Source organism: Zootoca vivipara, chromosome 1 (genome assembly GCF_963506605.1).
Source record: "Zootoca vivipara chromosome 1, rZooViv1.1, whole genome shotgun sequence".
Taxonomy (NCBI): domain Eukaryota; kingdom Metazoa; phylum Chordata; class Lepidosauria; order Squamata; family Lacertidae; genus Zootoca; species Zootoca vivipara.
Genome location: NC_083276.1, coordinates 33,207,381 through 33,279,469, shown reverse-complemented (window position 1 = coordinate 33,279,469; position 72,089 = coordinate 33,207,381). Strand labels below are relative to the sequence as shown.

The following is a 72,089-nucleotide window of genomic DNA, read 5'->3' as shown; positions in this document are numbered from 1 at the left end:
CAACTGTCTCTAGCAGGGGTGGGGTGGGAATTAAAGTCTTGCCCAAAGACTGTGAATTTTAAAAGTGCACTAACTCTTTTAAGGGAGACCAAGAAGGAATTTGAGGAGCAAGCTACTAACAAATAGAGGTGGGGGGAAGAATCAAATAGTAAATGAGGAAGGGCTGGACCCCAAGTTCAGTAGCACACAAAGGGACCCAGGCTGGTTCAATCCTCAATATCTCTTAAGTTGAGTTGAAATACTTGCTTGAGACGCTGCCAATCAGTGCCCACAATACTGAGCTAGACTGATTGATGCTCTGACTTTGTATATGGCAATTTCCCATGTTCCTATCTATTTGAACATGTTACAAGCAAGAAATCGCCAGAAAGATCAGTGGAATGTCGGATGACTAAGATGTATCAGACAGACAAACTGCAGAGGAATTGAATGAACTCTTTGATTGCAAAATATGTTGGACAGAAACCCACAGCTGAATATTTGTTTTCAAACAGTGCTCCTGATGAACCATGCTATACAGAAGTGATCGAGGGTGAGGGTTATTTTTTTAATTGATGATGATGATGATGATGATAACTTTAAGGAAATTCAGGTTCTGCTTGGGGGTTCCCGTGAGCATCTGGTTGGTCACTGTGAGAACAGAATGATGGACTAGATGGGCTTTTGGCCTGATCCAGCTTCAGGACCCTTATGTTCTTACATGCAACTGAATGTTAAACAATGCAAAGAAAAAGTATTACACAGTACATAGGGTGTGATTTGCTGATATAACTGACAATATAGTGTCATCTAGTGTTGTCTGCAAGAATAACATCACATATGCAAGCAGCAAGCATCATCTCTCCATTCTATTAAAAGGCTCCAAAATTATATAGCAAAGAAGATGTGAAGCCGTAGTGTCCTTTGAGAGCCTATGGTGTTTTAATCAATAAAAGTTGTTATGGATCTTGGAAGACTTCTCAAGTTCTCCTTGGCACTCAGTTGCCCAATCTCTGTGGAATTTCAGGGCTGTTAAGCCCATGGCAGCAAGAAATACACATCTGCCTACAAAAACCCTACGGCTCTGATATCACAGCAGATAACCCAATGGCAAAACAACGGGCAAAGGGGTCAGAAGCTGATAAAGAGAGGACCAATTGCATCTCAGAGGCTTCATGTGTGTCCACATAGGTGTTGTTTTCTACCATTTATCATAGAAATCATGTGTACCTCTGAAATGAACACTAACAAAATTCACAGCCTGTTGGCTTTGAATGTGGCACTAAGTAATCACATGGGCCACTCCTAGTCTTCATACGGTGTCCATAATGCAAGTGCTATCCTGTAGCTGCTATTGGGAACTATCTAGGAGGAGTCGAGGGGCCAAGAGCCCCCCAAAATGTTCAGTGAGGGGGCTGTCCCCCTCAATATTCCTGTGGTAGGCCTCCCTTGGCCTACCCGCAGCTGCACCCAAATGATGTTGTACATATGATACACATTTATACAGCATATGAAGAACTTTTTTTTCTAATGCAAAGTGACCACCCTATTGTTAAATTAGGACTCAAGAGATCCAGGTTAAAATTCCCATTTAGCCACAGAGCTGCAAGGGTGACCTTGGGCCAGTCACTCGGCCTAAACTGTCACAGTTAGCTGCTGGGGTGGAATTAGGGAAGAGAGACCTACGGATACCACATTGAGCTTTTGTGAATAGCTTGGCTAGCCACATCATAGATTTAATCACTCCTGCCTTTCATAGCCTGGCATTGTCCCAGCAGTTGTTGTTTTGTTTTTAAAGGTGGGGGAGAGTGCACAGCCAGAAGCAGCAAGGAAGAAGACTACAGGGCCGCTGGGAAAGACTACAGGGGAGAATGGTTGTCAGATGCTTCTGGTGTAGTCTGAATGAGCCTCAAACCTCAGCAGGTGGTGGTATTTGTTCTCCCAGTACAGCTTCACTCCGAGAGCCAAAGTTGTAGTGCTAGACCCAGACAAGAAATGTTCCTGTTGATTAATGAGTACCTATATTCTGCAACAGTTGGTGTTTTGGAAACAGTTTATTATTCAGCAGACAGGCATATATTATTATGTGAAATGTTGTTATTGTGCAGTCACCTCCAGATTAATAAAGTGATTTGTGTGCAGTGTTCTTGTTTTTAAAGGCTGAAGTGGCAATATTGTAAAGCACCAAACCAACCTACACAGGGAGAGTAGGTGAGCTATGCCTCCGGTCCTGAAACAGCCTTGTTCTTCTGAAGGCTTCCTCGGATTTCTCTGCCTCCCAGCTATTAGAGCAGCCTGCTGTGGAGGAGGATGTTGTCTGAAAAAGCCTGAGCTGTCGCACAAGGGCAAAAAATCAGGCTTTGATCTAAGAACAAATGATGTTTAGAAGAAGTGAAGTGAGGAGGAGGAGAAGGAGGAGGAGGAGGAACATCCATGAAATGTTTTGGGCAGGACAGATTGTGCTTAAGACAAAGGCATCTGTTGCATTAGGACAAAATTATTTGGGCATACAATGGGAGCAGATACTGATCATAACCTGTGAGCTCCTTTATATCTGTAAAAAATAAAATAATGCACAGCAAACTTTGGTTTACACACAATGTATAGGTTATACACAATGTAGACCCACTCAGATTAATGGACCTTAAACAGTGTCCACTATTTTATTATGTTTTTATATTCTGCTGGGAGCCGCCCAGAGTGGCTGGGGAAACCTAGCCAGATGGGTGGGGTATAAATATTATTATTATTATTATTATTATTATTGTTATTATTTATTTTATTGTTATTATTTTCACTCGGTTTACTCCAAGGAGGACTAATATTACAGTCCTGAAATTTCAACACTTGATGCTGTTCATCAGTGTCAAAGGTAAAACTCATACCTTAGGCTACGTACCGGTACATATTAGGGACTTAAAATGCAGCAAGGTAATTTCTGCCCGTTGTGTTTCATCTCCCTGTTGTGATATCCAGTGTGGCGTAGGGGATAGAGTGCTGGACTACGATCTAAGAGGTCAGGGTTCAAAACCTGATGTGTTCATCAGCTTAACCGCAGCTTGAATTTTCAAATCAATTGGAGGCTGATCTGAGTGGAAACACATCAAGCAGAAGTATTTCTCAAAAAACTAGAAGATAAATATGACATGTCTACTTGGCTTCAAACATCAGTGGCACTCTGGAGCCTGAATAAGCAGTAAGGTGTACAGAGTCCAAAATGGCCACACAGAAAAACCCTAATGGCTAAAAATACCCTGTGAAAATTCCCTTATCAATGTGATCAAGTTAAGCTTCCTGGAACATGTGGAAGGGAAATGAAGGCCTAGTTGGCTAATTTGGGGTGGCAATTGATTTATCAATAATGGCACAGGCTACAACCATCCTCAACCTTTCATAAGTCAGGCAATGACTGTTCTCGATGCTTTTCTAGTTCCAAATCAAACTGCAGTTCTAATTAAGATTCATAAGCTTAGCTGCACCCACATGTTACCTGGCCTTCTTCAGCCACTGTCACTCAACAAGCCCTGGAAGTCAACCAGAGCTTAATGAGGAGGTACCACAGGGAGAAGATACTAATCTTGCCAGCAGGGGTTGAATGAGCATTCAATTTTTCATTCAAAAAAGGTGCAGGGTTAACTATGCTCCACTGCACTAGAGGCAGCTTCCCCTTACCTGACAGGGTTTTCCAAATGAGGACTCCGTATAATGGCTCTAATTCAGAGATACGTACCTGCAGCAGTGGGCCTTGTGTAGTGCTGCAGGTGAGAAGCTAACTGCCAGACAGATTATTAGTGCTGATCACCTCTTAGGGAAGAGGAAGAGGTGCCTGGAATTAACCTCTCCTTTTATACAGGCTTTTTATACAGCTGATTGGTGCTTTCAAACTAATGGTGCTGTTTGTTAGGGCATATGCCGTGCAAGATCATTACTCTTCAACAGGCATCCCCAAACTGCGGCCCTCCAGATGTTTTGGCCTACAACTCCCATGATCCCTAGCTAACAGAACCAGTGGTCAGGGATGATGGTAATTGTAGTCCAAAACATCTGGAGGGCCAAAGTTTGGGAGTGTCTGCTCTTCAATGTGAGAACTTTCTCCCAGGCAACACCCATTTGCATGTCAGTTGTAGGGATGGCAATCTGTCAATTTCACTTTCTCTATTTCTCCTTTTCCCCATTTTATATTCATTTCTCCACACTGCTACATCAGTTTGCATTTAAAAGAAAAAGTCCTAAAAAGATAAATCAGCATTTTAGTGCAAATTTACCATAATATGCACATTTTTGTATGCAACTTTGACTTATACACACTTTTGCAAAGCAAATTCACTGCACAGAGTGATTTTTGAAAAAGTTATTTTCACAAATATATGTACTGTAACACATGCTGTACCCTAGTAGTACATGCATTTTTGTACACTTGACTGGAAAACTGCACTGCAAAATTTGAAAAGGTATGAATGTTGACGGATAACTTTTTCAATTTGCATACTGTTTCAGGAAGTGCTAATTAAGTAGGTTTGCCTTTAAATGGGAACTGAATCAAATTTAGTGGTTTGGCACCTAATCTTTGGACGGTCGTCCCCTTGAATATTAGGCACCATATCTGTAGTCTTTTCAGTGCCTACTGAAGACCTTCCTCTTTCAAGAAGCCTTTTGAGATGAGATCTTTCCCAGTCTGCATCTGTATTGGAGGTTTTAAAGGTGTTACTTTAAAACAAAGTCTTACTCAGAGTAGACCCATTGAAATTAATGAACCTAAGTTAGTCATGTCCATTATTTTCAATGGTTCCACTCTGAGTAGGACCAGCATGGAATATCACACGTTATTTTCCACTCTGTGCTCCTTTGAAAGGACAGGATAAAAGTAAAAAAAAACAAATTTCTCCTGCATCCCTAGTCTACCCAGAAGGGCATTCAGGTACTGTATCCTTCTCTGAAGTCTCTCAGCCCCACCCACCTCACAGGGTGTCTGTTGTGGGGGAGGAGGGGAAAGGAGATTGTTAGCCGCTTTGAGACTCCTTCGGGTAGGGATAAAGCGGGATATCAAATCCAAACTCTTCTTCTCTTCTTGCCACCTTCCCATACCAGCAGTGAGAATCTTAGAAACCTGAGCAATAAAGTCTCCCTTCACCCTTCTGTGAATGTCCTTTGTTGAATTAGGTTCATCCATCCCTTCTTGGGAGAAGAAAATGTCCAGAGTGAAAAGAATTCAGGCAAGGGGGATGGGGAGCTGGTTCAAAAACTGGTGGCAAAGGGACAGGACCACTGCCACCAAGAAAGGTCAGTGGTGCAAATCAGAGATGGAGGATGATCTGGGGAGGGTAACCGGTGAGGATCATGCTGGTGTAGATACACAGTAGGGAAATGTCAGGCTTTCTTTGCAAAATAAAATGCAGTGTTAAGGAAAGTCACTATTGCAGATCCAGCTGTTCTGATACCTGAAACAGCCATTTGTACAGGAAGGTTTGGGTACAAATTCCTCATGTTCGGGTGATAAACAGGGCTTCCGGGTTCAGCGCCAGCGCCGATCGGCGGGGTTTCGTCTCGTCTCCGAGACGGCCCATCCCTGCTAGGAGTGGGGAGGGCAGCGAGAGCGACGCTGCGCCCCTTAGAACCTCGGGAAGGGCGTCCCGGGGGCAAATTTGCTCGGCACAGCCCCAATCTGGACTCCCCAACCCTTCGGCTAGCTCTAATAAGAGCTCCGGAGCGAGGAGGGTAGAAGTCGCGGGGGCCATTTTGAGCGGCAATGTTATTCTAGCAGGGAGAAGCTTCAAGCCGAAGGCGGAGAGCGCTGGATTCTTCCGAAAATAAAACGATTGGAAACAAGACTGTAAGTAACCTCACGATTTGGATTATAAAACAATTTGGATCTGGGAGAGAGGGGAGAAAAGAGGAAGCCACCCCCCCCCCCCACGGCAACAAAAGAGACAGTAAATAGAAACCCGAAGCCGTAAACAGAAGATTTGCAATTCAAAAGTATGGGAATGTTAGGGATGTGGATTAGGATATATTATTAGATAGATCCTATCCAAGCTTGTGTTAGCAAGCTTCCAATATCAGCAGAGTGACATTCCCCTTTTGTGCGCAGCAAAGCATGTGCGTTAGATTCGCTAGAATCTCTATAACAATATTACACTTTATAGTTCAATATTACACTTCCTGGCAAAGGTCCCCTTTGTCCCTCTTAAAAGAAATACACAACACAGTGTTTATAAAATAAGATAGAGTTTACTTACAGTTTCATCCTGAGTTACAGCATAATCTCAGAAAGGCAGGCTTGCTTAGAAAAGTTACAAGTATATATACATCTAGAGACTACTTAGTAAATTAAGACTCCATTTGGTCTCACTCTTGGCTGCAGGCCTAGAGTGAGAACCATGCTAACTGGAGATTCTCTGGAGATGTGTCCTCATCGAGGGAGGAAGTAGCTAAGAGAGAGAGAGTGATTGCAGGCTAGGGCTTTTGTCTAATCCAACTCATTTGCATGTCTGAGGGAACAGGAACTGACCTGTAGTCAGGTGTCCCTCCAGGTGAGTTCCTGTTAGTGGACACTCTAGGAACTGTTGTGACTTGTCTGCCCCAGTGTTCCATCCCACAAAAAGGATCCCTCAAAGGCATCAAAGAGAATCTCCCCTTTGATGCAGGGTGAAAGGGGAGAGAGACTGTGGTTGTGAGTGCCCTGCAGCAAGAGGTAAAGACTAAGAAAAACCTTTCTTTTCCTCGGGAGCCGGCAGCCCAGACAACCCAGTGAGTTGATCAGGATTTATAAGTCAATTTTTATTTCACTTTGTATTTCTGGACTTTGTAGAATTTCTTTTTTGGTTTAAATGTTTGTGAAATGTGAGTTCGAACTTTATTGTTAATAAGACTTGAAGAATGCAGCCAGTTTGTTAAAATGGAGTCGAGAAAATAAACTGTGATCATATTCCACCCCACGTGACAAGTTTTGACCTTGGCAGGATTGAACTATGTCAACAAAAAAGTGTTCCCCTGAGTTCCAGCGGTCTGTTTTGACCTTAATGTGGGAAACAAGAATAGAACTATGTCAAGAGGAGACACGACGGCAAGAGTTACAGCAACAATTTCAGATGGTGATGGCAGAATATGATTTTTTAGAAGATGAAGCTTTTGACACTGAAAAAGATGAATGTGAGAATGACAATGATGGTGACTGTGATTTGGAAGGAAAAGATGAAGATGAGGACTGTGATGATTCAACACAAAATGAAGCACACCACGAAAAAAATGATGACTTTACTCTACAAAAAGTTGGATGGAGTGCCCTGCCTTTGAGGGAGGCACGATTGGTATTACTGGAACTCCAGAACGCCCACAGGGAAGAAGGAAAAAATATGCAGAGAAGAGAAGAAATTCAGGGGTCCTGTATGGTGGCCTGGATGGCAAAAGACTGTAAACAGGGGGTGGGGTGAAGGGAAAGTGATGTTGTGATTATAAGGATGGATTAACAGGTTTATAACTGGTCTGCTGATTATGGAATTTGCTGGATTGGGGGGGTGGAGCCGGTAATCGGGGATGTAAGGTTAAATTGAGAATAGTTATAGTTTTAAAAGTGAATGGATTTTGGAAAAATGTGAAAATATGGAGGCTTATAGAGGGAGTAAAAATTAGGCACGGGAAGATAAAATGGGAGTTTGATTTTTCAGTGATTTGAATATTAGATGAAAATGTTAATTGATTTATAAGTTGTATAAGATACAAAGGTGTATTTTTATAAAGTAAGAAACTGTTGCAGATGATAAAAAAGGGATGAAAACCGGGGAAGGGGGGGAGGGGAAGCCCACAAAATATGGTTTTACAATTATGAATGTAAGAAAAAAAATTCTGTTTTGTATTGTTTTTTTCTCTTTTTTGCCCTTTCTTTTTTCTCTTTTTTCCTATTTCTATTTTTCTCTTTTTTTGGTATGACAATAGATGGTTGGATGGATGGCCTCCTGCGTACTGCCCTGGTTTGCTGGAGCTCCCTGGTGGCAGGGGGGGGGGGCTTTGGGGTCAGGGGAGGGGGAGGAGGACAGAAATCCAAGCATAAAATGGACCATCTCTGACTGTTCACATACATGGGATACTTCTGTGGCAGGGGAGGACCCATGTGGGTGGGTAGGAAGGAGGTGGAAAAGGTGTTTATGTATGTACCTTTTTTTTGTATTTTGTAAAATTAATAAAAAGTATGTTTAAAAAAAAATCCTCATGTTCGGATAAGTGGATTTTTGCATAATGAGCAGATAGCAGAACCTGCATATAATGTGTATGTGCAACTAGATTCTATTTACAGGTCTCCATTTGAAATGTACATGAAGCAGATAAAATTCCAAAAGGGAGTATCTTTTGGTGACAGCAAAGCAATTTTGATTGAAAAAACTCTGTGGCCTGTAAATTGGTTTAGCTACTTGTGTGACATAACCCACAATGGAAATGTTGGCACAAGTACTGTTACAGGTGACTTGTCTTTTGGAGAATCTACACATATCTGATCATTTACCATTTGATTGAACTAGATACCGAGTAACACGTTTTAGGAATAATTCTACCGTAATTACCTGACATGGGGCAGTGGATATAGGAGGCCTAAATGACACAATGTTGTTCTCAACTCTAATGAATTAGATTCCAGCAATGACAGAATGATAGAGCTGCCCACTGCTGAATGATTAGAAGAATATGACAACCGTGCTTCCAGAATTCAGACAACATGTGGGTAAAAGGTATATTTGAAGGAAAGAGGTGATAGGATACCAGCAGGCAGCCCTACAAATTGAATCGTTTAATCCCAGCAAATACCCCCCCCCCCCGAGGACTCTTATTTTGGGGCTTCTGAGCTGCAGGGGATTTGGTCAAAGTATTTGATTTAAACTAAAGGAAGTCAAAGATTGTGTGCTGAGCATCAAAGGAGATGTTATTTTGAAAGGTCAGAAAGGTTACAGACAACTTGCAGGGGAGCTGGATGAGGCAAGAGGAGGAGATGCAAGAAGAATGTCATCCAGAAGCAAAGGTGAGGACAAGGAACTTGATGCCAGAAAGACACTTGCAATGAAGGAAGTCCAGGCTGCTGTGTCCCAACTGGGGAAGGCAGGAGTGCCAGCGAAAAGAGAACCTGGCTCAGTGCTGGAACACACCCTCCCAACAGTAATAGTAATAGTAATAGTAATAATACCCTGCACATCTGGCAGGTTTGCCCTAGCCATTTTGAGTGGCTTCCAACACACAGAAAAACAGAATATAACACCAAATATTAAAAGCTTCCTGATACAGGGCTGCCTTCATAATACCCTTGGTTCAGTCCTTAACATTTCCACTTTCAAGGATTCTCAGGAAGCAAATCTGGGGGGGGGGGAACCCTCTGAGAACAGTTGTCATTCACAGTGTATTGGGCTAGATGGACTGAACTTACCAAAGCAGACCCACAACCACGTTTTTATTCAGTTGGAGTTCAACAACATCTGGAGGGCCCACAGCTCCACCGTCCCTGTTCCAGGCCTCTTACCCCTTTATACCAACATGGGGTTCCATTAGCCTCAGCAGTACTCTACACAAGTGGATGAAGAAAAACTTAGGTCATATATTGTTCTGCTAGTGCAGCACCTGCGCCTGCCACAGTGGAACTTTACTCTCCCCTGAGCACCCTCAAAATCTGCTCCCGGGGGTTGGAAAACCCTCTAGAGTAGATTTTGAGGGTGTACAGAGAAAGGGGAAGGGGAAGCCCTAGTGCAGGAGGGAAAATCTGCACATGCAGAGTTGGATGCAGCCTCTTGTCTCTTTCTGCTGTTCACTGCACCACAAGCTCTGTGCTTCTTAGGGTTGAAATTGTGATCCATCCTGCAATCTCATGCAATGAGAGAAGGGATTTGTTGCTGTTTAGTCGTTTAGTCATGTCCGACTCTTCATGACCCCATGGACCAGAGCACGCCAGGCACTCCTGTCTTCCACTGCCTCCCACAGTTTGGTCAAACTCATGTTCGTAGCTTCGAGAACACTGTCCAACCATCTCGTCCTCTGTCGTCCCCTTCTCCTGGTGCCCTCAATCTTTCCCAACATCAGGGTTGGCCAAAGTACTGGAACCTCAGCTTTACAATCTGTCCTTCCAGTGAGCATTCATTGATTTCCTTCAGAATGGATAGGCTTGATCTTCTTGCAGTCCATGGGACTCTCAAGAGTCTCCTCCAGCACCATAATTCAAAAGCATCAATTCTTCGGCATTCAGCCTTCTTTATGGTCCAGCTCTCACTTCCATACATCACTACTGGGAAAACCATAGCTTTAACTATACGGACCTTTGTCGGCAAGGTGATGTCTCTGCTTTTTAAGATGTTGTCTAGGTTTGTCATTGCTTTTCTCCCAAGAAGCAGGCGTCTTTTAATTTCGTGACTGCTACTTGTACTTGTCCTCTGCTCTTCCTCAGTAGCATGTTGGACGCCTTCCGACCTGAGGGGCTCATCTTCCAGCGTCATAACTTTTATATGCCTGTTGTCTTTGTCCATGGAGTTTTCTTGGCAGGGATACTGGAGTGGCTTGCCAGTTCCTTCTCCAGGTGGATCACGTTTAGTCAAAACTCTCCATTGTGACCTGTCCATCTTGGGTGGCCCTGCACGGCATAGCTCATAGCTTCTCTGAGTTATTCAAGCCCCTTCGCCATGACAAGGCATTGATCCATGAAGGGGGAGAGAAGGGATAGAAATCTTCAAAACAAGAAAAACCAGTGCCATGGGCAGCAAGTGCTGAAGTGAGGTGCTAGGGCCAGCATAAAACCATCAGTTAGACCCTTTTGTTGTTGTAAAACTGTGGCTGTCTAGATCAGTGTTTCTCAACCAGTGTGCCTCCAGATGTTTTGGGACTACAACTCTCATCATTCCTGACCACTGGTCTTGCTAGCTAGGGATGATGGGAGTTGTAGTCCCAAATCATCTGGAGGCACACTGGTTGAGAAACACTGGTCTAGATATTGTTGGACCACTTTGATCAGCCCTTACCGCTTGCTCTGCTGTTTGGAGCTGAGAGGGTTGTTGGGAGTTGAAGCACCAAAGCATCTGGAAGACGCCATGTTATGCTATCTGAAAGCAGCCCTGTATCAGGGAAGCTTTATAATGTGCAATATTTTATTATGTTTTTATATGTTGGAAGCCGCCCAGTGTGGCTGGGGTACCGTACTAATACTAATACTTATTAGATTTATATACCACCCTTCATCTGAAGATCTCAGGGTTGTTCAGGGCTATCGCACTAAATGGGTTGCTTGTTATTCTTATTTTAGTTTTTTAACTCACAGTCTTCCCTCAGCTGTTTTGATTATATATTAATTACGTTTTCATTGCATGCAATTGTGTTTACGTCTGATTTTAAGTCTCTTTTGATATTTTCTTTTTCTCAGGTTATACATGTTTTTAAAGAAATGCATTAAAATCAGCAATCATTCTCTAACCCTTGCAGATGAGGGACATTTTCCCAGAGGTTGAAGAGAGAGAAAGAGAGCTTCACATTTGTGCATTGTGCTTACCCAAACCAACTTGTCTGAGCACCATAAAGTTTTTGTGAGGGAAGAAAGCAGATACACCTTGGCTACTTGACCACATCTTTCAATCACCGGAACTAGTTTGAGAGCATTCCTCTTCCCTCAGTCCCCAATCAGTCCCCAAGTGCTCTAACATAGCTTCCTCAACAGAGGTTACTTTTGAGCTGGAGGCAAAAGGGAGTTATCTGGTTTGCCTTGTCATTTCCTATTAGCAGTTTTCCAATAGCCCTGAGACACTTCTATCCACCTCATTTCAATTGCTCAATAGGGGAAACAATGATTAAAAATTAGTAGTGCTATTTTAAGTGTGGTGCTTTCCTGACCTTTCCTCAAATCTGCATGTCTCTTTATCCCCCACACCTTGCATTATATATGCCCATGCTTGAGATCTCTTATCGCACCCCCACACACAACTCAATATTGACATGCTGTGGACCAACTTCATGTCCCCCGAGATTTCCAGTTGGTGGCAGCTCTCATACAGAAATCCATCTTTAAGACATAAAACCATAGAGCCTTGGGGTGGTGATGCATCTCTCAACTCCCTGCTCAGTTGCAGATCTGCAATGCAGGATGCCTCCAGCCTCTACCAAAATACCTCCAGTGAATGAGAACCCACCACCTCCTGACACGGTTGTTTGTTCCACTGTAAAACCAGTCTTATATTTAGGAGGGTTTTGCCATTTCCACATATTTTTCTAGACCTGCCTTCTGGAGACTAGAGCAACAGAGCAAAAGACTTCAGAATTGAAATTTTAAGCCCACTATCATGTCTCCCCTTAATCATCTCTTCTCCAGCCTAAAACAGACTCCTGCACATACAGGCTTCAGGCAGGAAATCAGATAACTTTCAATGATGAGAGTCACTTCTAAACTTGAAAGCCTCCCTAGGTTCAATAGGGTTTAGTCCCACGTAAGTTGTGCACAGGACTGTGGTCTTAAAATAGCATGAGCCTTCATTTCACAAATAATTCTAGACTTTACACCTATAGCAGCTGAAGTGGAGGACAGATTTTCCTATTTTTGTATTACACAAAGGATACCATTTCCTCATTCAGCAGCTAGGGGGGGCTTTGGAAATTGTCCGTTTGATGTCTTAACTTAATCAAGGTGTTTAAAACATGACTGGTACAGCAGGGGAAAGATGGGCTACAAAACCAGATTTGATTAGAATAGTGAACAGAGGACACTTTGAAGCTTCATTATGAGAGAAATTGAAGACTGTGTTGAAGGGCGATAGGGTCTTGTAGAATGTGAAGCCCTTTGAAGTTACTCTTTATGCAAAACTCTGCATTCTCCACTCACTGCACTGAATTGCTCAAGAGTGCAGTGTAGGGGCAATAGTCTTTGCTTAAACTTTTGAAAGCTCCCTTGCTTAATATTATATGAATTCACCTCAACACCCCCACCTCCGCCTTGAGTTTAATGTTGGAAGAGCCGGCCCACTCATGAAATGGTCTGAAGCATCCACCTCAGGTAGTGGAAATGCAAGAGGCAGCACCCTCTGGGCACCCCACCACTTCTGCTACCACTGGAGAAGCAACCTAGGCAAGGGAGACTTTGGCAACAGCTCAGCATTCTACTGCACAGCTGCTGGTCTCTCTCCTTTCTAGACCATCGTTGAAAGAGTATTATCCAGTACAGCAATACAGCGCAGATGGGGAGCCTCTGTCCCCCCAGAAGTTACTGGATTAAAACTCTCACTACCCCGACCATGCTGGCCAAGGCTGGTAGGAGCTGGAGATCAGCCACATGTAAAAGGCCAAAGTTTCTGCATCCTGCAATACAGCCCCCTAAAATTAATGTACCATCACATTAGGCATCAACTCTGCTTTCAGCTTTTATTTTGGGGGGGGAAAGAACCCACACCTTAAAAACTGCCATCTTACATTTCAGAATAGAAATCTGAAAAAAAAGCTATAAAAACTAAGACAAGACTTCAGCCTAGTAGACAGCTCCTTATTGCTGTGGTTTTTAACTCAAGTCTACATCAAACATTATATTTTGGTCATTTGGTCTAAGTATTCAAGGGTGTTTGAACAACAGTTACAATACAGGGTTCACAATACAGACATGATTATATTATAGCCAACTGCCACAGACATGGTCTTTGAACTCAGTCTATATTAAAATATGCTCCTTGGGAAATAAACAAACAAAAGTATAGTACAGTTAGAAGCTATAATAGCAGCTTTAAGATGTTATCACAAAACTCCAGATGACATGCATAAAATTAAGATTTTATGTTCAGACAGGAGTTGGGTCCCGCACTTTCCCTTTACAAAGTAGTGTTCCATATATGCAGTGCCAAGTGGTCTTATTCTTCTCCAAATGGAACAAAACATTTCCATTTATTCCTAAAGCAAAATAGAATGATACCAAAGTATTCTGTTGAACAGTCCAGATAGCAGTTAAAGCACCTGAGTTAGGTCTTACAAACAAGGTTTTGTAGGATTCCATGAATATATCCACATCTCCATATGAATCTAAACATTTTTCTTACAAAATGTTAGCTAGAAATATACCCAGTTGCACATATAACCCATACAATAGCAAAAGCTCTAAGCCCCATTTAATAAGATGATTTTTGATTAAAAATAGAAGGCAAAATGCACTCAAAGTTACAGTAAGAAAAGCTTTCACAGTGTAATACTGAGACTGTCACAAAGTTAAGAAAATACTGATATCAAAGGTACAAACAATCACAATGTTAATAGACAAATTGCTATACAAGGAATTTTTTTGTTAAGAAAGAAAATGCCACCAAAACCTAGGGCATACTGCATCCCTTAGTGATGACTATCAGCTGTGTACACAATCACGTCTTGCTTGTCTCGTCATCTGTAGAACTCCTTAATTGTAGATGGTCAGTTCTTCAGCTTCTGACTGGTCACTGCTTGATACATTCTTCATCATTGCACAATTTCAAAATAGTGCAATATTGCCATAATATGCTGAGGCATGAAAACATAGCCAGTGTAAAGTGCCATTCCAAGGATTGATACTAACATGGAATCTGAACGGCAGTAAAGGAAAACCACATATTGACAGTGTATTAAAACCACAATGCAAGAATGCTATAAAGCCATGTCTCAAGCCATATGAACATTTAAGTCTTGTACATAGACAACTGAATACAGAATATTAACTGGCAGCAACTCAGCGCAACATCGTAGTAACGAAGACTATACTAATTAAGAGTGCTGCTCTGGACTTCTTCAGAAGGTCACACTGAAAGTTGAATAAACGGTAATAACTACCTTTGGAAACTCAACCTACCGTAATCACTGAACCTATTAAGTTGAAGTATTTAGACTTAATTATGCCCCACTAACAGATCCAGCTTTTCAGTTAGGCCAAAAATATACAAAACCTGATTTGCTTACCAATAGCAATAGAGGAAGTCGCACAATATATTTTTCTATTTCTTATCAGTCGCTTTTCCTTTTGCACCACTTAAGAGGCTGAACAAACCAACTCTCAGGTAGAACTCAAGTTGGTACAAGGCCTAAGTTCAAAATCCCCAGGGGCCAATGTAACAAAAGTTACATTTATCTTGTGAACTGTCCCAAGAGCTACCGATTAAGGGCAGTATACAAATTTACCGTAATACAAGCTCCCACTCCCACAAAATTGACTCATACGCAACTGCATATATGTGTGGCGCTGGGAAGTAAATAAATACTATAATTCAATTCAAACCCAGAAATGGTGAGAGGTAGCCTAACAGCTGGTGTGGGGCCTAGTGCCACAGCAGAAGCTGCTTTCCCACATGTCCCCCAGCCTCCTGCTGGCCCCAGAGCTTCAATTCTAGTTGTGGATATTTTTGGATACAGTATTTTTTGTATGGATTGAAGAGAGAGTGGCAGAGAGGGAGTTCAAAGGGTTCTTTAGAGTGTGTTTCCCACTTTACGCAATTTCACTTACGCATGCAAGGGCCCAGAACGTAACCCGTGTAAATAGGGGGGGTGCCTGTAAATAATCCAGTACATAATAGCTTTGTCAGTATTTAAGTTCCTTCATGAAAGGAACTGAATGAAGCATAACGTAACTCATGGGTGAGTTCTGCAAGTAGATAGGAGTTATGTCACATTGGCAGTTAAAATGTATTCCACAAAGTACAGATGATCAAACACAATGGAAGGAACCGTTTTCCTATCCCCACCCATGCTGACTTCAGGAAAGAGAGGGAAATATGAACAAGTAGGACAGCTCTTCACTACAGGGCCCTCCAAGCCACTTGGGAAAGAAAAGGAGATTTAGCATCTGGAATGGAGAGCAAGTGTCACTTATCAAGACACCAAATTTTATCTGGGACAACCACCAGTTTCTGATCAATACACTAATTCCAAAGAGTAAACATTGGCAATATAGTGAGTCTCCTCATTTGCTAATTACCAGAAGCAAGCTGTAACTTTTCTTTGTGACCAAAAATGGCTTGTCCTGCAATGCACCATGTGGACTTGTGAGTTGCACACAACCATTTCACTTTTGTCTGGGTAACTTATGCACCAACAGCAGCATAGTATGTATATATCATATAATGATTATTTTTGCAGATATATTATCAATCAGTATGACAAAGTAAGCCAGTAATATAACAGAATACCACCATTAGCAAAATAATGACCTTCAGGGTCATCAGGTTTGAGGGAACTCTGAGGTTAAAGAGCCAAAATCATGTGGTATTCACCTTCCAGCAAAGCCAGCAGATGAAAGCACAAGAGTCTTTTAAAAATGAAGACTATGCTGTGTTAATGCCAATGGCAAAGTAGTCTGTAGACCAAAACTAGTGGAGCTATTTCACATAGGAAATTGGCTAGTGAGCCTACCAGCCGTCCCCAAACTAAGGCCCGGGGGCCAAATGCGGCCCAACTGCCTTCTAAATCCGGCCCGCGGATGGTCCAGGAATCAGCATGTTTTTACATTAGTAGAATGTATTCTTTTATTTAAAATGCATCTCTGGGTTATTTGTGGGGCCTGCCTGGTGTTTTTACGTGAGTAGAATGTGTCCTTTTATTTAAAATGCACCTCTGGGTTATTTATGAGGCATAGGAATTCATTCACTTTTTTTTCAATATATAGTCCGGCCCCCCACAAGGTCTGAGGGAAAGTGGACCAGCCCCCTGCTGAAAAAGTTTGCTGACCCCTGCCCTAGACTGTATCTCTAACATTTTATACAGAATACTGTATACTTTCATAACTGAAATTAGTGGTAAACTATCATCTCTTATTTGAACTAATGGACCATTTGAAAATTTGTTAGTAAAAAAAGGAAAGCAACAAACGATAAGCACAAATATGTAGCTGGAATGGTGCAATGTTGGAAAGCTCCATCACTCCTTCACCTTTTGTCTTCCAGTCCTAGTCACCCTCAACACACCCTAGAAGAGCTAGAAAGTTATTTTCCCTCCCACTAGAGTTAATCAGAGGGAAATTAGGAAACACTTGTTCATAGGAGAATCTGCTCTGACTTTACTTCACTAGTGGCAAATGGATAGAATGTATAGACTCTAGTTGTTGTTGTTGTTGTTGTTGTTGTTTAGTCGTTTCCGACTCTTCGTGACCCCATGGACCAGAGCACGCCAGGCACTCCTGTCTTCCACTGCCTCCCGCAGTTTGGTCAAACTCATGTTCGTAGCTTCGAGAACACTGTCCAACCACCTCGTCCTCTGTTGTCCCCTTCTCCTTGTGCCCTCAATCTTTCCCAACATCAGGGTCTTTTCCAGGGATTCTTCTCTTATCATGAGGTGGCCAAAGTATTGGAGCCTCAGCTTCAAGATCTGTCCTTCAGTGAGCACTCAGGGCTGATTTCCTTCAGAATGGATAGTGTCACAGTGGCCGGAGTGGACTACTTCAGAGTAACGACGCTACGCAGCTCTGCATTTTATTCTTTTATTGGTGCTGCGTATTTACAGTGCTCAAGTCATTGCTATTTACACGGAGTGATGTGGTCAGTCGGTTTCAGAACCTCCTAATGGCTTTTGGCGCGTCTTTCTCCAACACAAAAGCTTTGGCAGACCCATCCTCTTTCCCCTCCTCTTTCTGCGTAATTCCGGAGTTGGGGGGATGGGTCTCCCGCCCTTATTCGCCCCTTCCTGTCCCACCTGGGACCCTGGCTCCTCTACCTTGCCTGAGCCTCGGACACGACTTCCTGCTTCCCCACTGGAATCGGAACTCTCTCTGCTTCCCCCTGTGCTCGGGGATTGGCTTGAACTTAGGAGGGGAGGGACTTCGCGATATCCCCTGTCCCTCACAGATAGGTTTGATCTTCTTGCAGTCCATGGGACTCTCAAGAGTCTCCTCCAGCACCATATATATCAAAGACTCTAGTAGCCCTGTGAAATAGATACTACTTCACATCTTAGAATCATAGCATTGTGGAGTTGGAAGGGATCCTGAGGGTCATTTAGTCCAACCCCTGCAATACAAGAATCTCATCAGGCAGTTCCCCATCCAATTTGAGACTATAGCAGACCCTGCTTAGCTTTGCAAATGTGCTTGCACAATACAGTGGTACCTTGGTTCTCAAATGCCTTGGTACTCAAACAACTTGGAACCCAAACACTGCAAACCCGGAAGTGTTCATGTTTGCGAACTTTTTTTCAGAAGCTGAACATGCTCAGTTTTGAGTGTTACACTTCCATTTTGAGTGTCTGAGGCCTGTTCAGCTACTGATTGTGTGACTGCAGTACATTGTTTATTACTTTTATTTTATGGATCAATGGTCTCGTTAGATAGTAAAATTCATGTTAAATTGCTGTTTTAGGGGTTCTTTTTAAAAGTCGAACAGATTAATCCATTTTGCATTACTTCCTATGGGAAAGCACGTCTTGGTTTTGGAACACTTTGGTTTTGGAACAGACTTCCAGAACGGATTAAGTTTGAGAAACAAGGTACAGTACCACTGTATTGTTACTCTGACTGGCAACATAGCTTAGTGCAGGCATCCCCAAACTTCGGCCCTCCAGATGTTTTGGACTACATTTCCCAAATTCCCCGACCACTGGTCCTGTTAGCTAGGGATCATGGGAGTTGTAGGCCAAACCATCTGGAGGGCCGCAGTTTGGGGATGCCTGGCTTAGTGTGTCCTTATCATTCACAATCATAGCACATAGCGAGGAAGGAAGGGCTCTTGACCTTGTTTCTGGCACATAAACAGTAACATATAAGAAATATATACCCTTCATCTGTTTGCCTTGATCTCTCATGAATCACACAAAAGTTATCATGAAAGACAACACCTTTCGTCACAACAAATTCTCAACCTCGCTTTGAAATGAAACCCATACAGGAAACCATGATAACTACAGCCCCAATTGCCCACCACACTTATGTGATAAACCACCCTCAAATCCATTCACAAGCAGTTACAACAAGCAGCGTATCTTGTTTTCCTTGTTTCCCTAGCTCTGAAACACAATTGCCCAGACCCAAATGCTTTATAGTCCCAAGCCACAGCTACCGGTACATAAACGCTCAGCTGCACAGTGACCTAACACCACCTTCTAAACAGCTCTCCAAAGAGGTTTAACACAGCATCCCAAGCTACATGAAGCCTCTTACCTTCTGGAAAAGAAAAAACCCCACCCACCCCTCCCTGTTTAAATCCCTTCTCTCAAGTCACTGACAATCTTAAGGGGTCGTGCAGAACCACTTCAGTTACTACTCCAGAGCACACCTGGCTAAGGCGGATCCCAAGGACTCCCTCCGTTGACCAGAACTGCCTTTTCTCCATCATTCGCGGGGAGCTCTAGGTGAAACTAACACAACTCCTTTAAAACAGCCGCAAAACCGCAAGTACACAATGCAAAAGCCTTAGCTGAATCTAAGCAGAGACGTCAGCAGTCACTTGTTGGCTGCAGCAGCAGCGCCTACAAAACAAAAAAACCCAGAGCAATGGCGAAGTAAAAAGTGCACGGAAAGGGGGCAAATGGGGAGCTGCGAGGGTAGGGCGGAGAGAAAGAGGAGCGAGAAAGATTGAATGATTGACACACGCGCCTTCAGGTTTGCCACGACCTTCCAATCAGGCAGGAACAGGCCTGACCGACATCCCCATAAATATACATACATTTATTCCCACCACCACCACCCCAACCTGCATTGTGCAGGGCGACTCCGACCACTATACCCTCAGGCCCAAGTCCCTCCCGGCTATCTGCGCACCTCCGCCGCCCTCAGGAGCCCAGCGGCCTTCCCTCTCGGCCGAAGCCAGAAGGCCGCCGCCGTTCCCTCCCCCTGGACGTCTTTTACCTTCCCCTCCCGCCGGCGCCCTGCCCAGCCCGCGCCGCACCCAGTTCACCGCGAACTTTCCTGGCGGCGGCAGCGGCGGCGGCGCCTCTTTCCCCTCACGGCTCCCCCTTCAACCGCACCAGAAAGGATACTGAACACCGTCCGTTCCCAAGGCTCCAGCATGTAGAGAGCGGTGACCAGCAGGTACTGGTAATAGAGCCACGACATCTGCTTCCAGGCCGAGCTCAGCGCCATCTCGCCGGCAGCAGCGCCTCCGCGCGTCAGAGTGCGCCGCCCAGAGAGAGAGACGCACCCGCTCGAAAGGCGAGGCGGAAAGGCGGCCGGAGGGAGGCGGCCAAGAGGCAGGGAAACCCACCTCCCTCCGCCGATTGGCTCAGCCGCTCCTCGTGCCGCCCCGCCAGGCCGGGCCTACCCCGCCCCGGGGCGACCTACGCAAAGTTTTACCTCCGCCGATTCGTACCCCTTGAGACCGCCACTTGCAAGTGTGCCTCGCTTTACCCAAGCATGTGGGTAAGAGCAGGGTTGCGTCGGAGCGCTGGAGGCTTCGACTCTGCAAACTTCTGCAACTTTCATGGAGTTGCGAGGCTCGAAAGTTCTCTAAGAGCCTCCTGGATTAGGCCAATAGCCCACCTATGTTATGGAATCTTAAAAAGCATTGGAAGGGACACAGAGGGTCATCTAGTCTCAACCTCACGCAAGGCAGGGATCTCAACCAGATCATACATGACAGGTGGCCACCCAACCTCTGCTTAAAAATCTCCTGTTCCACTGTCAAACAGCTCTTACTGTCAGAAATTCTTCCGGATGTTTAGTTGAAATCTCCTTCCTTCTAACTTGAATCCATTGGTTTTGGTCCAGTGGAGGAGGAGGAAGTAAGCTTCTCCACCTTCCAAACGATGGACAACACAATTCCAAAATCTATTGAAACCTTCAATTACTAATTTCCAAGGCAGTTCACAAAAGATCATAAAGCAAAGTACTCAATGAACAGATAGATCCTTAGAAAGTTAAGTGAATTTTAATGTTTTAGTAGTTTAACTTTTTGTTATGCTTTAAAGCAGTGCTCCCCAACCTTTTTATCGCCGCGGACCAGTCGACGTTTGATAATTTTACCGCGGCCCGCTGAGGGGGGGGCGTTGATTGTTTATATTTTATTTAGATTGTTTTGATTTAATAATTTTAATTTAATTGTATTTAAATGTTCCTTGGGCGGCCCAGTACCAATTGATCCACGGACCGGGACCGGTCCGTGGCCCGGGGGTTGAAGACCACTGCTTTAAAGTATTGTAATTTTTTGATTATGTTGTTTATCTTTTTGTAAAATACTTTGAGGGCTTGTTACAATCAAACAGTGTAGAAATTTCATGAAATAAATAAAAGAGGCAGCACTAACTCAATCACTAACTCAATCACAAAAATAAACATACAACTGAAGTATACAGTCAAGAATAAAAGTTTTCACCTGGAACCTAAAAGACAGTAATACTTCTATCACTTCTACATATTATTTATTCCAGGCAAAGCTGCTTTTTTTTTTTACAATAGCATTTCAGCAATAAATTCTACCAACTAGTATGCATTTTATAACACATTCAAAGGTGTTTAAATTATAGTTTTTACACAGCCTATAGAAAAGGACTTAAACTACAAGAGTTTGATAGGTAAGAAACCAAGAACACCTCTGTGATTGTTTTTACTTGATATATGGAGGCTGCTTTTAGGAAGGTGTTCAGCTTTTTGGTGTTATGAGAGAGAAGGCAGTCTTGCTATGAGAACAAGATGGCCAACCTTAAATTGTAGCAAGAAACAAGTACACAGGGTTTCCAAAATATTGGGGTGAATAAAGAATGGAAAACAAAAAACAAGTCTTGAACAGAGTTTAGTGCTACCAATAACTGATTTACACAAACTAAAGCTCGTTTCTTACAGTAATGCTTATAACAACATTATCAGGCAGCCACGCCACAGACTATGGTCCAAATTCCCCCAAGATCAGAACATTTTAATTCTAAATAGCAGGATAAAAATATTTATATACATAAGAAACTGTTCTAAAAACATGAACTATGTACATAACTAAAGTTCACTTGCTTTACCAATACAGGGTGTGTGGCAAGGATTTAATTTCACATCAGATTAATTGTGTATTTGAATAGATGGTACAAATGAAACAGAACAGTCATTGGCTTTTGAATTTTATGCAAACTTAACCCAATGCAAAATGCTGCATCTTAGCAGTGGCTTGCTAGAACATTGAAAAAATGAAAGACTTCATCCTTATCTAAGACAGCCACTTCTGTTGAACATTCAGTACATTTTACTGGATGATATATCTCCTCCTCTTCCTGTTTTTCCAGACTAGCAATGGATTCACTACTCTGTTTAATTTTCTTGTGCCCTCTCTTTGTCTTTTTGTTCAATGGGCCTTTGTATTTCAGAATCTCTTCTTTGATAATGGTGCAATTCATGACAAACATTGCTCTGTACTGAGTTCTGTACGATTCGTGCCTGAAAAAAAGGAGAAAAGGAATAGGAATGTAATAATCTGTTGCTGAAAAAAATATTACAAAATTGGTGACCCAACATGTCCTGAATCCAGGAGATCTGAAGATTTAAGAAGCAAAGATGAAAGAGATATATCTAAATTTCAGTAGAGTAACCATAATAGCATAGCCAGAAAAAGTTAAGAGTATGAAGCATGTTTAAAACTATCTGGCTTATTTGACATGACCTTTAGTAGTCAACAAACGGTTCTATCTGATGAAGTGGATTGTCACCACTGAAAGTTTGTGTCATAATAATAACCATTTTGTCACTGTCTCCCTATAGTTTTCTAGTGGTTTTCCAGAATAACCTCTGTGACATTTAGCAATGGATGGGCCTATTCTACCTCGCCCCCCCCCCAAAAAAAATCACAACCAAAGTGCCTCAAATTAATATGGTCCCAATTAGCAACAAGAAGCCAAAATTAAAGCTCTTAGCTTAGTGCAGGAGTGGCTAACCTTAGTGCAGGAGTGGCTAACCTGTGGGCATCCAGACATTGGTGGACTTCAACTCCCATCAGCCCTCATCCCTGATCAGGCTGGCTGAGGCTGATGGGCACTAGAGTCCACCAACATCTGGTTATAGCTACAATAGAATGAAGTTGCCTTTTCAAATTCAGAAATCTATTTAAAACTGACTTTTATTATTAAATTTAAAAAGAGAAAAACAAAAAAAAAGCACTTCATGTCGGAAGTCACTGTTTTGCCGATACAAAGTAAATCCGCTGAACAAAAACTGTACATTTCCCAAGGAAAAAAATCCTTTCCCTCTGCCCCAATGTTTGACAACCAGTGCTGGATTTACGTATAAGCTAAACAAGCTATAGCTTAGGGCCCCACTCTTTTGGGGGGCCCCAAAAAAATTAAAGGGGAAAAAATATTGATGTACATTTCCAAAATATAAGATAAAAAACAAATAAAATAAAACCTACAGTACATACAGCAACAGTGTTTTGTGTTGTGTAGGCTCCTTTTTGTTGTGTGCAAATGGCTTTAGATACCTATTAGATCCATAAATTACCATTTGGCATATATTCAACACAAAAAATAGCAACAATTTGTTGTCGACAAAGGACAGCTGGACATATAAAGGGCCCCATTACCTTCAGTAGCTTAGGGCCTCACCAAACCTAAATCCGGCCCTTAGTTTACCTCTCTTTAAACATCGGGACAATATTCTGACAAACATCGCAGTTAATGAAAGGCAAGTCCATGAAAACAGGACAGAGATGGTTGAAATTACAGGGATGCTGTATGAACAAACACTAGCTTATCCCATCTGTGATTGCTGAACCTACATCACAAGTTTCTTAAGGCTCAAATATTACCTCTGGCAGTCAAGGCACAGTGTGGTCATGCATGCCGGACAATTCAAAACAGCGTCACTGCTGGGAATGGCAGGAAGTTTGGCTTGTGGCTGTTGTGAGTGAAGACTTCTTAACCTATGATACCTACAACAAGACAGTATATATATAGGTCAGGAGAAGCATTCTTACTGGTTAGGCATCTTTACTGAAACTGGTGTATACCAAAACTGCATGCCAGGAGCATGACAGTCACAAGCACTGCATGTTCTCAAACAGATCAGTATATGCCCTCCAATTATCTGAATAGGTATCCAAATGAAGTTGATGTTTATAGAAGTGTGTTCAAATGTAGTCAGAACATTAAGGTCTTCAAACTACCACAGAATAGCTGATAAAGTCCATTTTTGTTGTCAATCCTAGACACATGATTACAAGACCCTGTTCCAAAATGACAATCCCCAAATTAAAAGCTTGCATGCATTATCCCCATAGACCTGTATCTCTCCCTATTTTAACCACATTGCTTATATTTCAAATTATTTCATGCACACAGGGACAAACTGTTATGTTAATGCCAAATACAGTGGTACCTCTGGTTAAGAACTTAATTCGTTCCGGAGGTCCGTTATTCACCTGAAACTGTTCTTAACCTGAAGGACCACTTTAGCTAATGGGGCCTCCTGCTGCCGCCGGGACACAATTTCTGTTCTCATCCTGAAGCAAAGTTCTTAACCTGAGGTACTATTTCTGGGTTAGCGGAGTTTGTAACCTGAAGCGTTTGTAACCTGAAGCGTTTGTAACCCGAGGTACCACTGTACTGTACAGGGCAACTCCACATCACTCCAGGAACATATGCAGACACCACCATGAAAAAGGTGCTAACATGGGTGGTGCCAACACAGGCAGAGCCAATGACTATGTTTCCTTGATTGGTCAAAAGGAAAACCAATGCTTACACTTGAAGGGACCCAGAAGAAAAAGCTCCCACCAAGCTGCAGGTACAGTAAATGCTAATCAGACTTAAGTTCCTCATACATGTCTGGCAGATTAACAAGTAGCTATATAATATGATGTAGCTAATGTAGTGTATGCTTTGAATGATTGTTATATATATATATATAATTGACAGATAAGAGAATTGGAAGTCCCTCTTTCTTCTCTTCTCTTTTTTAATTTAGTTGTTTTTATTTTAAACGTTTAGAAGATGAGGGGCCCTGTGTGGGAGGCAGAGTAGAAAGGATCTTCCAGGGTAGGAGGCTGGGAGAAGAAATAGAAGCTAGGAGGGTCTGCTTTACTCTGTATGGATGAAGGGATACGATATAATTGTGATAGAGGACTTTTGTATTCATCCCCCCTTGCCTTTCTATCTCTTGATCTTTCTTTTTATTTTGTTTCTTTTGTTTAGATTAGTTTTACTTTTATTGTATTCTATGTTGAAATTTTTCAATAGAAATATTTATTTATTTTAAAAAAAGTATTAAATTCCTCATGATCCCATCCCATCAAATGTTTGAGTGGAATTTTATCATAGAGTGCCTTGCAGAAGTACCATTTGTTCAATTACTAAACAATCTAACAACAGTCAGTCAATGATTTTTCCCCAACATAGTAATGTGATAATTCCCACTCACTTTAGAGAAATGTGCAGGTGGGAAACTGAGCATTAAGGCTCATTTGATATCCATATAATTAGAAACAAAGCTGCAACAATGTCAGAAAATCAGGAATGTATAGAGTTAACGTACAGGCAGCCTGCTGGATCAGACCAAAGGCTAATCCAACATCTTGTTCCCACAGTGGCCAGCCAGATGCCTATGGGAAGCCCAGAAGCAGAACCCGAGTACAAGACCACAAACACGAGTATTCTCATGACTCAAATTAAATGCTCAATTTCTTACCCCCGTCTCTTCCTGTCCACCCACGCCTGGTCTCTGTTGTCTTCTTCTGGGTCATAGAACAACTCATCATTAGTTGGAATTCGGCGCTGCTGATGTTTCCTTTTTTTCTTGGCTTCTGGAGCAACTGTTCAAGTTCACACAGGTAAAGTTAGAACATACACCCCAAAGAACAATTCAGAAGCCTATTTGGTAATGCGCCTCTCTTTCAAAAGTTGCATGCTAACAAGGTGAATGGCACTGCCATGAGGGGAGAACAGCCTGAAGCTGTTACAAGATGTGCATATGAACCCACGTGTGTGTATCTTCCTATGCACACTCCCAGTATTAAGCTGAGAGGTTTTAGGATCTTTTCATCAGTTATAACATTTGTTTGTTATGAATATGTGTTTACCCTTAACCTTGTGCCCAGAAGAAATTCACACAAAGGGAGGAATAAAGAACGATTGGTTGATTACTTGAAATGGAAGTGGCAGAATCTATGGATGCTGCTTCAGACAGCAAAAGTGCAATATAAGCAGGCAGCAAATCTAACTGCACAAACACTTAGATCTAAAGAGTAAAAGGATCCATAAATTTTCCAAAAGCCTGAAGAAAGTGAGCATGACAATGTGGTCACAATACCCACACTAAAAGGAAAGTAAGAAAGGGAGGCAGGGAAAGTATACCTGTCTGGAAGCAAAATGTGATATACAGTGAAACTGAGTTCCTTGAGTTCCTTTTAGTGCTAACAAAGCATTGAAGTCTGGAGTTTTTGTACTATTTTGAGCCAATGCATTCTAATGGAGTGGGGTGTATTTTAGATGAGTGAACTGTCACAATACCTTTATTTCTTAGTTACATTTTTATTTTTATATAAGTTCATGTTTGCTAGTTAAAAGTTTCACTTCACTTATTTGCAATTGAAATGAGGTGTCCTTGTTAAACACAACTAAACTGGTTATCCTTTTTGGCAATAGGTGTTAATTAAGTTTGCTGTGCAACACAAGACTACTGTGTTGATCTTTAGATAAACAATTGAGAGACCAGGGTGTTTCAGGATTGCTTTCCAGGACACATTTAAATAAAGACTGGTGCAATGGAAAATTATTGTTATTGTTTCATTTATATGCCTCCAATCTGTCTGGGTTGCTCCAGCCACTCTGGGCAGCTCCCAACAAAATTAAGAACACAAAATAGGCCATAGTGGGGAACTCTTTTTATTATCACATTTATTACCACAGGAGTTAATTCAGTCCATAGAGCATGAGACTCAATCTCAAGGTCATGGGTTTGAGCCCCACTCTGGGTTAAAGATTTCTGCGTTGCAAGGGGTTAGGCTAGATGAGCCCTGTGGCCCCTTCCAACACTACAATTCTATGAAATGTGGAATACTTCTGAAATCATGCCATTTATGTAGAATGTAAAGATTTGGTAGAGGCATTTGTCAAGAATCTAAAATAATAATAATAATCCTGCCACAACAATGAATGCAATATTGTAGATAAATATTTTATTACAACACATTCTACATTTCTAAATATATTATCTTATCCAGCTGTAGTCAGATAATCATATATTGGCCTTAAAAGACAAAGTATGAAAAGGGCTTTTGTCCACACACATACAATCCCTTTTGTTTTTTGAGATATGAACCCAAGAAGCCTCTAATTAACTTGATTCCCTTTTTTATTTTAACTGGGAAACTATGTTAATTAGAGGTGTCTTGGGTTCATTGCTTGTACGATGAGAGAAAGAGCAAAGCAGTTATGTGTCAGGACCATAGCTGCCAAGTTATCCCTTTTTTACAGGGATTTTCCCTTATGCTGAATAGGCTTCCTCGCGAGAAAAGTGAAAACTTGGCAGCTATGGTCAGGACAAAAAGCTCATCTTTATCTCTGCTTATTAAGCTGAGGTGATTATGTGACCCAAGATAAAGTACAAATGATATCCAGAGACCAATGACTAAGTGAACTCAAGGAGGACATTTACCATGGTGTGTGAGGATGCAGGAAATTCATTCATCTTTCTAGAAGAATGAAGGCATTTAGTAGTCTCAATCACAAGGTCAGCTGCCTTGACACCAAATAGCATCCGTGATGCGAGGCATTAAATAGCTTATTTAGTAGCTTTATGTACTACATCAGGAGGAACTACATCAGGAGGAACTATGAACTGCATCAGGAGTTTACTACATCAGGAGGAATTCCTTCATTTGTCCAAAGATCTCTTTAAGGGAAGGATTAAACTGGAATAGAATCATAGAATTGTAGAGTTGGAAGGCACCCCAAGGGTCATCTCGTCCAACCCCCAGCAATGCAGCAATTACAACTAAAGCATCCATGCCAGATGGCCACCCAATCTCTGCTTAGAAACCTCCAAGGAAGGAGAGTCCACCACCTTCCGAGGGAGTCTGTTCCACTGTCAAACAGATTACTGTCAGAAAGTTCTTCCTAATGTCTCCTTTCTCGGGACCATTGGTTTGGGTCCTACCAAAACTGTAGATGAAAAATCTACAGCTTTCTTTTTTTTAAAAAAAATATTTTTATTAATTTTCCAATTAAAACCAATTATATCACATTCAATATTTCAAATTATACACATATATATATCAATCAGACCGAATGTTATGCCAAATCATCTAAAGAATTTTTTATTTGGGTTCCCATGCTTCAAGAAATTGGGAATTCCTCGCAACTGTCCACTGCCGTCTTTTTTCTAAAGTTCAAATCGTCCTTCAAGTTCATAATAATCCAGATCTTCCCCTTACAGTCACATAGATGTTTTCCACTTTCACGATTGTTTCCCAGCTGCTGATATAAATATCAAACAAAGTCTCACAGATGTTCTTTCTCCTGTGTGAGTTAATCAGTCCAGCCTCCCCATAAATCTTCTTAATGGAGCTCCTGTTGCGTTGAAGCAATTCGAAGTAGCGCCATCTTAAAAAGCTCAAATCACTTTCGCTTTTCTCTCATAGCCATGAAGATTTACGATCATTATAGAATTTACAGCTTTTCCAGGCAGGAGACCCAAACATCAAACCATAGACTCTTGGTAAATTAATGGATCTCCTTGCCCTATAGCTGAACTTAGCTTCAGGTCGCTGCTCCAATTTAAAGTGCGTCACAGCTCATAAATCCTCCGAACGCATTCAGAACTCCTTCCGTCCGACTAGGGGGGGGGCTTTTCTCATCGGCAACTCCACATCTTTAAAAAAATATGCTCAGTAACAACAGTTATAAGGTTCAACTCACACAGTCTTTTGCTTCTCTTTCACTCCAAACAAGCCAGGACATCGCGTCCGGGAAGGTACGAGGCAACAATATGAAGAAAAAAAATAAAATAAAAACTCACTCCCCTTATCGCTCCGTCCCCATCAATCCTTCTTCCAGATGCAGTACAATCTTTGACTCCTCTCACTCGGCAGCATAAATTTCTCAGCAGTAAACAGCGCTTCTTTCCCTCCTTCTGAAGTATGTCCATAGATTTAAGCCTAATTATCTTCTTTAACCATGGAAATCCCCGCCATGCAGATTAGCGTCCGGGAGTCCTGGCCCTTGTAAGTGCTCAGCCCAAGCTCCCCCCACTCCAAAAACAGTCGGAGTGGGTCTGGGGGCATCGCGGGCCAGCGGCCCCTCTCCGTAACCCCCGGAGAGGGTAGGGGGTTGCCATTTACTCCCCTAGCAACCGCCAAATTCCTTACAAAGGTCAGAGAGATGGAAAACAAGTCCGCCATTCCTGCAGGCGGAAACCGGAACCTCCGAAAAATCTACAGCTTTCTAAGCAGCTAGCATTGCCCCATAACCCACCAAAATGGCTACAAGGAAACTAAAAAGGAAATTGTTTTCCTAGAACAATGCATATTATAGAAGAGTATTTCTGCATTGCAGGGAGTTGGAACACCAAAAGGGCTTTCTCTGTGGTAGCAACGTCAGAGAATGAATGTGGAATATTCCCTGTGCAGATAAGCACGTGGTGACAGTCAAATGCTTCTGCCAACAATTAAAAATATACCGTATTTTTCTGTCTATAAGACGCCCCCATGTTCTGCTGTTCAGTTCTTACAATCAAACAAGTCAAAGCTTCAGCATATTATTACCTTTTGAGAGCTCACACATTGGAAGTCTTGTGGATAAAGGAAATACACCAAAAGCAGAAGTGAATTTTGATGCAGGAAGCAATAATAATTGCAGTAAATAACCAGTTATTTACCTACTTTGTCTTCATCCTCTGAATCAGAATCAAAATAAATGTCATCGTAGTACTTTGCAGGGGAACCTGTTCCAGATTGTCCAGCATTTGACGTACTGCCTGAGTCACAAAACGTAACACAAAATACGTAGTCAACATGGGATCAGTATACAGAAAGAGATCTAAATTTTCTCTTAGGCTGCAGGCCTGCACACATTTACCTGGGAGTAAATTCCTTGCATACAAGAGCCCTGCAGTTCTGCTTCAGAGATGACTAGGAATTTAATATCTCGCATTCCAATAGTAGCCACTGCACTCCAATGAGACTCTGACTACACAGGTTAAACTTCTTTATACCTCACTCAAAATGAAAAAACCTTCCTCTTTGAAACTAGGCATGAGGTGCTTTATCTCTCCCTTGTGTCTCATCAGAAGCACCTCACACATCCTGAATTAAGTGTTGTAAGGCAACCTTCTCCAACCTGTTGTCCACCTCCAGGTCTTTGGACCGCAACTCCCATCAGCCTTTAGCCAGCATGGTCAATGGTAAGGAATAATGGGAATTGTAGTGCAAAACATCTGGAGGGCACCAGGCTGGAGAATGTAGCCTGAAGGGGATGGATTTGGCTGTAAAGCCTCTAAAGGGGGAGGGGAGTGAACTGAAGCAGCAGCACAAAATTGAAAACAGTCCAGCATAAGATGTGCAGGAAGAGAGCTGCCAGCAAGTTCATATTTTCCCACAGTTTAGAGATTTACCTGTAAGCTGCGATTTCCACTTGCCCTCTATATTTTTCATGGTGGAGTCCAGTTCTGCTTCCATTTCCTTTTGGAATTCATCTTCACTTGAAGATTCACTTTCTCCGGTCAGACATTCCCTTATTAGTTTGCGCTTCTGATCAGGGGTGCCATGCAAAAGCACATCTACTTCATCCTCAGAGCTAAAAGATGATAAAAACATTGAAGACCGTCATTCCAAGATAAATGTGGCAAGTCCATTACAGACACAACAAAAGCAGGGTTCTTTTTAAATACTGAGAAAATGATTTTTTAAAACTTAGAATTGAAGAAGTTTACTGATATTAACTCTATAGCAAAAAAGTTAGGTGTGTGTACTATACACTGTACACAGTGACAACTGGGGTGTATGGAGTGTTGGGGTGTGGTACATCTTGTGGGGGGCGCCTTTGGTTCTCCACCCTGCAACAGCAGCCACACTTCAGGAATGGCTTCAATTGGCTGGCTAAACAAAGTGCAAGTAACCAATCTCAAATTCTCAGTAAGTTAGGACCTTTCCCTGCATGTGAAGACAGGCTCCAGCAGACTGAGGAAGGTAAACAGGGAGTGTGTGATACAGTTAAATTGCTTTGTATATTAACAACAAACCACAACCCAGCACAGAGTTGTGTTTTTAAGCTCATTAATACCAGTGGCCAAATCTGGCATCTGGTTTATTATTAGGAAAGTAAAGAAGGCCAAGGCATTAGACCAGGCATAGGCAAACTCAGCCCTCCAGATGTTTTGGGACTACAACTCCCATGATCCCTAGCTAACAGGACCAGTGGTCAGGGGTGGTGGGAATTGTAGTCCCAAAACATCTGGAGGGCAGAGTCTGCCTATGCCTGCACTAGACCTTGCCAATTAAAGTCATCAAGTCATTGTTCCTGTTTGTCTGCAATAATCTCATCACCTCCACCTCTGAGTTTGTTCAGTTGCCTTCCTCTCAACACACAAATAATCTTCTTTTGTTTAGGACCTGAGACAAAGTGCTCCTGAGTACACAGAAGATCTCATTTATACTTTCCTATCTATCTGTCTAGATGTGGTCTAGAATCTGGTGTCTTGCACCTCAGCCTGCCTGCCTACCTATCTAGGTCAGCTGCATCCCCAGATACATTTTACAGCATTGCAAAGGTTGCTTGTATGTCAGGTACCCACCTGATTCCATAGTCTCAGCTCTATTTTAAGTTGCTTCACTTAGCAGCTGGGAAGCACACACCCCTCCTCTTATTAAGGGATGAAGGCTCCACAGAGTGCATTCACTCTCAATCTAAGTTAAATGGCTACTAAATGGAAAAATAATAGTTATGGAGCCATGGAAACACCCATGTTTCACTATTTCTACAGGGAGAAACAGAACATGGGAGTCATTGGAGAAATGTGTGTGTGTGTGTACATGTAAATTTGATAATAGCCAGACACTGCCTACTTATGTTTGTAAATTTAATGAACAGCAGTCTTTATTTACGTGAATACAAAGCTGACCCTAAGAACTGTGACAACAAGTGCTTTTTTTCTGGGGGTACGCAGCGGTACGCATACGGCCTAAACATTTTGTGAGTCTAAGTCTGGCCTCATTGAGGGGCAGTATTTCAATATGAGTAGGAAAATGAGAGTACCCCAAAACATTTTTAAAGAAAAAAGCACTGGTTACAACAGAAGAATATTCCCCAATATAACACCGAGGGGCGATTCTTGAAACTTGAAGCCCCTGATTTTTATTTTTATTTTAAATAAAACCATAAAGAAATATTTGGAGATCTCAAGCGGAGGGGAGTTTTACCAAACCAAAACCCAGGTGAGGATAGAACACCCTGACCATTTCTTTTGGAGCGATTTCAGAGATATTATCCATATTAACGTACAGAGAGAGCAGGAGGAAACTCCACCCCCTTCACACGTCCAATTACGTCCACACTAATCCCCACCCCCGCAAACACAGAGTGGAAAAGGATAACCCGCCTCCCCTAGATATATATATATCTAGACCTGCTCTGCGCCGGCTCCTCATCGCTCGGCTCCTCGATCACATAAGGGTCATCCTCCTCCCGCAGTCGGCTCATGGCTGCCCCTTCCTAACAAGCGATCCCTACCCGCTTCCTGCCACCTCGGTCCATCAGGAAATGCTTTCCCCGTCTCTTCCGGTTCCGGCAAGTTTGGCACTGGTTCTTCGTCCGACCTCCTACAACGCTTACAGCGAGCGTTCCAGGGGGACCCCGCCAGCAGCAGTGGTCGTTCCGGCGTCCCGTTTTGTGCCACCCGATCTGCTCAAAGGGTGATCGTCTCATGACACGTGCAGTCCGCAGGATTCATCTATCCACGATAATTTCCAAACGCTGGCTCTTCGAAGTCTAAGGAATCGGCTTTCCCCACTCCTGTGGTTACCAATGTAAAAGAGGACGGGGCCGGGCTGCTGTGAACTTCCATCGTTTGATAGAGTTGCAGCAAGCTTAGTTTTTCCTCTCCAAGCTCAGTTAAATCCATCTTCTCCGGTGCTTTATGGGGTAGGATGCCCACGTCCATATCTTGACAGATGCATCGTTTGGAGAAAAACAATGATATGCAACTTAAGCATTTCACTTTTATTGCAGTGTGCTGCTCCTAGCCCACTAGAAAGGTTCACTTTCCGCACGCCATACAGTACTGTACATGTAAATGGTTTCTCGCTTGTGTGGATTATTTCATGTTGAGTAAGCGTTCCTCTATGAGTGAAACACTTTCCACGCTCCCTGTGTGGGTATTGTGACGTATATTTAACTGTGACTGATACCTATGTTTCACCGTGCACTAGTCATGTTTTCCTGCTGTACCGAATGGGTGAATGGGTTTCATTTCCCCATTTTTCAACACACTTCCTACATGCTTTTGAGATTTACAAACGTCTCTCTGTGTGCTCCATGCTGCACATTTTCTGAATGCACCACAGATGGCTCCCCCCATAATTTCTTACTGTTTTGCCTGTTACCTGTTTTGTGGGCTGGGGAAAAAGAAATGTCCTTCAAATTGAAAGGCAGAAGCCGAGAATCTCATTATGGATCAAGTCCAGTTCTCTGCTATTCTCATTTTACCATTTCAAGCATCTCCCTGAGGTTAACTTCTGAATATGCTAGTCTCAAGACAAAAACACGAGCCCCTTCCTGCTGCATTTCCCACTTCTAGACTCTAGTCACTAAGCACTGGTCTGTTTCTTTGCACTCATGGAGGATGTGAAGCAATTGCTGATCATGGAATGGGGAGAGGAGGTGGCTGGGGAGCAGATGTGTAATGTGCAGGGAGTCCCAGGGCCCAGCTGGAGAGGCTTTAAAGGCCACATTTGCCCCCCCCCAAAGGTCTATTTAGTCCAAGAGCCTTACAGGGGCCAACGAGATGCCGATAGCGCAGAAGCAAGACATAAAGGCAACAGATCTCTGCTCCCTCTCCTCCCAGAGCAAAAGGACCCTACAACACAGCTAAGCATTTACTTGCTGATTTCTCCCCATCTACGAGATCCTGAAGAAAGAGTTATTGTCCTTCCTAACAGGAACCAAAGACTGATTTGAGGAAAGATACATTAGTTACTTTTAGGCACAAAGCCCCAGCCTTTTCAAATCAATCCTTGACCTCAAAGCCAATAAAAAGGATTATCCAGATCCTATAAATATGCACCACATGACTAGTAGAGGACCATGTGGTCACCACTGTTACAAGGTGTGTGTTGGAATCCACACATGTCCAACCCTCACATGTACACCCACTGCCAAAAGGTTGAGGACCTTTTGTTGGAATTTACAATCTGTGTTTGTTATGTGTTTACCCTTAACCTTATGCCCACAAGAAGTTCACACACAAGAAGAATAAAGAAAGATTGGTTCATTACTTGAAATGAAACTGATAGAATATTTGGATGCTGGCTGGTGTTCTGATCAAGGAAAGCAATAGCTCCATCCTGCTCTATTTTGCCTTGATGAAACCATATCTGGAGTACTGTGTCCAGTTCTGGGCACAGCTGTTTAAGGAGGATATTGACAAGTTGGAATGTGTGCAGAGGGCAGCCAAGATAACCAAGGGTCTGGAAACGAAGCCTTTTGAGGAATGGTTGGGGGAATTGGGTGTCAGGAACAGTGGGAAGTGCACTTTAAGAGACTTGAGGCAGGCAACACAACTTATTAGTTGATCAGGTGAAGATCATCGGGCTTGTTTGGTCTGGGATGAGGTGTGTGACCACTCTGCTTGATTAAGCTCAGGACAGGTGAGGATCACATGCTTTGTTAAGTGGAGAGAAACAGTTGCTCAGCTGGAGCAAGCTCAGGTGCATCAAGTAAGATTGGGAGGAATCAAACAGAAACAAGGTTTGAAATGCCGGTGTGAAGCACTATTGATGGACTTCAAACCTCTCTCATTGCATTGGACCCGAGCCTGTGTTTGACCATTGGACTGTCTGACTCCTTTCTAGCATTGCCCTTGGGACTGTTTGAAAGTTCGAAAAGCATGCCAAAAGTGCAAGCATGCAGTTCGAAAGCATGCCAAAAGTGCAAGTAGATAAATAGGTACCACTCTGGCGGGAAGATAAATGGTGTTTCCATGCGCTGGCTGCTCTGTTTTCGGTGTTCTGTTGCGCCAGAAGTGGCTTAGTCATGCTGGCCACATGACCCAGAAAAACTGTCTGCGGACAAATGCCGGTTCCCTCAGCCTGTAATGCGAGATGAGCGCCGCAACCCCTATCACCAGCATAGTTTGAATAACTGTAATGGGCATTTACAGGTGACTGGAAATGTCTGTCCCTATAATAATAAAAATAATGTCATATATTATTTATACCGTGCCCATCTGGCTGGGTTTCCCCAGCCACTCTGTAAAAGTCTGAGGCACCAGAAAGTAACTGAGCACGAGTGCTTTTCTGAACCCTCCACCCACACTTAGCAGCTTTTAAAGGGAAAAGCATCACTAGCCCCCCCTCCTTTACAGAATGCAGGAGGAGGGTAGGTTTCAAAGCATGTTTTAATAAATCCAAAAAAAGATTCTTTTAAAAAGCTGAAATGTGAACCATGCCCTGTATGTGTATGCTAAGTTTGTGCTACCCTTAAATAAATGGTAACTTTAAAAAAAGGAAAAGTTAAAAGGCCAAAGCAAAAATATAGTCAACTAACACTCCTTCCAAAGGAGCCTGGGGCAGCAAACACATGTAATACTATTAAAGCATCCTCTTTATCCTCATTTAGCACTCTCTTGTCTTGTCACCCAAGGGTTAAACCACCTTCCTAGATGGTTTCCTGCTACTAATATATTTAAATAACTTCTTACTGTTTTTAGCATCCCTGACCACTTGCACTTCTTGCCAAAGTTTGTGTTCCCTTTTTCTCTCTCTCCATGTAGACAAGACTTTGGTTTTTGGAAGGAAGCCTTCATGCCTCTTAGAGCTTCTTTGACTCTGCTTGTTAACCACACTTGTGTCTTCCTGGCCCTCATAATACCTTTCCTGCTCTACGATGTACACTCCAGTTGAGTTTCTAATACTCTAATATTGTTTTTAAACAACATCCAAGCATTTTGGAGTGATTTGACCCTCTGGACTTTGCCTTTCAACTTCTTTTTTACCAACCTCATTATGGGGACATTTCCTCTTTTGAAATAAATGTGACCGTGTTGGATCTCCTTGGGAATTGGTCATTTACATGTATATTTAATTTAACAACACTATATTCACTGCTCCCAATTGGCTCAAAACCACATATATCACACACCAAGTTCTGGGCACCACTCAATATTAAGTCAATGGTTGCTGCCCATCTGATTGGTTCCAACACCAACTGTTCTGGGCACAGTGACTTCAGGTATCTATCATTGTCATGACTGCTTGGCCACCATGGTGTAGACACTGGCAATCTCAACACTAGATTACTGCAATGAACTCTTATGTGGGGCTTCTCTTGGGCTCAACCCACAAGATGCATCAGTTAAGTTGTTGACTGAGGTACCCCATTCACATCCTATATCTCTGCTGAGGGACCTGCACTGGTCACTAATGTGATACCAGGTGCAAATTCCAAGGTTTCACTTTTAGTATTGCAAAATAATAAGGAAGACACAGTATAATATAGATTTTTTTTATTTTGTTCACAGAAGATTGAGACAGGGAATTATTTGCTGCTGCTTAATAAGTTCTAGGCCTCTGCCAGAAAACATGTAGCTGTCTTATACCAATTATAGTTTATTCTGACTGGCAGTTCTTCAGGATCTTGGGCAGAGTGTTTCCCCATCACCTCCTAATCCAGGCTTCCTCAACCTTGGCCCTCCAGATATTTTTGGCCTTCAACTCCCATGATCTCTAGCTAGCAGGACCAGTGGTCAGGGATGATGGGAACTGTAGTCTCAAAACATCTGGAGAGCCGAGGCTGAGGAAGCCTGTCCTAATCCTTCTAACTAAAAATGGCAGGAATCGAATTAGAATATTCTTGCATGGAAAGCATGTGCTCTGTTCTAGGGCATGTGCCTTCACCAGAGGGTGGATATTAGCAGGCTATGAAAGGTGTGGTGCCAGGAGATTCAAGCTTCTGTCTTCAGAGGAGACAACATAACCTCCTCCTTCGGTACCATGCAACTTGTGGAAATGCTTTTTTGGCTTTAGCCTTCATCTAGGTAGAATGAGAGGGCTCCAGTACTTTTAAGAATCCTTACAGAAGGGTGAATTTTGCCTTGTATGGGCTTTTCCCATCACTGCTGCAGCAATGAGGGAAACAGGATTTGGTTAACAACAACAACAAAATCTTCCTGTTCACCCCTTTAGAAATTTACAATAGGTTCAAATCACAATCAAAATCCAAGCTGAAGTTTTCACACAGCTTTTAATACACAACTCTTTATTTTCAAGCTGAAATCTAAGCCTTACTGAGCTATACTGTAAGGAAGGAAGTCCTCAATGGAAAGTGTCAGGTTGTAGCTTTAGCCTGTATTCCTACAAAACAGTAATCATGTATGAAACAGTATCTGTCATTGAAATTCTACAAACTTGCTTATTCATTTCAGTGGAAGAAGTTTCAAACATTCCTTCCTTTGTGCATGGAGAGCTGTTCTTTCCATAAAGAATGGAGAAACTCAAATAGGGGTTCCTTGTGGGCTTGTTACATTTTATGGTATTTAGGAGGGAACTGACAAAATTAACACCTGAGTATGAAGTGAAGAAAATTGTAAATTCACAAGACAATGACTACAAAATTTTAGAAAAAAATCACTGATTTCACAGTTTATTTTACAATAATTGGGATTAGTCTACAAGTTAAGGCAAACATACTAATGCATTTGCTTTCTTTTGAAGTCCTATTATAAAGATTACATAAAGTTTGCTCCAAAATTTCTAGGAAATGTTTGTTATTTGAAAAAAGTTAAGATGCTTGATAACATTATGTGGAATAACCAAGACAATGCTTATAGCAACAATATTCAAACACCTAGTGGCAATATTTAATCCATTTGAAAACTAATTGTTTCAAATCCTCAACTTCAGAAGTTACAAAGGTAGTAAGAGTGGCAGCAATATTTAATACTAGCTTTAACATGAACATAATTCTATTGGCTACTTTCACAAAAGAAAAAAGACCCAAAATTTGGTTTTCTGAACAATATGAACATACAATGATTAAATTAATGTGTAAATATTTGTGTATAACAACAAGTATGCTGTTGCTTCATATGATCTGGAATTATTCTGGTGGGCTTAATGCTTTTGGGCAGAGGGGGAGCTTGTTTATGTGTCCTTTTTCAATCAATTTCTCCAGCAAGTTGTAAATGTCAATTCAAAGTCAGGAAGTAAACTCCAATGGAAGGCAGCCCTTATTAATGGGAGGACAGATTCAGGTTTATGTATCTCCATTTAACACTGACAGACAGCTCTGCAACAGCTGTAAGTTACCCTGTAGTAAGAAAAAGAGCATAAAACAGAAGTTACTGCCTTTCCTCAGTCTTCTATAGTTCAAAATCTATATATTAAGTTAAGCTGCAAATCCATATAGGTTAGCCTTTCCTAACGTGTTGCCTTGCAGATGTTCTGGACTAGAACTCCCATCATCCTTGTCCACTGGCCATGGGACACAGCTTGTAATCACTCCATTCATTCTGTATCTTCATTAGTGCACTATGGCTGCCGCAATAATCACGCCAGAGTTGCATTGTCACTACCCTGGCTGGAACCCGGTCTCTGAACAGCCCCAAACATTTCTCCACATTACTGGGGTGTCTGGATTTCCCATTCCAAGTGCAAGTATTTATGCTGCACCATGTTAAGATCAATTTTAAATCATGAACACAAAAACCTTACTAACAGGAAGACAGAATTTTTCCATACAGTTACAACTGATTCAAAGAACACACTAAAAAAAAAACTGAGGCGGAATAAGAATGTCAAGTATGTAAGCATAATTTGCCTATTAACTATTAGCCTTTGCCCATGAGAAAGGTCACTGTTCAAAATGCGTGAGGAATCTTGAAACAAGTTGCTACTTTCAAACGTAATCTTGAGGCCTCTCCCTTTTTGGGGTGACGATGCCCCCTCACTAGCATATCAGAACCAAGTAACACCAACCAGTGACTCAACTTAAGTAACATGATTCAAAAGCATAGATGAACTCTCTCTTGCCATTACATAATTATGCAGAAGTGTTTTGTTTTGTTGTAAATTAGAGGCATCTCTCACTTTTTGGCTAGAATCTCTGAGGCACATAGCTTTTGTATGAGGGCAGAGAGCAGCACCTCCAAAATTTCAGCTTCCTTCTTTTTATTTTTAAATAGTGGGTGCTGAAAGGCCCCGAAAAAGGACTTCCAAAAGAGAACATGGTTCTCAGGTTTTCCCCCATCAAAAAAACTGTGGATACAGATGCAAAGTGGAACTAGTGCTCCAATACCTCCATTAATTTCAGTTTAACTTGCTGCCTCTTAAGGCCCATCAGAATAACTGCCTTTCTAATTCAGGGTGCAGTCCTAAATGTTTCAAAGTTACTATGTTACTTTCCCACTTTTATTTTTTCGGTGGAGTATCTATTCTGTTAAATTAAATTCTGCCATTAAGTGTAAGTAATTAAGCTAGAAGGAAAAATATTACCACCTTAGCATGCTTTAGTTCCAATTCTGCCAGTTCTACTAGATTCTTCCGGAATGCAGCAACTCTTCTAGTTTTAAAGTCTATAAGTTCTGGAGGAAATAAAAGTTTGGTATTCTATTAATACAATACAGAAGTGGATAAGACAATCCTACCTAGACCCAAGCACATGTGACTCACTGGATTCTCACTTTGTTTTAAATTCAGAGCTGCTGTTGGATTTAAGGATTCAATCCATTAAATGCTACGCGTATCTATGGGCAGAGATGTCCGTCTAGCAGTATTAAATATCCAAGTCATGTGAACTGGCATGGCTAGTGGATCATAGTGCTCATACATGAGCAGTCTTCATCAGATTAAGAAAACTTCACATATTTACGCAATTCTATGCAACCAGCCTTTGCATTTTGATATAGGAAATAGCACAAAACGAACTTTCAAAATACACCACTTTTTCTGTGTGTTGGTTTACACTTTTACAAGGGGATTTTTAATAAAATCAAAATGAGTTCTAATTCGTTTATATCTGAAATGATAAAATAAGCTATTTTAAGAAGTATATATAACTTTAAAAACTACCACGTTTCAAGAATGTTCAAATACCTTGTTTTGCTGATTCAGATATTTTTTCAAATTTCTGACAGAAAAGTTGCTGGGTAGTTTCAGCTTGCAGCACATCTTTGTTCTTCGCTCTTGCTTTGTCCAGAGCCTTGTTAGCATTTTCATAATCCACTAATGACCTAGATCTTCTATACAGAAGGTCCTGCAACGAATAAAGTAAGTAATAAAATCTACAGATTTTCCTCCTGGCGACAATCCTCTGGATTAGCTTTTCAGCAAGACTAAGGGACACTAATTACCCATGTGTGTGCACAGGTGTATGTGAGTATCCAAACATATATAGGGAAAAGGGGAATAATGCTTTGGTGGTTCTACCTTCTTGTACCAAATATATTATTGCTAGAGTAAAAATATATTCAGGATTACACATATTCATTTTAGGTCATTAGTTAAAGCATATAACCGTTATCAGTTTTCACTGAGCTACTCTGATATTAATTTAGGATATTCATACCCCATCTTCCAATTTTAGCAATATTTTTATTTACAGTATTTGCTTATACTGTATTTAAAGTCAAACCTCGGTCGTCGAACGTAATCTGTTCCGGAAGCCCATTCAGCTTATGAAATGTTGCAGCTTCTGGTTGGTTGCACAAGTTCCCTGCGTTCAGCAGAAGCCGCATGGGATGTTTGGCTTCCAAAAAACATTCGAAAACTGGAGCATTTACTTCCGGGTTTTCGGCGTTCGGGAGCCAAAACATTCCAAAACAGAGGTGTTTGGGATCCGAGGTTTGACTGTATATCATTCCTTTCTTCTATCATTCCAAGGCGGCATACAAGTGATGATCAACAGGCCCGTCAAAGCACTGACCAGACCCAGACCTGCTTAACTTCAGCTAGGCCACTCATCTGTTACTGTATCAAGCAATACTTTACGACCTTGTGCTACTGACTGATAAAAATCCAATATAAATCCTTTAAAATGTTCACTCATCCAGTTAGATCATTTTCTTTAGATGTCCTCCAAGGTGCCCTTTTAATAAAGCATACTTTTAACAGTAAAAATATAGATTCACCTTTGCAGCTTGTGATTCTCTCAGATAATATTTCAGAAGGTCTGAAAGTTTAAGGTCTTCATCAGCAGACACTCGTGCCTCTATTTTCTACACCAGAAAAAAATATTTCAGAAGCAATACTTCATGTAAATAATCAGTAGATTATACTTTAGAATGCACTGCAGCTATAGACACACAATACAGGTGAAACTCGGGAAATTAGAATATTGTCGAAAAGTGCATTTATTTCAGTAATGCAACTTATTTTTTATTTTAATTTTTACAAATGCTTTCTTTTGGAAATTCCACAGTAATAAAACAAATAGTTACAATAATACAAAAATAAACAAACATCGCTATTACATTTCATTAATTCCATTCCATTTATAATTGACCCGCCTAACGACAAATAATTACAATTACAACAAATAAAGGCTTGACATATCTTGCTTTGCATGTCATGCATCTATCTCATATATCGGTTTCACCTTTTAAGTTGCGTTACTGAAATAAATGTACTTTTCGATGAAATTTAAATTTTCCAAGTTTCACCTGTACAACAAAGGCAGACAGTATAGAAAACGGAGGAACAAAAAACCAATCCAGTTGAAATATTATAATCCTTCATAATACATACCCTTGTTTTGTCAAACAACTCTGATACTTTCAGGAAAAATCTGTGAATGGAAAGTGAATTGTGAATGGGTTTAGTCCATATCTGTGCACTAAAAATATTATTTCTAGCTTGACTATTTGTTCCATGTAGGTGGGATTTTGCCTGATGAGCAGGAAAACCAATCACACACAAAAACAGTCTTGGTACCTCAAATAAAGAAGAGGGGAGAAAGAACTGCTTGCCAGAAAGGTTCCTCACCCCTGCACTACAGAGACAGAGGCATCACTTTCTCACGACAGAGGCTACATATGCTTGTGACTCTTCCAGTTTACCAGCTTCTTTGGGGCATATCTGTTTGCATAGCCTTGGAACTATCAATTCCATTAAATACTTCTTATTAAAGTGTCAAAAACAGATACATATAAATGAACATTTTTACTTAGAATGGTGGCTTATTTTGGACAAGGGTGAACAGTTTAAAAGGAATGTATTTTTACCCATATTCTCTTTGTAACCAACAAGATGCTCAAACTTTTTCAATGGTAACATTAAAGGGACCCCTGACCATTAGGTCCAGTCACAGACGACTCTGGGGTTGCGGTGCTCATCTTTCTTTACTGGCCGAGGGAGTGGGCGTACAGCTTCTGGGTCATGTGGCCAGCATGACTAAGCCGCTTCTGGCAAACCAGAGCAGCACATGGAAATGCCGTTTACCTTTCCGCCAGAGCAGTACCTATTTATCTACTTGCACTTTGATGTGCTTTCGAACTGCTAGGTTGGCAGGAGCGTGAACCGAGCAACGGGAGCTCACCCTGTCTCGGGGATTCGAACCACCGAACTTCTGATCGGCAAGCCCAAGAGGCTCAGTGGTTTAGACTAACTCAAATGTTTCTTTCTTACTGAATTTGCAGTTAATAAATGGCAGACTAGACTAAAATGTACAAGAGAGCTGTAATCTTGTAACCCAGGTAAGTTGAAGGAGATCTAAAAGCGAAAGGGAAATTGTTAGCTATAAAGAATAGTATTCAATGCTAGTCCTACTTAGAGAAGACCCTCTTAAGTTAAGGAACATGGCTAATCTAGGTTCATTAATTTCAATGGGTCTACTCTGTGTAGTACTTAGTTGAAGACAATCCATACTCCTACTAAGCTTATTTCAGTAACATTTTCAATGAATTATCATCATAGTAGGGGGAAAAAATCAACCTCAAGCAGAAAAACAGAGCTCATCTCCTTTGTTTGTGGGCAGTTGTAAAAGTTATTTTGCACATGTTTTTATTGCTACTCATTACAGTTATAATCATGATGGTACAGGTTAGATGCAGATAGTAAATTCCCCACCCCACTGCCTTTCCAAGTAGACAAATGGGCACAGTTACTTAAAAAAGCAACATAAAATATTTAAAGCTCAACTGAAAAACAGCAGAATCATAGCAGCAATACGATATCCACAGATCAGCTTCCGGCCTAATACTAGACAAGAGAGCAAGGGTATGACCCAACAAACATGCAAATCCAGATTATATCCAAGACAAGGTAATGCTTGCTGGAGACATTGACCTTCAAAGCTGTACCAGAGAAGGTGGGCCTAGCATATATATTGAAGCCTGGGGTTTTTAACATCACTTTCAAGACCTCACATAGGGAGACTTAAGCAGTGAAATGGACAGTACACCTAACTATCTTGATCACATCTCAAAAATCCAGCACTAGGTACATCAAATTGGAAGACTTCTGGATAGGATACCATAGAAACTCTGTGCCCCCTCACCCATCAGGTCTGCTACACTCAAAATGCAAACAGACACAACTGGAAAATACTAACTTCACCCCCATTCAGAATCAAATCCTGGATAGCAAATATGCCAGTGCTGACATAACATTCAGCAGCAAGACTTTTAGACCTAATAGACTGTAGATATGATAGCTAGGAGAAGAAGTTGCAGCTACAGCATTTCCAATGGATCTGTTCTCCCCTGTGTAGTATACAGTACCCAAATCATGGTTCCCACTCAGAAAGCGTATCCTACTCATTGTTGCTAACAGTCACACTCAGAAGAGGGAAACAGGCCATTATAAAGTTACTGAGCTAAAACTGCATCCAAAAATTACTAAGTGAATGAATGTTACTCTCAAAAGTACCTTCCTAATATGGACAATACAGCAAACAGCTGTTTATTTTGAAGCCAACATATCTGCAGTTTGGGTTCAATTTTTAAATCCTGTACATTGCTGTTTTCTAAATATTATTGGGTGAGAAATTGCAAGTCATTGACTACACAGACCAGTTATTGAGTGGTCATGTAAAACACTAATTTAGGCCAATGTGGCAATTAGTGTTTACTGTTGTATATATTCATTCTGATTTTTTCTTTTATTTCTCCTGTAAGCTGCTTTGAATGGATTTCTGTCAGAAAAAGCTAAATAAAAGTAAATATAATTTCAAGTCCTACACTTGCAGAAGTATTGCTTTTTATTAAATTTTCTAATGATATCACAATAAGATAGTGATAATAATTACAACATTACCAGCACAGTTCTTGATCTTGCAGTGCTGCCCACAACTCCCTCTCTATAGTCAGAAAGATATTAGGCAAGGGCAGTGTGGTCCAAAGGGCTAGGCAAATGAAACAAGAGTTTGTCTCAGCTTCTGCCTCTCCATTCCTCCATTTGTGTGACCAGATAAAAGGCTCAAGTAAAAGTCAAATATTTAGGCATATCCCAAAATGCCACCCAAACATCAGAGCATTTTGCATGCAGGGCATTTAATCTTCTTAGTCCCAAGCATTGTAAAATTAATAAATTTCAAGCTCCACATAATCTAAGCAGGCCAAGGCAATACAGTGGTGCCTCGCTTAACAAATGCCCTGCTTAACGAAATTTCCGCTTAACGAAAGGATTTTTCGAGCGGAGGTTGCCTCGCTAGACGAATTCGTTTTATGAAAAATTCGTCTAGCGAATTGCAGTTTCCCATAGGAATGCATTGAAATTCAATTAATGCGTTCCTATGGGCAAAAAAATTTCAAAAAAAATTCAATGCATTCCTATGGGATTCGCTAGACGAATTTTTCGTTATAAGAAAAGACCCGTCGAACGAATTAAATTCGTCTAGCGAGGCACCACTGTACTAGGAAAATATGACTGGTTTTTGTATGAAGCTCCTTTCAGCTTTACAAATAAACACTAGTATAAACAATTGCTTCCATCAAGATAGCACAGAGGGCAAGAGCCTTTTTCAGGGTTACTAAACAGACTTAAAACAAGTCAGGGCCAAAAGTCAGAAAATTAAGATAACCTATGGTAGCAATGTTACAAGGCTTCTGCAGCTTGCAAATATGTGTTAGACTTGCATTTTTAAGTCTTTGTATTTCAGCAGTTTTTACACTGATAAAGTGTTTTTCTGCTGTGATTTATTTGCACATGGAAAATTAAACAGAATTTGCGGCCTTAACATTCCTGGAATTTGAGGTCAAACAAAGTAACAAGTCCTCTTTAGAATCAAAACCATGGGGGGAAAGTCACATAGCTCAGCTATCTCACTTGAAGCACATAGGCCTTAGGGAACTGGAGGAATAGGGTTTTTGCACTCTTCTAAATATACGGTATGTATGCATTTTATGTTCTGGAATAGGGTGGGGATGATAAATGGACTCATCTATGTTGCTAGCTGCCAAATACTGTGGTAAATAGTGCATTATCTGGTTATTAGCCTAATTCTGTTTTGGCAGGGGGAAAGGGAGTTGATTTTTGGCTTAAAACAGCCAGGGTTATTAAGCCTACTAGCTGCCTTTGGGAAGCATATCTAACCACTGATTCAGGCCAGAATGAAAGTACAGAATTAGACAAAGATCTCTTGACATACCAGAAAATGTGGCTCTCAGGTTTAGGACCAAGTTACACTACAGTTTTATGACAAGAACAGGAGCAGCTACACACAAATGCGCAAACAGATTGAAATCTTAAGAGATACCACTTTGATGACTACAAACAACTGTAGGAGCTCAATATGCCTGTCTCAACAATCTGAAGAAGCCCAGAAAAGTACCAGAATCATGAAATGAAGGAAGAGTAACTTACTAGTGAACTTTTATTCAATTAAGAAAACATTTTTGTACTATGAGTAGTTTGAGTTTGCTCTACATTCAGAGGCCTATATGTCTCAGTGTTCCTATTAAGAGAAAAAATTAAGCAGGTTGGGATTCACAGCTAAGTAATTCAATACCTTTATTTAGTGATGTGAGGTGAGAATATTCTCTGCTAGAAAATTCTTTGGAGGATATTCTCCACAAACTGTAAATTCTAATGTAAGAACCAGTTTTACAACCCACATTTAAAAAATCCAGTAAATAATAACTCAAACTGTGATATTGGCAGTGTAACTAATGAATAATGATTTTTTTTGATCCAGTTATGTTACTGGGCATTGTGTCATTCACCATTGGCAGTTCTGAAATGTGAGCTATAGAAAACTTTTTTAAAAAAAGTTTTTTAAATGCTATTCATTTAATTTGATGAACATTTGTATTTCAACTATATGTAATAGCCTTTTTTCTATTTTGGTGTGACCTTATTCTTAGCAATTCTATACCCTTGGCCATACAGTATGATTTTTTTTACATAAAGTAGATGATTCTTTTATGTTGTTATTCTGAGGAAAGCAAACACAGTAACATCCTGCCACAATTCCCTGCTACATTAAAAAGTTATTTCTATTCCCAACGGTCACCACATTAAAGGAGGTAAAACACCATGTGTGTAGGAAACAAACCAACCAGATGCCATCTTTGAAAAACAAGAATGAAGTACCACTAATATTAGGTAGACATAACTTTACAAAATCCTGTTCAGGGTCCACGTTTCATAATTTTTTAAAATACTTACTTGCATATATCTGTGGAATCTTGTGTTCCCAATGTATACAATGAAGAGCCAATTCTATTGCAGTCATCTGCAACATCTGGAAAAGAAAAAGCACTCCAATTGTTTCATTATGCCACAAAAGGATTCCAAAACACATTACCATCAGACAATGCACTATACTCCAGCTTACTTTCCAGTATCTGCAGGACCCAAGTCTGTAATCAATACTGTATACAGTAGTAGATGTGGAACTAAATAAATGTCATATTGCTTAAGCTTTGCCATATTTGCAAATCACACATTTGCAAACCCCTGATGGAATGAAATTTGATTGTAGGAGTTAAGCATACCATTTGGCATCCTGGGAATCCTATCTTAATCAATTTAATAATGCTGTTTAAAGCTACCCTATAAACAGGAGTGATCCATTTTAAAGCCCAAGAGTTTCTGTAACTCCCAAATGTGTGGATTTGAGGGAAACTGCAGCCTGGCCTCATTCACATGCAACAAGTCATGATTTGTTTTAACCATGGGTTTGGTTGAACAAACAAGGTGAAAAGTAACGGTGGCTTGTTTGCCTAATGTTGGCTCATGAGACATAATAAACCATGATTAGCGCAGGCCAAGTGTCATCAGCCCACTTCAAATAATGGTTCGGGTGCATTTGGAAATTCAAACAAACCACAGTTAAACTAAACAAACTATGGCTTAGGAATGTGTGTGTGGAAACTCTGCAGTGCAGGGGTAGGGGAAGTGCCAAAAAGACAAGAAGGAACAGACTTCTGTCTGTATCCTTCAACATCTGGTCTTACTTCCTCTCTATTTATCTCATCACCAAGTCATTAATATTCCTCTGTTATCCCAGATATTATTTTCCTTCCACAGATATTCTAGAATCAGTATGCAACCTATAAACAGATTTATGCAATTTTGCATCATTTATACCAAGGTCCAAAAATGGGTTTATTTGAAATGTGTCATCCATCCAACATGGCTTCTGTTCCAAGAAAACCATACTTACTTTTGTGGGATCTTGTCATTTTATCAGACTTCATAGAGGAATCCTTGACACGGTTGTGGTACTCTACAAGGAATGTTCTTTCATGTTCAAAGAAGTCATCTACATCCTGCGTAACAATACAGAATCATTTTTCAAGGATGCAATTAGCCATTGGCATCCTTGCCTACAGCAAAATAGAACTGTCTTAACAAATGAGGAAGCCCCAGGACAAAAAAGAGCAACAAGGTGGCCGTAGTTCACTTTACAAAAGGAAGGAAGACATTCAATCGTGGTAGCTATGAGACAAGACCAATAAAAATAATCAGCCTGAAATTAGTTTACATGCTGGAAAGCTTGGGTAAAGGGGAATAAAAAATATTCTCTTGGCAAAAGAGGCATCAAATTTAGCACTAGGCATCTTTCCCTGGGAAGGGGATTTTGCAGAAGGCCTGGGGAAGTAGAGCTTGGAAGGACCTCTAAGAGTTACTTTACCAGGCATGTGGAACCAGTGGCCAACAGTAGTTTTTAAAACTTGCCAGACTCTATGCACTATGCACTAAAAAAATTATTCAGTTGTCTCTTCATGTCTGATGGGTCACCATGGGAATGGTACAAGAAGTTAAAATGCATCAGTAAAATTCTCCATGTACTTCCCGGAAGCTAGGAGATATGCAGAGAGTGTAAGATAGGCATCCCCAAACTATGGCCCTCCAGATGTTTTGGCCTACAACTCCCATGATCCCTAGCTAACAGAACCAGTGGTCAGGGATGATGGGAATTGTAGTCCAAAACATCTGGAGGGCCAAAGTTTGGGGATGCCTGGTGTAAGAAATGGCTTGACCTGAATACTATGGCACTTGATCAATATCAACATAGCAGAGAAGCAATTTTTTTGCAGCACTCATCAATACTGAAAGGTTGAGGGATAGAAACACCAAAAGGTAATATTTTTATTCACTGGGACTATGATAGTCCACGAACTTTTCAGGTGAGGGTCAACATTCCATTTGGATACCACATTTTGGCATGCAAATCCCTGAAGCTTCAATTCCAGTATGGGAAACTCAGTGCTGTAACAACCGTATTATGTGTGAGTTTTGTAATCATATATTATTTTAGTTGCATGTATAAGACAAGGAAAGTATTAACTGAGGTTATTTCCTTGGCAAGCATTTTGTTGTTGTTGTTGTTGTTGTTTAGTCGTTTAGTCGTTTCTGACTCGTGACCCCATGGACCATAGCACGCCAGGCACTCCTGTCTTTCACTGCCTCCCGCAGTTTGGTCAAACTCATGTTCGTAGCTTTGAGAACACTGTCCAACCATCTCGTCCTCTGTCGTCCCCTTCTCCTAGTGCCCTCAATCTTTCCCAACATCAGGGTCTTTTCCAGGGAGTCTTCTCTTCTCATGAGGTGGCCAAAGTATTGGAGCCTCAGCTTCACGATCTGTCCTTCCAGTAAGCACTCAGGGCTGATTTCCTTCAGAATGGATAGGTTTGATCTTCTTGCAGTCCATGGGACTCTCAAGAGTCTCCTCCAGCACCATAATTCAAAAGCATCAATTCTTCGGCGATCAGCCTTCTTTATGGTCCAGCTCTCACTTCCATACTTCAGTACTGGGAAAACCATAGCTTTAACTATACGGACCTTTGTCGGCAAGGTGATGTCTCTGCTTTTTAAGATGCTGTCTAGGTTTGTCATTGCTTTTCTCCCAAGAAGCAGGTGTCTTTTAATTTCGTGACTGTCACTATCTGCAGTGATCAAGGAGCCAAAGAAAGTAAAATCTCTCACTGCCTCCATTTCTTCCCCTTCTATTTGCCAGGAGGTGATGGGACCAGTGGCCATGATCTTGGTTTTTTTGATGTTAAGCTTCAGACCATATTTTGCGCTCTCCTCTTTCACCCTCATTAAAAGGTTCTTTAATTCCTCCTCACTTTCTGCCATCAAGGTTGTGTCATCTGCATATCTGAGGTTGTTGATATTTCTTCCGGCAATCTTAATTCCGGCTTGGGATTCATCTAGTCCAGCCTTTCACATGATGGCAAGCATTTAACAGATAGATTGATTGCATGCATGGAGAAAGAAGCTCTCTAGAAGGCAAAACCAGTTAAGAACCAGCTTGCAATTTCTACTCCTGAAATAATTGCAACTGCATATTCCATCAGGAGAGCCACAAAGATCCAACACTGCCCAAGGAAACCACTCCTGAGCAATGTCCCCTCTAACTCCCACAACACAGCCTTCATAACTGTTTCTTGCAACATGCTCACAATATGACTAAAACCTGCCACTTTTTAAAAACGGAGATGTTCTGTAATATTACTGTTACATGGAATACAAATAATCTATGGAAACTTCTTGAGCTCACTTATTGGCTACTAGTCACGATGACTGTGTACTACTAGTATCTGAGACGGTATGCCTCTGAATACCAATTACTGAAGAGCATGAGAGGGGCAGCGCTGCTGCCCTCATGTCCCGCATCTGCCTGGCTACTATGAAAGCATGATGTGGGACTAGACAGGCCTTTGGCTTGATCCAGCAGGGCTTTTCTTATGTTGGTATCTTGCCGCATTGTCATTGGCAAATCTGTAGAATATTCACAATGGAGGTACAAATATATTAAATGGCTAAATAGGAATCACCTTTACTCCAGAAACGATCACACCATCTGCAGACTTAACCATGTTTTTGAAGAAGTCTTCAAGTTTCTCTTTCTTATTTTTGCCACGGACACTCAACTGAAATACAGAAAAACACAACATCTGGTTACTATGTTTCCTTTCTTTAGCATTCTTGCATCTAATTTTGTGTTATCCCGAATCCATTTTATGGTTGTGTGCTACAAAAGTATTTTTTTTAAAAATAAAATACTTAGTCTAAGCAACTTTTGTTTTCAGAAAGTCAAAATACAATAGTAAAAGTAATTCTACATACAGATCAGTGGGATAAACTTGGATTAAATCCTGTTACTTGTTGTTGGCAGCTAATTTAATTATGCTTCTTATAACCTTTCTGTCCTCAATCTACTGCCAATCAGTTAGGAATATCAGTCCACTGGTTGATCTAGCTCAGGATTGTCCTAGATCAGGGTTTGTCCACCTGGTCCCTACCGCCCACTAGTGGGCGTTTCAGGATTCTAGGTGGGCGGTAGGGGGGTTTTATGGCACAAGCTGAATCCTCCTGCCATCAAGCACTGGTGGGTGGTAAGGAAATTTTACCATCAAGAAAGATGCATTAGTGGGCGGTAGGAATAAAAAGGTTGACTACCCCAGGTCTATATCCATGGTTCCCAACATGGAGAATATAGACCAGTGGTTCCCCAAAAAGGCTGGGAACCACTGGTCTATATTGACTGGCAGTGGCTCTCTAGGGTTTCAGACTGAGGTGTCTGACCCCCAACTTGTACCTTTTTCATTGCTATCACACCAAGTCAGTTTTTCACTGAGCTATCCATCATGAGCAAGATCTGCCCTGTAATGTCACAGCCAGTTCAGACCCCATCACTGCATACGTGAAATTAAGATTTTTGTCCTGGTCTGCATCATTTTACAATTATAATGAATCCCAGTTATATTCTATGTCATTTTAAATGTGTTTGTGGAAGGGGGCTTATTGGTTTGTTTTTGTTCTTGTTTTTATTATGTATTTTGTGTTCTTTTGTATTTTTATGTTGTGAAGCACCCTGTGATCTTTGGATGAAGGGTGCTATCTAAATGAAATAAATAAATAAAAACATTTTGCTTCTCATTCACCCAGTTGCAGAAGATTCTTTTGGAGATTTCGATGGTCCTCTTAAGCTATCCTGAGCAACTTGCTGTTGCTTGAAAACACATCTGCCTCAGGACTTGCTTTTGAATTGAGATCAACCATAAGCAAGTTAAATAGCACCCCACAATTCATATCTTTGGGGGAATCCTACTCCTTAATTTCTTCCATTGGGATAATTGTTCATCTATTCCTACTCTGTGCCTCCTGCTCTTTAACCAATTTCCAGTTCATAAGAAGACCCGTCCCCATGAGAAAGTTTAGCTGTTGATAAATGACTCTGTCAAAAGCTTTTAGGAAATCCGAGTTAGATCACCTCATCAAGATGGCATACTCAGAAATTCTAAAGGTTTAGAAAGGCAAGGCTTGTTACAGAAACTATGCTGATGTTTCCTCAGCTGGATTCGTTATATACATGCTTAATTCTATCCTTAAACTCTCTATTTAAATTCTATCCTGCCAGTCCTCAGGCCATTAGTTTCTCACATTGTATTTGAAAATAAGGGAACCTTTGTTCTTCATCTTATTTCAAAATAAGATAAACTTAATTATAAATCTTATGACACACAAACTGTCATAAATTGCTCCAAAGAATGAAATATACTCACATCTTGATTATATTCCAAGAAGACATGGAAATTTAAGTCTTTTCTCAAAATGGGATGAGCTGCTACACGACACAAGAAGACTTCATGCATGGCTACGGTCTTCTTGAAGATTGCCAAATACTCACTAAATATTTAAATACAAACCAACAGCAGAGGTACAATTATAGAAGAAGAATTTCTACATTAAGTACAAAACATTTCAGCCAGTAACTTACAACAGACTGTTGACTTCCAAGGACAATGCAGTATGTTGTATTTAAAAGGTTAAGGTAAAGGGGCCCCTGACCATCAGGTCCAGTCGTGTCCGACTCTGGGGTTGTGGCGCTCATCTCGCTCTATAGGCCGAGGAAGCCAGTGTTTGTCCGCAGACAGCTTCCGGGTCATGTGGCCAGCATGACAAAGCTGCTTCTGGCGAACCAGAGCAGCGCACGGAAATGACGTTTACCTTCCCGCCGGAGCGGTCCCTATTTATCTACTTGCACTTTGATGTGCTTTCGAACTGCTAGGTGGGCAGGAGCTGGGACCGAGCAACGGGAGCTCACCCCGTTGCAGGGATTCGAACCGCCGACCTTCTGATCAGCAAGCCCTAGATTCTGTGGTTTAACCCACAGCGCCACCTGGGTCCTTATGTTGTATTTAGCACCCATCCTTTTTTTTGGCCCATGTTGCTATATCACGATGTTGCCATTACAATGGGAGCTACAAAAGAAGAAGAACTGCACTTTCAAGGTCTACACTCTATGCTTCACAACTCTATAGCCATAATTCACATCCCTCAGACCTCTAAAACCTCCCTGTATTTCAGTTCTGGCAATAATATAACAGTGTTTCTGTGCTGTGAATGTATTTTATGCCCCTGTCCTTTCTTCGTGTCTCTACCACCTATTATTTGCTGAGGTCCCTGCTTTCCCCTGCTTTGATATACAGTGGTGCCTCGCTAGATGAAATTAATTCATTCCACGGGTCTTTTCTTATAGCGAAAAATTCATCTAGCGAATCTCATAGGAATGCATTGGATTTTTTTTGCCCATAGGAACGCATTAATTGAATTTCAATGCATTCCTATGGGAAACCGCGATTCGCTAGACGAATTTTTCGTAAAACGCATTCGTCTAGCGAGGCAACCTCCGCTCGAAAAATCGTTTTGTTAAACAGAAATTTCGTTAAGCAGGGCATTTGTTAAGCGAGGCACCACTGTACTTCCTTTGGCCCTTGTGAACATTTGCTATGCAAATGTTGAAAATAAGTTTATAAATAAATACATACTCTCAGAATTGTTGCAAGTCTTAAAACACTGCATCAAATTCATCCAAGCTAGTATAGGATTCAAAATGTTATTACATTCTTTTTTTAAAAAAAAAATATGTAGCTTCTTTTGCATTGAGCATCTCCTCACCCAACCTTCCACGCTTCTCACCATTTTTGCCATTACATGTACACCTTTCATCATGATAATTCACTAGTTACTTGCTTGGGGTCATTGCTCAACTCTGCTTCTTACAGTGGAAGTGACTAAAAAGTACTAGAAAGCTGAAAGCTGAAAGCACAGGAAGTACTAAAATATACACATACGCTTCTAGTTCTTGCTTCATCTTGGTGAATTCTTCCTTAGTCATCGATCCTTCTCCTTCACCAAGCTTCTGTAATTTCTCTCTTGAGGCATCAAAATCAGGCCTCGGTGGTGCTGGTGGAATCTGTCAAACAAGTACATCAGAATGTACTTCTGAATTGTCAAAGCAAAAACTTTCTGAACCAAGATACAATAAGCTGCTTATGAACCTGGATACAAATATTTCTCTCCATGTGACAGCCACCTTCCTAGGTCTCATGCCATTTAAGTGGAAGGAGTTCCTAGCTAAAACAGAGTATATCCTTCTGCTCCAGCCTACCCTATCCCTTTAAAGAACTGCTGCCACCAGATAAAATGCCACCAGACTGGCTACCTGCAAATACAGACTCCTTCTGCCTTTGACAGGCCCCTCCCACTAGGCTATAGGTAGTCATGGAGCCCCTCAGACAAGAGATGTGCCAAACTTCTCTTCTGTAATAAAATTCCCTCTTCCCAATTGAAACCCAGGGCCAGTTCCGGGCTTCACAAATTAACCTTATAATTCCCCAATGAACAGACAAGAAAGATATTCCACACACAAGGAAGATATGTATCCCCATACTGTATAATATATAACAGTCGACCCAATAGCTCTGTTGGTAGAGTACGAGACTCTTGATCTCAAGACTGTGGATTTGAGTCTCATGTTGGGCAAAGGTTCCTGATCTGCAGCGGGTTGGACTACATTACCCTCACAGTGCCTTCCAACTCTACAATTCTGTGATTCTATAATTTAACATCAAAAAATTGAGTGAATCCTAAAAACCTCTCTCCAGTATGTATCAAAGGAGATGGACATATTGTCCATTCAAGTAAGGTCCATATAATAGTCCTGGGCAGTAAAGTCAAATTGCTTCACACTCCATGCCACCCAAGTTGTTGTTGGGGGGGGGGGGATGTTACCTCATGATAGGGTTAGCTGTGCATATAGCTCTGAAGTGTTATTTTTAAAATGTAATTATTTGCTTGTGCTATACTTAAAGCTGCTGTGCTTGATTCACCTATTCTAATTAGTGGGCTTCTCAAGGTTAGATTCAGTTCCTAATATTACTTTTAATATTTAACAAAAGCACTTTTAATGTTTAACAAAGCATTAAAACCCAAAACGATCAGTATAAAGTTTTAGAACAGCTAAGCATCACACATTCACATACCTTAGTACAGCGAGCTTTTCAATAGAAATTATTCTTCTTGGCAGTTCTGAATTTATTTAGAAGTATTCCAACAAAAATCAGACAGGATTACAGGAAAGTCTATACCACAGACAAGTAACTTTTAAAAAGTCACTGCACTTTAAGTCCTAATCACTTACCAGTGACAAACCACAACATTCAAACACAATGTCAAATCTATACACAAACAATTCACAATCCTCAGAATTTTTCTACAAAGTAAAATTAATGAGACCATAAGTTACACAATAGATAAACCTCAAGAAAATTAGTTGAATACTTTGCTGTGCAGCAGCAGCAGCAGAACAAAGGTCAATTGCTAGGCCCAAGGAGACCCCCCCCCAGCCCTAGTGCACTGACACATACAGGCCTCCTGCACTTAGATGTCACCCACTATCAGTGTTATTATACAGCTATTCTAGCGAAGCAACTATTCCAAGCAAAAAGTTTTGAATGAGAGATCAAGGCACCAACATCTCCTAAGGAGAGATATAAGGACCGCTAGAGCAGTCCTGTTCTTACAGGTGCTGGAGCAATGGTTCATCAATTAACTACTACTCCAAGACATAACACAGCTGTTTTAGAGGGTGCCCTGCTCTGCCCTACTTGACAGAGTCTATCAATTTTGCTGCTGTGGGCATTAGTTTCCCACGAAGAGGCAAGTTCCTTAAAGTTGTAAAGAATTTCATGATTCACTTGAAAAGCTAGTGCTTCTTTACTTTTCAACAGGAAATATGGGAGTTCAGTATTTCCTTTCGTCAGATCCTCCACTTACAACTCTTTGGAAAATAAGCACTTACAATGTAGCCTGCATAATCTTCATTCTCCACAAAGGAATCATGAAGCCAAATAAACTCTTCATGTTGTCGGACAACTGAAAATTCATTTTGTTTAAAATTTGGTAAAGAACTCTGCAAAACAACAACAAAAAATGAAAGTAGTAAATGACACGAGGTAAATATTCTATCACTTAGTTTTACTGCAAAAAATTAAACACTATCTTTAATATATGAAATGCATACAATACTCAGAAAAGCAATAACGTACTTTCTGCCCCAAAACAAATATTTAAAAACCTTTTTGCTAAATTGTGTGCCTCAGACACAATAGATGAAACTAAGGACAATAGAAAACATGCTTTTCTAACAGCATGTTGGACTACTTGAAAAACTATATTTTAAAAAAACTGCAGCCAATCAAATCAATATTTTCACATACATGATTGTATGCGTATTTTATACACGATCAGTACACCACATATAGAGCTAGAATTTTTGACAGACCACAAGTGTGTTTTTCATCCTAATCCTAAATATTTTTATGTGATTTAGTCCTGCTGAAACCAAGAGAACTGATATCTAATAAATGTGATTGTGGCCTTGAATGAGAAGCTATTATTTTGTCTGTTGATAGTTTTATTTTTAAAAAAATTCATCGAACAGAAGTAAAATACCTAGACCTCAAGCTGGTTTTACCTTTGTATGGACGGTAAACTTCACTTTGTCCCTTTCACTAAGGGCATCAGAAATATCCACTTGCAAGGCAGCATCAGTTTGCAGATCTACAGTGACTGCTCTAAGCTAAAGAAAAAAAGGAGTTCACATTTATTTAAAGCCATAAAACAAGATTAACGGAAGTTCAGATTATAGTTTTGTATGCCCTTTAGTTTTAGAAATATTACAACAAAAGGAAACATTGTAAGTCATAGAGTAGGTGAAATTAGTGTAATATATAACTAAGCACTCTCCATTGATTTTCTTTTTAGCTTTAGTAAGCCAACATAAAATGCAATCCTATTCAGAATGTTATCTAAAGTCCCTTTCAAACAATATGGTAGGCACTCCAACAATTTACCTATGCTGAATTCCAAGCGTCTCGGGTTTGTTTGTTTTTTAAAAAGGGCAGAGCACCAAATGTGGGCAGAGCATCAAATGTGAATTTTAAGAGTTTTACCATAGGCTAGTTTCTATACGCACTCTCACATCCTCCATCTAGGCATGTAAAACCCTGACTGGAGTTCACAGACATATCCCAACCAAGCAAAAACCCTCAAGGAGGGAGCAAAGTAGTGAGGGGTGCAGTCCAGGGAAATGTTCTGAAGGCCAGATAGAAGCTGGAGGGCTGATGTTCCACATCAATGAAGTATATAAACAATACATATAGCAACTAATTGAAAAGAGATAAACATTAATGCACAACGCTCCATGGTTTTCCAACTCTCTAGAGTGGACAAATTACTCCCAACAGCCATTTTTATATTTATTAACCTAAGAGGGCCATATTGCTGCATTAACCTTAGAACTGTAGGAAAAATGCTTTCCAAAAAACCCATTCTTGGCCAACCACATTAGTTTTCATGGTGCAGTGGATTTATACTGGAAAGGGGGCTTAGACGGTCCCATAAATGAAGCTGAAGGCACACCTCTTTACCATGACTTTTGACACCTGAGATGTGGGTGTTTTCAGGATCCATCCTATCCCCATGACTGTAATTTGTTTTTACTGTTTTAAATAATTAATTTTAAACTGTTGTAACCTGCTTGTGAAGGGCAGGTAATACATTTAATTAATAATAGGAAAGGGTCATAAACCATGTGTACTTGTTTCTCCAATTTTAAGTAGTCAGGAAGGTGATGATAATAAACTCATGGGTCTTCTGGTGAGCAGGTCTGCTCTAGAGAAACTTAAAGGCCTCACCTATCTTCATGCAGCTGCCTCTTTTAGCACTTGTACCAAACATCCTAACGAAGAATAATACTACTCATCTATACATTGCCAGCAGTTCCCTAATCACATTCCCAGAAAAAAATAAGACACATGAACTAAACATTAGGGAGGCTTTTAATGTTTAATAGATTATTGTGTTTTATTTTTCTGTTGGAAGCCACCCAAAGTGGCTGGGGAAGCCTGGCCAGATGGGCGGGGTATAAATAAATAATAATAATAATAATAATAATAATAATAATAATAATAATTATAGCTTTGCTTCTTTTTGAAAGAAATGCACAATCAAATTTACATAACCATAAGAACCTCCTTTTAAAAAGTTACCACATAAAGCTTTGCACTAAGTGCACAGAGAACTGCATCCCTGGTCCAGACCTTTCAGTAAGAGCCCACATTTTCTTTTCTTCCAAAATAGTTTCCATGCATAAATCAAACTTGACATTTTATAATGTGTGGGCTTTGCCTTTGGTCAGAAAGATTCCAGTCCTATTTTTTTCTGCTTCTCACACAGCATCAGATCATATAATAAAAGTTTTAATATTGCAGCAGTTCAGTTAAAGCACAATGTAATGACAGCACTTTTGTCATCTGCAAGGATAAGTATCCTACATTAACCTGTTTCTACAGAGCACTGTAACTGGACTTTTAAAACAAAGGTTCTGGGGTGGAGCTGCAGGTATGTATGTGTGGAAACACACAAGACACAGAAAAAGACTTCCAAAGGCTGTATGTAATCCTAAACAGTATTTCCCAGTTCCACTGTACTCAGTAGGACTTACTTCAGAGTTTCGAACCAGGCTGTTAGCAACAGGAAGCTCCACCCTAATGAGCAGTACTCTAGCCTCAAGAGACCCTAAGTGCAACAGCAATGTTTGTTCAAACATTGAATCTTGAGCCACATTTATACTCCAGCACTCTTGCCTGCATCACTCAATACATTCTCAAGACCAACTGCTAAAATAATTTTGGTCTGGAATGATTAAAAAAAGAAAACCTTTAAAGCACCTATTTTTCCCACTTACAGCAACAAAGGAAGTTTCTTTGGTATCCTATGTTGAGCACTATGCCACTAGTTCAGCCCATGTTGCATGCTACAGTACTGAACGTATATGTTGTTGTTTAGTTGTGTCCAACTCTTCGTGACCCCATGGACCAGAGCATGCCAGGCACTCCTGTCTTCCATTGCCTTCCGCAACTGAACTTATATACCCCAGTTATTTTTTACCACTAAATCCTGTTTAGGTGGCCATGATGCTGCCAAGAGTGGACAACACTATGCAAATCTAACGTAGCTCTTCTGTTCTCATAAATGCAGCGATACAATTGCAACTTGACACTATTTAGGAGGACACTAATCTAAATGCAGTTGCCAATATTTTTACCAGCTTCTGCTCCTCAACCTTTAATAGCGATTTATCTGCAAATGTTAGTAGATGATAGAAGCTTTCACAGGCATGGAGGCGAGCACTATCTAGTCTATTTCTGCATATCAATATGTACTTAAAGGCAGAGTAGCAGGCATCTGTGCCCAGATGAGCTAGAGCATGGGTAGGTAACCTCAGGTCCAGGGGCCAGATCCAGCCCAATCGCCTTCTAATTCTGGCCCGCAGACGGTCCGGGAATCAGCATGTTTTTACATGAGTAGAATGTGTCCTTTTATTTAAAATGCCTCTCTGGGTTTATTTGTGGGGCCTGCCTGGTGTTTTTACATGAGTAGAATGTGTCCTTTTATTTAAAATGCCTCTCTGGGTTATTTGTGGGGCATAGGAATTCATTCATTTCCCCTCCCCAAATATAGTCTGGCCCCCCACAAGGTCTGAGGGACAGTGGACCAGCCCCCTGCTAACAAATTTCTCACATACAATAGTATAAAAAACCCAGATATTAATATTAGTACTCTGAGCAAGTGGGCATTTTATAGTTGTTTCAAATGCAAGGTATTAATCCAGAACTTGTTAGCGTGCATTTGGAAGATAATGCACCCCCTGCACCAACATCCCAGACACCCCTGGGATTTCTAGATGCCCCCTGACCACAATTCCACCCTATAAACAAAGGGCAGGACAATCTATCACGTAGTGGGATATCCTGATTATTATAATAATGTTGTGTGGAACGTTGTCATTGTGTAAGATATTGCAGTTTCACTTTGTCCAAATGCATGAAGCATTACCCTCAAGTGGCATATATATTCATGTAGTGATGCTGAGCAGAATGTTTTCCCAAAAGAAGTTTCCCAAGTTCATTAGTAACAATGGATGTCAACTTTAAATACAACATTAGACAAGCTTGGCAGTTTCAAAGTGCTTGTGTGCATTTTGGTAAAGGAAGGTAACTAAACATGCTAAATTGCATCACTCTCCATAAAGTAAGGCAGTCCAACTTTTCATACCAAGTGGGCCGCAAGAGTACTTTGACACGGAACTTGTGGGTCATACACTTGTTGCACAGGGTTTGGGGGGGGACGGGGAGTTGTGAAAGTGCTAACTAGACTTTGGGAAGGAGATGGGAGGAATCTAGGACTACTGTATATCAGAACCCTCATGCCTCCTTCCCAAAGCGCAGCACCTTGCTTACTTGGCTTTGGGAAGACAACATGAGGATGGGGTGGTGGTGGCATCAAATGTTGCTTAAGGACACCCAAAAAGGTGTAGGGGGCTGCATGCAGCCCTTGGGCTGCACGTTAGCCCACCCTGCCTAGAGCGTTAAGAAATTTTTCTGATGCAAAATTCTTTTCTGGTACAAATTACTTAAATTCACATAGGATTTTCCCCAACTTGCAGCTACCCGGAAAACATATATCACTGTATGCAAACACACAGAGATACAAAAAGAAAATAAAATTCTGTAAGCATACCCCATGGTCCTTCTTTGAAGTCTTAATTCTCCTGAAGCGAAACACTTTCTAATCAGCATAGAGAACAAACTGAAAGTTGAAGGAACTCAGTGAACTGTTAGAGAATAACTTACTGTCCTTCTGAGTACCAACTTAAGAACAATGCACTCAGTTCACCATATGGAGTTGGAAACCTCTTTCCAAATAAACGTGACTCAACGGATGGTCTAGCAATACAGAAAGAAAAGCTGAAACACAAACATGACTTGTAGAAGCAGACTAGAAGTCAAGTGGAAATTGAGAAAAGTCTGTATTAGGGAATATAACGGGAAAAGAGCAGAAATAATTCAATTATGCAAAACTATTAGCAACACTGGCAGGTATTTTTAAAGAATAACAAGAGCAGCCTTGCTAGGTCAGACCAAATATACATCTAATTCCTCATCCTGTTCTCACAACGGCTAAACAGATGCCTATGGAAAGACTGTGAGTAGGAGCTGAATGTCACAGCTTCCGCACTGGTGATACCCAGAAGCATGCTACTGACCGAAAGAGGATCTTTCCTCTTATTCCACAACTACTAAAGTAAGTAAGTATACCATGTTGGCTGGGTCACCTTTACTGTATCTATTTGCTTATTGACACTTTTCAATAATTCTAAAAGGTTAATGAGACATGACTAACCTTAAAGAAGGCATGCTGGTTCTATTCGTACAACATTTGTTCCATATGCTAAGCCAGGGGTGGCCAACTCCCAAAGACTGCGATCTACTTACAGAATTAAAAACTGGCAGTGATAAACTGGGTGTTCAGATCAAAGTTGTTGAGCTTCATAAGAGGAGCCCTGTTTTTTAAGGGTTTGGGGGGGGGGGAAAGAGGAACCAACAAATCGCTGGGGAAACAGCCTCACTGAGTAAACTCCGTCTTCTCTTCTACAGATCGTGCAACAATGAAGGACGGGGCGAGGACAGGTTCGATTTTTACCAACCTTTTAATGTACCCATTATTTAGATTGTTAAGAAAGCTAGGACACCTCTGATGTTTCTGAACACACAATCCTATACTGAGTAAGGAGATGAATAGTCTCTCTGGGTGACGTACAGTAGAATACCAGTTTTGGAAATGACCTCACACACTTTTTCTTCCCAACATATACTAAAATATGAAGGGAAAATAGACAAATGTAGCAAACTAAAATAAGTTCTGTGACACTTTAAAGACCAATAGATTTACTGTGACATACGGTAAATTATGTGACTAAGATACCCTGTGGTCTATGAATTGCTGGACAGTGTTTTAGAGAGCATTTTGCAATTGGAGGGCAGAGGTTCTTTCAGATTCCAAAACAGTTTAGGAACGAAGTCTCTAAAACTTTCAATGGCACATACATTATTGAATCAGAAATTAAATACTGTGAACATTCACAGCCACATGTAAAAAAAATCTTACTAGATGTAGTTACACATGAATCCTAAATAAATTAAGAGTATGGCACGATGTCATTTCAGATGCAGCTATCATAAAATGATAAAATGCATAGGCACATGTGGGAGCAGAAGCTGGTTAATGTGAGCCTGAAGCATTAGTTGAGATTCTTGCATTGCAGGGGGTTGGACTAGAATAATAGAATCTTAAGGGTTGGAAGGGAACCGAAGGGTCATCTAGTCCAACCCCCTGCAATACAGGAATCTCAGCTAAAGCATCCATGACACATGGCCATCCAATCTCCGTTTAAAAGCATCTATGGAAGGAGACTCCACCACCTCTCGTAGGAGTCTGTTCCGCTGCTGAACAGCTCTTACTGTCAGAAAGTTTTTTCGAATGTTTAGTCGGAATCTCCTTTCTTGCAACGGAAGCTATTGGCTCTAATCCTACCCTCAAGAACAGGAGAAAACAAGCATGCTCCCTCCTCCATGTGACAGCCCTTAAGATATTTGAAGATGGCTATCATATCTCCTCTCAGTTTCCTCTTTTCCAGGCTAAACATACCCAGCTCCTTCAAGTTCTCCTCATAAGACTTAGTTTCCAGACCCTTGATCATCTTGGTTGCCCTCCTCTGCACACGTTCCAGCTTGTTAATATCCTTAAATTGTGCTGCCCAGAATTGGACACAGTATTCCAAGTGTGGTCTGACTAAGGCAGAATAGAGTGATACTATAACTTCCCTTGATCTGGACACTATACTTCTGTGATCGCAGCCTAGAATAGCATTAGCTTTTTTTTGCTGCTGCATCACACTATTGACTCATCTTAAGCTTGTGGCCCACCAAGACCCCTAGATCCTTTTCACATGTACTGCAAGTAAGCCAAGTGTCCCTCATCCTATATTTGTGCATCTGGTTCTTCCTGCCCAAGTGCAGAACCTTACATTTGTCTCTATTGAAATTCATTTTGTCAGCTTGTGCCCAGTTCTCCAATCTGTCAAGCTCATTTGAATTCTGATTCTGAAACCTCCTAGTTTGGTGTCATCTGCAAATTTGATGAGCATCCCCTCAATTCCTTCATCCAAGTCTTTTATAAAGACGTTGAACAATAACGGGCCCAGGACAGAACCCTGTGACACCCCACTTGTCACTTTTTCCCAGGATGATATTTGGTCAGTCAACCAGCTACAAATCCTCCTAACAGTTATCTCGTTCAACCCACATTTTACCAGCTTCCTCGTGAGAATATCATGAGGGACTTTGTCAAAAACACTACTGAAATCAAGATACACTATGTCCACAGGCTTTCCCTGATTCACCAAGTTTGTAATTCCATCAAAAAAGGTAATCAGATTGGTCTGGCATGACATTTTTGAGAAGCCCATGTTGGGTCTAAGTAATCATAGCATCCTTTTCCAAATGCTCACAGACTGTTGAATTATCTAGATTCAGGTAGGTAGCCGTGTTGGTCTGACACAGTCCAAATAAGTAAAAAAATTGTCCAGTAGCACCTTAGAGACCAGCTAAGTTTGTTCTGGGTATAAGCTTTTGTGTGCATGCACGTCTTCAGATACCTGAAAATGGGGACAACATTTGCCCACCTCCAGTCTGTAGGGATCTCACCTGTTCTTCAAGAATTCTCAAACAGAAAAGGCTCAGAAATTACATCCGCAAGCTCCTTTAGTACCCTTGGATGCAGCTCATCAGGCCCTGGGGATCTGAATTCATTTAAAGTAGCTATGTGTTCTCTTACTACCTCTTTTCCAATCTTGGGCTGCAGCTCCCTCCCTTGCTTTCCTTTTGGGTGAAGACAAAGACAAAGTAGGTGTTGAGCAGTTCTGCCTTTTCTCTGTCACCCAACAGCATTTCTCTGTGTTCCCCATGCAGAGGACCTACAACTTACTTGTTCTTCCTCTTACTTTGGACATAGCTGAAGAAACCTTTATTATTTTTAATTTCTCTTGCAAGCCTGAGCTCATTCTGAGCTTTAGCCAGCCTGACTTTCCCCCTGCAACTGTTGACTACTTGTGTTTACTCCTCCTTTGTGATTTCCCCTTTCTTCCAGTTCTTATACATTCCCTTCTTAACAAATAAGTTACAGTTCTTCAAGGTTCTTTAGATTGTTTTTTTAAAATTTAATATGCATAGGTTTTTATGTCCTACCCTTAGCTGGATATATTATTGATTTTTTTTATTGTTTACTTGTCTAAATAACAATTTGAAAATGAATTTAAAATGTACACCAAGTTTAAAAGCAAATAAAGCGAAGGATAAAATTAATAAGAAAGTAAACAATGGTCTGGCAAGTTTTCTAACATTAGTTTAAAAGTTTGGGGGTTTTTTACACATACTTTTGGGATTACAAATATTAAACCAACAGAAACATGAGACTCCCCAAACTGTATCTGACAGAAAACAATGGCAGAATCAAGAATCACCCACCATAGCTGTCCCATGTCAAGCTAGTCAACTGCTATGAGACAGAATAGTTTCCTTCAGCTTAAGTGGTTTATGGTTTTTGATCATTTCCTGCTTAAAAATGCATGTGTCGACTATCTAAAACATTTTAAACCACTGATTATTGTTTATATATTTTCCTCAATGGACACATGACACTAATTCTTTACTTTTGTTTGAAAGCCAGTTTGATTAATCTCCAACTTTTGGGGTCTGTGGGTACACAAACTGACCATTTCATGTAAGAAAAACTGGTGATGCTCAGAACTTGCCCCTCCCCCAACATCAACACATACTCCAGACCGAGTACAATACAGACAAAAAAGCCCCAAATGAGGCTCTTCCCCAAACAAAAAATATGACTCAAGTATAAATATAAAAAATTGTGAAAGGGATGGGGCATGGAAATGCTCAAGGACACCCGGTTGCTTACAGTCACCATGTTATGGACTCCAGGGTGTTGGACTTAGGTTGGGCTAAGAGATGGTGAAAGTCCCAAGGTCAACCAAAGAGTTTAATGGCTGAGTAGAGATTTCAACCTGGGGCTCCCCTGCCTATTCACAAGTCTGTTATGAGGACAAAATGAGCAAGGAAATGGATGAATCCTGGGTACCACCTGGAGCTCTTTGCGGAAGATGGGGGGATATATAATAACAATATATATACGGTGTGTATATACACACACACACACACACACACACACACACAGTACAGTGGTGCCAATGCTAGACGAATGCCCTGTAAGACGAATTTTCCACTATACGAATAGGTTTTGCGATTGGAGGTTGCCTCGCAAGACGATGAGTTTTTTTATGGCCACCGCTTCGTCTTGCAAAGTGTGGCCATAAAAACCTCTGATTGCAAAACCTAAAGGGGCATTCGTCTAGCAAAGGGGAACGAGCTGCAGCACAGAAAGAAGGCAAAGGAAGATCGTTACACGAATTGACCCGTGGAACGAATTAATTTCGTCTAGCGAGGCACCACTGTATATATATAAAGGTAAAGGGACCCCTGACCATTAGGTCCAGTCGTGACCGACTCTGGGGTTGCGCGCTCATCTCGCATTATTGGCCGAGGGAGCCGGCGTATAGCTTCCAGGTCATGTGGCCAGCATGACAAAGCCGCTTCTGGCGAACCAGAGCAGCACATGGAAACGCCGTTTACCTTCCCGCTGTAGCGGTTCCTATTTATCTACTTGCATTTTGACGTGCTTTTGAACTGCTAGGTTGGCAGGAGCTGGGACCAAGCAACTGGAGCTCAACCCGTCACAGGGATTCGAACCGCCAACCTTCTGATCAGCAAGCCCTAAGCTCAGTGGTTTAACCACAGCGCCACCTGGGTCCCCCCCCCCACATATATAAAACAATAACAATAACAATAATTTTCTACCGTAGTCAAAAAGTATTCGGGGGGGGGGGGAAATAGCTTTAAGCTCTTTCTGCATTTCTCAACAAAAGCAAAGGCACACTGCCTACCAATCCAATCCAAGAGGTTCAAACTACACCCACCGGTTTAAAGTGTGTCGCTCTGCAAAACTGACCAAAAAAATAAAATTAAATCAACCGGGTAGCTGCAGCAACAGCAAAAGTGTTTGCAGCTAGATATCCCGTTCAACCAACGGGGGGTTTATAATATCTCAACTGCCTGCCGTGGCACTTTAAATCGGAACGCTATACGGATTCGATTTTAATATTGGAGAAAATGATAACGCTTCTGTATTTTAAATCCGAGAGGAGAACTCCGTTAAGAGTCACCAGCGTCAGCTCAGGATGATGGTGCATCCAGACCACCCCTGACAGCGCGGAGTTTTCAGGGAACCGAAGCTGGGCAGGAGGAGGAGGAGAACCGGGTGGGGGCGGCGAAGCCTCCCGGGAGATGATGATGCCGCCGCCGCCGCCGCCGCCGCCTCACTCCCCTGGCTTCCCCACCCACCGCCCCACACTCCGAAAGGGTCTAAGAGCCCCACACTTCCTGAAGGAAACCTGTTCTACCGCCCCCCAGCCCCACACCACTCCAGGGAAGAAAGCCCCCTCCCGTCAGGGGCGTCCAGCACTTACACCTCGGTCCTCCTCGGAAAGGAAATCTGGGCCGTCGTCCGAGCCTTCCTGCTCCGAAAAAGAAAAGGGCGGAGGCGGGCAGCGAAGGCGAGAGAGACCGAGGCATCATCCACCGCAGACAGAGAAAGAGAGAAAGGGAACAGGTTAGTCACTCCGGCCTCCGACCCCGCCGCTCTCCCCCCGGCCGCCCCTTCCCACCTCACCACGGCGGCGGCGGGAGCTCCGCAGGAACCTACCATCATGGCTGCTCCCAGCCCTCAACTCCGTTCCCTCAGCAGCAAGCGCAGGCCTAGCCCGCCAGGCAGCCCAGACCGGAGGGGCGGGATTAAGGCGGGGACAGGCGGCGGCAGCAGCGAACAAGGGGGTTCGGCTGAGCTCGAGCTCGGCGTCGGCCGTGGGTGTCCGTGGCAGCGTCTTATTTCTGGGCGAGTGACGGGCATGTGGAGAGCATCGCGCGCGCGGTAAGTGAGGGTTGGAGGAGGAGGAGGCAGCAAGCCATGCTTCGCGCAGTTAAGTATGTTTAGGACAGGAACAATAAAAGGAAACACGCCGTCATTTCTCCCTCAGGAATCTTAACGCTGTGTAGGGAGCGCATCGTTTGCCCCGCTCCCTGCACTTCAGGACCTTGGGTTTTGTGTCAGAAATGAACGGTGAAAAAGAAAGTGGGGTGGGGGGAACGAACTGGACTCCATGGTCACGGTCATAGTTTGAGACTCGCGTGCTCTGTAGGACTGTGGGCCGCAGGCGCCACTCCCGTCAGCTTGCAGCTACTACGGATCGATGTGTGCAGAAAGAGCGAGTGATGCAGGTCTTGCCCTGGACTGCGGGTGGGGAAGTGCAAGTTTAAATTATGCTCCCCCATCATGTGGGCAACGCTACCTAGAACACAGCATTTGACTGAGAAAGGCTTTAGTTTAGGCCTCTCAGCACAGCTGCCCCGTGTTGCAACGTAAAAAATGAGAGAGGTTCAGATACTGTCTCTCAGGCAAACGTCCTCCTGTGCCAAATGTGAATAATAATATCAACCGATTCCCACGCTTCCAAACTGTTTTAGGAGGGCAAACACTTTGCAAATAAAGTACTGTACCACATTTTACTCTCAATGTCTCTTTGAATTCAGTGGGATATACATCTGAACAAATCTAAGATTCCAGCTGTAAGAATGCATCTCCATTGTTGGAAATGTTTATGCCTAACACAGATGTGTTAATTTAACTCTTACCTGGACTTCAGAGCTGTAGAGACTACAGCCAGGTCAGAACCACTCAAGTGATAAGGGCTGATAGCAACCCACACTGCTTCTGTTTTAAAAGACACATTGGTCGTACTACTCCCATGACCATGACAACGGTGTTTATATGGTCTTTTAAAAAGAGAAAGAGTGACACTTTGTGCAGCTAACTGCATGCTTTAAGGTCTGTATGAAGATGTGGGAAGCCAAGCCAGAAGAAGGAGAAGAAGGAGAAGAAGAAGAAGAAGAAAGTGTTGCTTCACAGACTCTCTGCAAGGTCATTTGAAATCCAACATTGTGCAAGCAAACCTGTTCATGCAGTGGACTTCCCCTCCTATCCCCTGCACTCCCCCAAATCTGCTTGGATGGGGGCTGACCTTCCAAAGCAGATTTTGGAGGGTGCACAGGGGGCTGCAGAGGAGAGGAGAGTCCCATTGTACAAGTGGAAATCTGTTCCACTGGTGTACAGACACCATAGAATTAAACCCAAAAGCACAGCTAGAATTTTGGCCCAATCTTGTGACACACAAAACTGGGTAGAGGAAACGATTATAAAGAAATGTACGCTACTCCTGGTAACAGGCTGAGCCTCCTTACCTGCCTCACACTTTTAGGGCTGGTTTTCAAGACAGGCAGAAAATTGGTTTAATGCCTACATTCCTGCTTCTGAAATGAGGAGAGTCCTTCATTTGAAGAATTGATAGGCCAAATATCATCTGAAGGGCAGATGGCCAGAGGAAGGATCAGACAAAAAAACCACATCTAAAGTAACTGACATCACCATTCTTGGCTCTGGCTCAATTGGTTCTTCCTTCAGTCTTCAAACAAGTTTATGCCTCCCCAAAGGATCTTCCTCAGCAATGTTAAATATGCATGTTATGTGAAAGCTCTGAAAATATAATCCATTTCCATTTACTGCAGTCATTCCTGCCATTGTGATAACTAACCTTTTGTGAGAGGGACTGAGTAAGTAAATCATTAATATGGCTTATTGTGCGACTTTAGAAGTGCCTTTTGTGTCCTCTGTGGTTAGCCTTCCAAAAACTTGCCTAACACAAAACACATTACAGATTGATAGCTGGGTTGAAATCTGTGTTTTTTGGCTGTATACACAAATATGTGAATCCAATAAAGTCAGTTGTGTTTTAACACACATGTGATCCACTCTGCCATAATCCAGCTGCACATTGCTTACTTGCGATACACATCCGCGTCAAAGGAGCCTGGCAGTAAAATGGTGCTGTTGTTGTACAATTGCTAGCCTCATAGATGCATAGCCCAGAAATGGGAGTGTCACTGGAGTGTCCTGCACCTCAAATTGATTTGAGTGGTTCAGGTACATACCTTGCAGCCATTCCTGCTTTTTTCTCCTTCACAGAAACAGCCTTACAGGGACACATCTACCTTGCTCTTATTTAAAGCCTGCAGTGGTCTCTTTCAGCATTGTTCAGTCCTTCAAGTCTGAAGAAGTGTGCATGCACACGAAAGCTCATACCTATGACAAACTTAGTTGGTCTCTAAGGTGCTACTGGAAGGATTTTTAAAATTTTGTTTTGACTTCAAGTCCATGTTAGTGCCCTGAAGATAAACAGGATGTCAGGAGCTGCTAAAATCTTGAGTGGCTACTCCATGTGGTGAACCACTGAACTGCAAGTAGCAGCCTTTTCATTGAAGAACCAGACTGCCTTCACCCAGGCTTTCCTTGGAATCTTTAAAGCCCCTTTTCCCAACAGAATCACAGAATTGTAGAGTTGAAAGGGACCCCAAGGATCATCTACTCCACCCCCTGCAATGCTAGAATCTCTTTGCCCAATGTGGGGCTCAAACCTACAACCCTGAAATTAAGAGTCTCATGCTCTACCAACTGAGCTATCTTGAACACTACAGTCTTTCTGAGCTGTATTGTGGTTGTTGCCTTGCCTGTCTCCTAGTTACTAGTTCACCTCAGACTGCTGCTCCACAGCCTCTGTCCTTACACAGGAGCAGTATGAGCACTGCATTGTGCACAGTTAACCTAACATGTGCAAATTTCAGGTGTTCACAGGAAGCATGCTAATACCGTGTTTCCCCTTTTTTAAGACGTAGTCATTATATAAGCCATAGCAGGATTTCTAAGCAATTGCGCGATACAAGCCATACCCCGAAAATAAGACATACTGATAGACCCTTCACCCAGTAGCAATAACCCCCCTCCCGCCAGCCAACCCCCCCTTAAAAATATCTCCATTTTGCTGTCGCTCCACAGACACGTATTTCCTTTAAAAGCTTGTAAAAATGCACTGAAGAGCCGTAGCTGCTGGCTGCCGAAGCCTCGTGACCTCCGTGAGCGCGTCTGTCTCTCTCTCTCCCCCCGCCCCCTGCGTCTCTCTCTCTCTCTCTCTCTCTCTCTCTCTCACACACACACACACACAGAGAGAGAGAGCACCCACCTCTCGCTTCCCCCCACCTTTCCCTTCCATTCTATGCGCCCACCCCTGAGTTGCCTGTTGATTTCCTCTTGACGGGAGAGGGGCGATTGAATGCAAAGGCTGTTTTCCCTTTAAGGGAGAGATCTCCGTGTGCGCGTCTGTGTCCTCTGTCTCTCTGTCTCTCTCTCTCTCTCTCACACACACACACACAGAACCCACCTCTCGCTTCCCTCCACCTTTCCCTTCCATTCTATGCGTCCACCCATGAGTTGCCTGTTGATTTCCTCTTGACGGGAGAGGAGCGATTGAATGCAAAGGCTGTTTTCCCTTTAAGGGAGAGATCTCCGTGTGCGCGTCTGTGTCTCTCTGTCTCTCTGTCTCTCTGTCTCTCTCTCTCACACACACACAGAACCCACCTCTCGCTTCCCTCCACCTTTCCCTTCCATTCTATGCGTCCACCCATGAGTTGCCTGTTGATTTCCTCTTGACGGCAGTCTCCTGTGTCTGATTGTTGTCTCCTTGCAGCCTTCCTTTCTACCTTATGCTTGCTTGTCTGTGGAGCTGCCCCTTTAAGGATTTGTAAGTAGTCTGGATCGCAGTCCTTGCCTTGGGGACTTTTTTAAAAAAATTAAGGACTTTTTCCTTCTTGCTGTTTGTGAGCACAAAAGTTAAACTGCCGGTCCTAGCTTCCTTTACCCACAAAATTTTACCTTGCTAGCTCAATTGCTTCTTAATTGCTACCATTTACCAAGTCAGCAATCTTAATTGCTGTTTAGCTGGCTTCTTTGTTCTCAGCAGGTAGCTTCTTTGCTATCAGTGATAGCACTACAAAGTTCTGGTTACAGGTAGGTAGCCGTGTTGGTCTGGGTCGAAGTAAAATAAAAAAATTCCTTCAGTAGCACCTTAAAGACTCATACCAAAATAAAACTTAGTTGGTCTTTAAGGTGCTACTGAAGGATTTTTTTTATTTTAGCACTACAAAGTGTTACATTGTTGGAACTTAAGTCTTGGGCAGCTGGCTAGTAGAGATCCTTATTTGCTTTACTATAGGCTACTGCTAGGACTGTATCACACAGATAGATTCCATTATACTGGTTTAGATTTAAGAAGCTCCAGTGTAGCAGATTGCTATTAAGTGAGTCCCCACATCAGAGGAGAGAGAGAGCAGCCCTTTGCGAACATCCCAGGGCTGGGGAGAGAGGGCTGGGCCAGGGACGCACACCTCCCTTCCCTCAGACTCATAATAAAAATACGAGTAAGACATCCCACCAAAAATAAGCCACCCTGTGGTTTTTTGAGAAAAAAAAGTAATAAGACGGTGTCTTAAAAAAGGGGAAACACGGTAGCATGTTCATAGGAAGCATGCTAATTAAGTTTGCTTTTTAAAACCAGCTTTTAATAAATAATTGGTGTATTTGGGTGTGTGGGGGAAATATTAAGTAAATTCTGAGAGTGTAAACTGCAAATATTTCCTTCTCAGAGCTGCAGTCTTAAACATATGGGCAGCTCTCAGCAACACGACCACAGTTGACACAAGTGGAGTAACAAAAAGAGAGCATGCCTAACCCTAAACCAAACAAGTATATTTACAGGTTAATTCCTTTATTAAGATGTTTGGTTGCATTCTTGTAAGCATTTACTTATCCAAAAGTAATTTTGACTGCCACATTACCAGTGTGTTCTGGGTTACAGCTAGAGATGTTTACCTCACACTCAGATTAATGGCTCACAGAGAAGTAACAGTAGTTTTTTTTTATTTTAAAAAAAACCCACCAGCAACACTCAAATACATAAAAACGGCTGGAGTGTAAAACATGGCCAAAAAATAATTCCTATTGGTTTAATTTTAGCCACCAGTATCCAACTAAGTGCGGTAATGAAGAACATGTTCTGAGAGTTTAAACTTGGACAAAAACAATAGCTGGCAGGATTTCAGTGCCTGATAAAGCTGCTCCCCGCGCCCCATGATTGCATGATCGGTTTCTGCTAGTGAAAACTGTAGAATTATGCAAAGAAAGCAAAAGCAAGAAAGAACACACAGGCCTGACTATGTGTATTGTATTTACAGGTAGGTAGCCATGTTGGTCTGATGTAGTCGAAACAAAATAAAAAAAATCCTTCCACTAGCACCTTAGAGACCAACTAAGTTTGTCATTGGTATGAGCTTTAGTGTGCATGCACGGAAGCTCATA

General features: G+C 41.6%; 3 protein-coding genes across 3 annotated transcripts; all 3 read right to left on the bottom strand.

Annotated features, from left to right (window-relative positions):
- Positions 1-13,322: 13,322 nt before the first annotated feature.
- Positions 13,323-20,065, bottom strand: SPTSSA (serine palmitoyltransferase small subunit A). The gene is made up of 2 exons (XM_035109572.2): positions 19,885-20,065; positions 13,323-14,516 (listed from the first exon to the last, which is right to left on the bottom strand). The coding sequence occupies exons 1-2, from the start codon at positions 19,985-19,987 to the stop codon at positions 14,413-14,415; spliced, it is 207 nt and encodes a 68-aa protein (XP_034965463.1). The 5' UTR covers positions 19,988-20,065; the 3' UTR covers positions 13,323-14,412.
- A 1,551-nt stretch (positions 20,066-21,616) lies between these two features.
- Positions 21,617-32,575, bottom strand: EAPP (E2F associated phosphoprotein). The gene is made up of 6 exons (XM_035109558.2): positions 32,435-32,575; positions 30,425-30,606; positions 29,690-29,788; positions 25,502-25,625; positions 23,625-23,747; positions 21,617-22,261 (listed from the first exon to the last, which is right to left on the bottom strand). Exons 1-6 carry the CDS (start codon positions 32,506-32,508, stop codon positions 21,985-21,987), a joined length of 879 nt encoding a protein of 292 aa, XP_034965449.1. The 5' UTR covers positions 32,509-32,575; the 3' UTR covers positions 21,617-21,984.
- Positions 32,576-36,512: 3,937 nt separating this feature from the next.
- On the bottom strand, positions 36,513-66,596 carry SNX6 (sorting nexin 6). Its single transcript, XM_035109543.2, has 14 exons — positions 66,495-66,596; positions 66,259-66,306; positions 56,233-56,337; positions 55,558-55,668; positions 53,549-53,670; positions 51,977-52,100; positions 50,246-50,341; positions 47,626-47,731; positions 46,626-46,701; positions 41,766-41,805; positions 41,150-41,236; positions 40,116-40,275; positions 39,519-39,604; positions 36,513-38,331 (listed from the first exon to the last, which is right to left on the bottom strand). Exons 1-14 carry the CDS (start codon positions 66,498-66,500, stop codon positions 38,278-38,280), a joined length of 1,221 nt encoding a protein of 406 aa, XP_034965434.1. The 5' UTR covers positions 66,501-66,596; the 3' UTR covers positions 36,513-38,277.
- Positions 66,597-72,089: the final 5,493 nt, after the last annotated feature.

Bases quoted from the DNA above. Each gene is read 5' to 3' on its own strand.
- SNX6 (XM_035109543.2), bottom strand. The intron at 53,671-55,557 runs GTAAGTGCTTAT...CTTGTTTGACAG, and splicing joins AAGATTATGCAGGCTACATT to ATTCCACCAGCACCACCGAG. The intron at 40,276-41,149 runs GTGAATCTATAT...TATTCGTTGCAG, and splicing joins GAGAATCACAAGCTGCAAAG to GACCTTCTGTATAGAAGATC.
- SPTSSA (XM_035109572.2), bottom strand. From the start codon at position 19,987: ATGGCGCTGAGCTCGGCCTGGAAGCAGATGTCGTGGCTCTATTACCAG. The intron at 14,517-19,884 runs GTATCCTTTCTG...ACTGCCGTTCAG, and splicing joins TTGGGAACGGACGGTGTTCA to ATTCCATGTTAGTATCAATC.
- EAPP (XM_035109558.2), bottom strand. From the start codon at position 32,508: ATGAGCCGACTGCGGGAGGAGGATGACCCTTATGTGATCGAGGAGCCG. The intron at 30,607-32,434 runs GTCTAGATATAT...ATCATCTTTTAG, and splicing joins GAGGAGCCGGCGCAGAGCAG to CTCTGAGGATGAAGTAGATG. The intron at 22,262-23,624 runs GTAATATTTGAG...CCTTTTTTTCAG, and splicing joins CTGTGCCTTGACTGCCAGAG to GCACGAATCGTACAGAACTC.